The sequence below is a fragment of the Nannobrachium achirus genome (genome assembly GCF_963921795.1).
Source record: "Nannobrachium achirus genome assembly, chromosome: 2".
In the NCBI taxonomy this organism is placed as follows: Eukaryota; Metazoa; Chordata; class Actinopteri; order Myctophiformes; family Myctophidae; genus Nannobrachium; species Nannobrachium achirus.
The window spans coordinates 31,091,274-31,163,362 of record NC_137811.1 but is presented as its reverse complement, the minus strand read 5'-3'; the positions used below and the strand labels follow the sequence as shown (position 1 = coordinate 31,163,362).

Genomic DNA, 72,089 nt, shown 5'->3' with positions numbered 1-72,089 from the left:
CTTTGGTCTTCTGCTGGCCGCTGCGGGAAAACTCCAGAGCTACCTTACTAAAGGCTGTCGCCTCTCCCCACGGTAATAAGCATGTAAAACCCCAATTCATGTGATTTAGAGATGTGTTTGAGGTGCAATGTACTCAACACAATATTGTGTTTTTAGTGTTGACACTTTATTTTAGAGGTGGGATTTATGGCTCTTTTAGGTGAGCCGGATCTCTGGCTCTCGTTCACTTAAAAGAGCCGTTCAAAAGACTGGCTCATTTGTATATTTATATATTTTTAAGAAGCATTCATTGAAACATTCCAAACAAGAACACGCAGCAGCATTTGGATGCAATTTTCAGACGACCTCAATGGGAAAGTGATGTGTAATATTTGCAAGAACAAAATTTCGATCAAGTCTGGGTCAACAAACAATTTGCATCGTCATTTAACAAAACTACACCCGACAGTGAATGTGGGGGAGGTGACTTGAGAACAGGAGAACCACCTGGTTCCGACAGTGAGCACGAATATGACGATGATTCTCCTGCTTCCAGTTCAACACCAGCCAGGTACAAGTCAATCAAACAATGTCGGCACTAGTAGTGCTTCTGCATACACATCCACTACAGCAGTGTTTCTCAAACTTTTACATTTCAAGGTCTCCCCTTAATTCTGACAGTGTACAAATGGAACCAAATGGACCCGTCAGGGTCCATTTGGTTCCATTTGTACACGGTCAGAGTTACAGACTTGTATGGGTCAATTTAGACCCCCATAAAGGAACCCACAGAGTCCCTGGAATCCACTTTGAGAACCACTGCACTAGAGTTACCTCCACACATCAGTCAGAACCCAATGCTGCCTCAACAACAACCATCCTACCTACCATATTGAAAATTCAACTTTGTAAAAAAATCAACAGCACGGTTACAACATCACTTGTGCTGCGTTTTCTTGTTTGGCTCATCGTTGTTCCGCCGGCGGCACGCTGTGCCATAAAGCTGCCACCAGCAGCTGGAACGTGCCGTGTGTTCTGCTGTGCCGTGCCTCAATGTGTGCCTGATCTGTTGATTCTGAATCTGTTCTCTCACCAGGGTTCCCACGGTCATGAAATTCCTGGAAATATTTTGAAATTAGAAAAATATTCCAGTACCGGAAAAGTTAATTTGGAATTGATCAAGGTCAACTCATTTACTGCCACCACAAGTCGACTTTGAGGGTTCACTACCACGATTTTCTTAACTTTTGACGTGGGCACGTGCGTGTCCATCATGCACGATCCGCATGCACGCCACGGTCCGTTCGCAGCGCGCACGTTTTATTTTTGATACACTGCCTGTCTTTGGGCATTGCACATAGGAGTACGCGACTCGTTATTGGGCTGAATTATTGTTATATAGTCCTGGAAATTGGGTTGAATATTCTGGAAAAGTTTTGGAAATTCATTGGTAGAAATGTGTGGGAAGTGGTAACCCTGCCTCTCTCATTCACTCACTACTCAGTCAGTGCTCAATGGAGTTGCAATGTGTTCATGTGTATTATTGTCTTCTACTTCCATTACAGGGACACTTACAGTGACCGCAGTGGCAGCAGTTCTCCAGAGTCTGAGCTGACAGAGCTGAAGTTCCCCTCTGTGTCCCAGGACTAAGGCCTCATTCATGCTTCGTCATACGGACCCCCCTTCTTTGACAACAAAATGACATCTTCTCAGCTGAAAAAAAAAGGTCAATGCAACTCGCATGGGTCTCTTGACGAAGTATACAGTAAATGATTAGCCTTCAAATCCCTGTTGGACACTAATGGTTTGGTCTGTGTGCCTGTTACCTCCTGATCAGTGGACTCTGTGGTCAACAGAACAATCAGTCATCTAGCTGACAACAATCACATCACTGGACAAAGGTTATGAAGAACTGCTATGATCGCTGTGAGGCAGCTGTTGTTGCAAACGCAAAATGGTGTGAAAATGTGTTTTTTTTTTAGGTACCGCTATCACTACAATGAGTTTTAAAAAGAAAAATGACTCCTCAAATATGACTCTCCTCCTGTATATTTGAACTTGGCTTGGATGTAAAGGTAATTTGTTGGCTAAAATGCTGGTGTTTTAGACCAGTGGTTCTCAAAGTGAATTCCAGGGGGTCTATTGACCCGTACAAGTCTGTAACTCTGACAGTGTACAAACGAACCACGTTAACCCTAACGGGTTCATTTGGTTCGATTTGTACTTGAAAGTTTGAGAAACACTGTTTTAGACATGCAAAATACACAAGGTCTTATAATGGCATGGTTTCCAATGGGTTGAGGCTTAATGTGGCCAGTCTATGACGTCCGTACAAACAAACAGACCCTCTTCTAGATGGCTCGCCTCCGAGCAGCCACACCGCAAAAAATACCAATGCTACTGTAGTGAAAATAGCTGATCTACAAGCACACAACACCTTGCATCGCGAGGCGTTGTGTGCTTGTAGATCTGCTATTTATCCTAGTTTTGTGTGACAGTCTGGTAAGATGAAGCAAGGCTTTACTTAAAAATTAAAAATAAATTAAAAATAACATTTGAAACTTGGAGATACAAGGTTTCTGCCCGACAGGGGCCATATGCAGTATTATTATAAGAATGTGACATGAAGTTGAGATTATTAAATATCCTAAATATTTCATTTATACTCGACTGCACGGCAGTTTTAAACAGTGGTGTTCTCTTTTCTGGTCTCGGGTACCCAGACTTAACTGTGTGCCTTGGCTGAACCACTGCTAGATAGAAAACCCTGTTGGTAATTCTTGGGTGAAACATTGGTGCACTAAAGAATGGAGTCTCGGCTGTAAAAGAGGGATATGATCTCATGAACTTTCTTCTGCATCGTCTTTTATCATTAAGACTGTGATGCATGGGCATGATTATGAGCCAATGGAGAAGGGCCTGTTTTGTCTGCAGCAGTAACTAGGACGAAAATATGAATAACACGGGGCTCACAACAGTAGATAGTGCGTTGGTAGAAGTAATATCATTTATATGAATTTATTTTCTTTTTTCTTATTGAAGATGATGGCCACTGGAGGATTTGTTCAGACCATATATATTACCTCTCTTTCCTTTCTTTTTTAAGATTTTTCATTTTATTTTATTGCTTTTTCTGCCATCATTGGATAGTATTAGTGAAGAGAGAGGAAACGGGGAGAGAGACGCAGTAAAGGCCGTCGGGCTCGGGACTCGAACCTGCGACGCGCCACCAGGCCACATTGAGCCTAAGTGCCCGGGCCGCTAGGCCAGCGGTCCGGGCCACCTCATGTATGGTGAACATTGTTTCGGTTACATTTATTTATCAATTTGAGATGCCTGTTCTTTTGTGCGTCATATTTTATCATGTCATTGTTTTGTATGTCTAAATCAATTTAGTGTTCTTGTTGTGTTTGTCATCATCTTCACAAAGATCACACTGGTGTTGTTCAGCAGTCCAAGACTTAACCACATTAACCCTGGCATCCCTAATTTTGGGCATGTCATTATAGGCATGTCATTATAATTCTCAAAAATAGCCTAAGCTATATGCTAAAAATGTATTCTCCATTGTACAAAACAGAAGTACAGATCGGGCTTAAATTGGTTAAATACAGTCTCTTAATGGATGCATTTTCAAACTATCTTGCACTGCACTGCATGGTGTGTACAGCATATTGAAATGTTTATTTTAATTATGAAAATAAATTGAACAAGTGAACAAAAAATAATTGGTCTGCTTTATTCAATACACAGGCTTGAAAATGGCCGTTGGCAGCCATATAGGCTACGTTGTTTGATTGTTGTACAGTAAATGGCCAGCCTTTTAGCCTGGATCAGATGGCAAGCTCATTCTGGATCAAACTGTAAATTATGCATAATAGAGAAGGATGACTAAAGGGCCAGATGTCTCTACAAATTGTACTTGATTTCTAGACGCCTCTGAAGCCTACATTACAAATAACATTTTGTTCTCCTGTTTTTTGTCTCAGGGGAAATCTGCATCCAGGGGTGTCGCACCAAATTCTGGGCCCTGGGTACAAGGGTTCACTGTGGGCCCCACATAAATGTTCTTCATTACTACGCATTATTACGCATTATTTTGTGCTTTAACTATTGAAAAATAGCAGATCTACAGGCTCACAGGCGCTGCGAGCTTGTAGATCTGCTATTTTTGAAAAATTGTGTAAAAGTCTTATGTTTCTATACGTCATTGGTGCTCAAATCTTTTCATGTGAAGGACCCCCAAAATGACATGTATTTGGCCATGGCGACCGCCATCCAAAATATTTAGTTCCAGGGACCCCCCAGAAGCAAAATTGAGTTACAAATGTTTGCTTAAAAAATACATATATTCAAAGATTTGCACACATTTTCACAACTTTTCAAAAATAGCAGATCTACAAGCTTACAGCGCGGCACTCGGTGAGCTTGTATTATCTGCTATTTTTCAATAGCTAAAGTATAAAATAATTAAGGTCCTTTAACCTTGGGCCCTAGTAACTCAGTCCCACTTTTCCCCCACTTGTGACGCCCCTCTCTGCATCTCAAGTAGAGGAAGCTAACCAATGCAACTAGTCACTCGCAACTCCTTGCAACAAAACCGTTTCGCAACAGCCGCTATGGTTGCGAGTAGTTGCATGTTGCAAGGAGTTACGTCACAAATCATTGGTGTGGACTGGCCTTTAGATAAAGAGGCTTCATTCATACATTGATGTTTTCAAAGTTCTTCACCTTTTGGCCCTGAAACATCCTATTTGGGATCCACTCCTCACCTTCAGTGTTATTATTATTTATCTTTTTAGTTGGTGTCCATTTGTACGCTTTCAGAGTTGGATGCCCTTTGGTTCCTAACTATCAGTCATATATGCTGGAGACGCCTGGAACCCCCTCAACGATGACGGTAAGTCAGGATTGGAGTGATCTTTTGACTCGTAAATGTAATGTAAAGTGAAATACAAAACTCAAGAGTATGGAAAACAATCTCATGCAAATAATATGCCATGCCGAGTACAATACATACGCTGTTTGGCGTGTAACACTAGAACAGAAGCTTAAGTTTCTCCTATGAAGACATGCAGCTGAACTTTGTCTCTGATAGAGCAGCTTAGCAATGCACTGTGATCTACAAGCCTCTAATGTGTGTGACCACCACACTGCACACAACAGAACTCAACTCAGTCAATATTTCATTTCAAGATGTTTTTCTTTTCTTTCATTTTCTTATGAAATATTACTTGAACAGTGGACTAGATTAACCTACACGAAACACGGGTTGCTAGAAAACTAAGTCAATAGTTACTGCAGAATGTGTACTGCTTCTTGTCGGCTTCTATTTTAGGTGTGCAGCTAACCAAAACATATTGGGTGGTTCTGTTTTTTTTATCAGTGAATGAGACCAGTGAGTCATTTATAGCTGGTAACTGAGATATGAACTATTCTCATCCATGCACTGGCAAAAATGAAATGGCTTTTCAGTAATAATATGATCTTAAAGAACAACAACATCCAAGGCCATTTTCCTAACATAAACAGACCATGACATTGAAGTACGGTACATTGGGAGTCATAACTAAAAATAACCAGATCTGTAACAGAACATGGAATTTATATCCTGTGTCTGTCTTGTATAGACGGCGCCCAGTGTTTCCCAGGGGACTTGGAGCTTGTATTGTTCTTGTTGTGAACTTCCCTTTTGAATAGCTACAGTTCAGTCAGCCATGGAGGCCTGGAGGACCATAAAACCTATTGCCTGTTGTTGTTGCTGGAGTTGAATGACTCACTGGTATCATGTATGGATATGGACAACTGAACACTGACACCGATATGCTCCACATTGTCAGCTTGGCTGCGTAAGTGCTCATACTCTCCCGTATACTGTATAATGCTGGGTTAACAATGAATGCTGGTGCAGCAGCAGTGATAACAGGAAATGGCAGGGCTCTGCCTTAATACGGTGATGAATACATTCACTTCCCTATTATTTCTCCCACAGTATAGCCCTCCCTTTCCAACTGACAGCCCTCCCTGCCTCCCTCCGTCTGCTCCTTCTCTCATGCCCCTCCTTTTGTCAAGTATAAACACGCACCACAGGCAAACTCTGGAAGTCCCCACCCCTGTATTGCGTACACATTCCCTCACCGATACACTCGTGCTCACGGGTACGGTGGCTCTCCACCAAACAGACTACTTCAGACTACAGTAGCAGTGAAGATCACCAGCAGCTTGGATGAAGACAGCAAAAAACAAGTGTCATATTGATCTCTCTGCAGCAGGACTCAGGACTGGCATTTCTGCGCACCTAACTTTTCCCCCAGTTGAGGATCTCACACTAACTCCAAGAGACAGATTGGAGCTGCAGGTGTTCAGCGGTATGTGAGGGGTGTTGGCAGACTCGAGGGCACGGCACTGCTCTGTGGCGTGTGAGATTTATGAGGAGTGGCAGACAACTGGCTCTTTCTCAACCCGGGGAGTGTCTGGTCTCTGGGACAGGGAACCCATCTCGGCCTCCGACTGGCTGGGCTCTCCCTCTGGGGAAGGAACTGTCACACTCTCTCCACCTTTTCTCGCTTGATCCACATCTCTCCCTCCGTCCCACTGTTCACTGCAACCTCATTCTTCACTCCTCCTGACCCTTTTGTCCTAATTTTCCCTTTTGTCTTTTCTTTTCACAGCAATACCTTATCCCCTTCCCCTCCTCTCCTGGGTTTTACTCTCCTCTTCTGCACCTCTCTTCTGCCATTTCCACATAAGCGATTGATCCTTCAACTGCTTTTTTCTTCTATCTTGGGACTCATCTCCACGACTTCCCACCCATCCATCCTCCTCTCCATCCCTCCCTGCCGCTACTGGGCAGGCAGCCAACATGGACCTGTCGCTGTGGCAGTACCAGTTCAGGATCATCATGCTGGGGGACTCCACCGTGGGGAAGTCCTCCCTGCTGAAGCGCTACACCGAGGACCAGTTCCTGGAGTGCATCAACCAGACGGTGGGCGTGGACTTCTACGTCCACTTCCTGGAGGTGGAGCCGGGGGTCCGGGTCAAGCTGCAGTTCTGGGACACGGCCGGTCAGGAGAGGTTCAGGTGAGGATAAGGTGACGGTGATGTCTGGTTACTACAGACTACCATATCGTCGTTGTCGGGTGGAAACCTTGTATGTCCAAAACCGTTCGTTTTGTATTTATCATTTAAAAAAATGGACTATACTAGTGAAAACAGCCGATCTACAAGCACACAACGCCTCGCACCGCGAGGCGTTGTGTGCTTATAGATCTGCTGTTTTCACTACTTTTGTGCAACGTTCTTGTACAATGAAGCAGGGCTTTACTTTACGAAAGAACATCCAAATTTGAAACTTGGAGATAAGAGGTTTCCACCCGACAACGACGATATGTCTGACAAAAATCCAGATATAGGGGAGGCAATGATTCAGGGGGTAGAGCGGTCGCCTGGGAATCGGAAGGCCCCCCGGTTCGATCCCCCAGTCCCTACTTTAGCTTTGTGTGAAAGTGTTCTAGAGCAAGACGCTGAACCCTTAACCACTTGGACCCTCTATGCTTAGTAAAACAGACCTGATTCGCACTGTACTTGAGGAGTTCTTTTTCCATCTACCCCAACTCTCTTCACCAAAAATAGCCGATCTACAAGCTCACAACGCCGTCACGCTGTTGTGAGCTTGTAGATTGGCTATTTTTGGTGAACCTTCCCCCCAGAATAGGGATGCTGGGGTTCAAGTAGTTAAGTGCTCATCGCTGGGTGGCTGCCCACTGCTGTGAACCCTAGCATCTCTATACTGGGGCAAACATCTGGTGAAAATAGCAGATGTACACGTTCGTAGGCCGGGAAAAAAGAGGGGGCCTAGTATAGACGGGGAGACTCCAGTCAACAAAGAATATAGTTCTAAGTGGCTAATAGGTAGGATGGGTCAAATTCAGAGAACACATTTCCCTATGGGGAAAATTTTAAATTACCAAAGAGCTGTACAGAGAGGTAAAGCTCGATCCTCCATGCTAGAATGCTTGGAGGAGAATCAGGAGAATGACTGAGGTCATTAAGTCATCCTACCGAATGGAAATGAACATCCAGTATTTTCAAGAACAAGGAAGAGCGGATGTTTTCATTTGGCTGCTTTGTTATGCCTTAGTGTTCGATGCATCACAATCTGGCTCTGGGAACCCACTGAATGTATTGTGACATTTGCTAGTCTGATCTTCTCATAAACATGCACACACTTATGGAAGGTTGGAAAAATGTAACATTTTCAAACGTTCTGTGTTTCTACAATACATACATTAAAATGTGGAATGAAACAAAAAACAGATGGCCACTTCAGGCAAAGAACCAAGATCTTGTTAATAATGTTGATGCAAATACATTAATAATAACCATCAGGCTGATAAACTCCCACTGACAGGTTCATTAAATCAAACTGTATGTTCGACATTCTAATGCTAAATTCTAATGCTCTCCTTTCTTGTGGTTTCTCTCTCTCTCTCTCTCTCTCTCTCTCTCCTTTCTATTGGTCTCACGCTCTCCTTCTCTTAGGTCAGTGACTCGTTCTTACTACCGCAACTCTGTCGGGGGCCTGCTGGTTTTTGACCTGTCAAACCGAGCCTCCTTCGATCACATCAAGGAATGGCACGCAGAGGTGCGCGAGCGCGTCCAGCCGCACACGGTGCTATTCATTCTGGTGGGGCACAAGAGCGACCGCGACGCCCAAGGCCAGAGGGAGGTGAGCAGGGTAGAGGCCGAGAAGCTAGCGGGCCAGTTGGGGCTGCCCTATGCGGAGGCCTCGTCCAAGACCGGCCACGGTGTGAAAGAGGCCTTCGAGCTTATGACCCGGCGGGTCTATCAGGGTCTGCTGAGCGGCGAAGTGGAACTAAGGGAGGGATGGGATGGGGTCAAGTGCTCTGCCCCCCGAACACTGCAGTTACGGAGAACCGAGAGCATGGTCAGCACAGAACCATCAAAAACCAAGAAGAAGTGCTGTGAATGAACAGCAGGTGATGTGCTTTGGGAGCTGACAGACATGAAACATGATGCACAGGACACAAAAGCGGCTCTAACACCAATGTGGATTGGCGATTTCAGCATCTGGGCTGGGGAAATAAATCTGCACTACTAATCGAATAATGTAACATGATCAATGTAGCCTACTGCCAACTTGAAAACGGAGTAGTCCTGATCCAGACATGATGAAACATAGAACCGGGACAAAATAATAAACAGTAAGGAAGTTAACAATGTGATGACAAGGTAAACACAATTCAAAATGACCAGCAGCGCAACATTTGGCCAATATACACTTTTGCTCACCATGTGAATTCTGGTCAATGAGCAAGATTGCAGGACAAACGATCAAATCTAATACATAGCACAAAAAGACTCAATGATTTCTGGCAATGGCACAGTCACGAATAGGCTATGTCAGCATAGATAGATAGATAGATAGATAGATACCTTTATCATCCCAAGGGGGAAATTCAGTTGCCCGGAGGCGGCACAGCAGTTTAAGGTTACAGTTACAGGGAAGTAATAAAGAAAAGAAGTACTGTTGTGTACAGCGAAAAACAAACAAGGAAGGATGAAGATTCAACAATACAGAGCTAAATTAAAGAACATAAAGAGCACTGGCTATAAATGATATTGCTTTAATACCTTTTGATGTTTAACAGTAGATGTAATTTTTTGTACGTGAGAATAAATTATCTAAAATGGTTGCTGCTGGGGCTGATGATTTCTTCACTTGTGTTGGCTTCCTGGAGGGTGTTTTATATAACTTATTAACGGTATAAGCCAAGAAGAGTTACTAGTTGACACGTCTGATCTTGCTCAGCTCAGACTAGGAAGATGATTAAGAAAACATCCCCATCAGTACAGAGGTGGACTAATGGCAGTAGTGATCATCTTAGAGAATTCAACCGACTACTGAGAGAAGGGACCAGTCCAATGATTCACAGCATGTCTGCAAATACAAGTCGCTACAACCCTTAAAGGAATGGGAGGACACTCACACAACCTGTGAGTCAAACACAAAGGCACCAGATGTCGTTCCTCCCAAGAGCATACAAGCTTTACCAGAACTAATAGATACATTTTTATTGTTGTATTTTGATATTTGACGATTTGTTTTTATTTTTTTAATAGAGCGGTCCTCTTGTCTTATTGAACTCAATTGTAAGAAACATCAACATTCATACTGTTATGCTATGATGTTTTCTAATAAAACTTGTACTTGTTGCAGTAACTTTGTAATGAGTTTGAATAAATCTTGAGGGTATTGTCCTACGTAATTCCTTGACTAATAAATATTTAGGTTCATAGATTTCAAAATGCATAATCAAATAACATTAGTTTTGAATTCTTAAATCTGGGCATCAAGCACAACCCTTTACCAAGGCCCTAGGGAGGAAGCCTGTTCATTAAATATTCATACCTATTGTCATCAGTGCATTTCAGTTAGGCACCGACAAAATTATTGTATACTGGATATTTTCTTCCCCCTGTAGCTCTACCTCCTCACAAAGCAGCAGCTACCTGTTATTCATATTCAGTATTCATACTCAGTAGTAAGACAGGTGAAATTACTTTAGCTGATACATTTCCATTCAATTGCCATATAACGTAATAATACATCATTTTGAGTTGTTTGACTCTGTAAAGCTTTTCATTATCGCAGTGGGCACCTGTAAACAGTCAAACTTGTTTCATTTGGAGTATGCTGCCAACTTGAATTAAAAGCAGATGAAATCATGTGCTCTGATGGGTGACTGACCAGTCATTGTTGGTGCCACAGCCTGACTCCATTTGGATCAAGGATCACTGCTTTGTCCAGTCTAACTAAGTGCTTGATGTGGTGTAAAAACACCTCATTCAATCCAATAGTCTGGTTCAGGACCTCATTTTCTGTACCAGTGACGACGCCAGGAGCCACAGGAACCCATGCAGAACTGCAGCTTCTTCCACTCTGTCCAAACCAGGCTTTGTCACCGGTGATACTCGACCATGACGCCGCTTCTGATGATTATTGGATGCAAATAAGAATGACCAACTGGTGTTAAGTAACTAAGTACATTTATTCAAGTACTGTCCTTAAAGGGGAAGACCACCCATTTTCAATATTGAACTATGTCATTAATATACCTTAGAGGAGTTGTGTGGAAATAAATAAAAAAAAGTTCCCCCTCTTCTGTGTTGCCTAGAACTGGAGGATTGATTTTGGGGTTTGTATTGTAAAGTACAACGGTGTGATGTCATCACGTTGTGATTTGCAATACAAACCCCAAAATCAATCCTCCAGTTCTAGGCAACATAGAAGAGGGGGAACTTTTTTATTTATTTCCACACAACTCCTCTAAGGTATATTAATGACAACCTATCTTCATATAATAGGTCCTCACTAATGTTCATGATAAAATATCACAATTTTTTTCTACTCAGTTTGGGTCTCATAGGAGAGCTGTGGGTGGGTCAAATCCTTCTACCGGTGACATCATCAATGGGAAATGCAAGCTAATAGAAACTGCAGGCTTTCTATTCCTGAAAAAGTTGCAATGTTAAAGTGGAAGCCATTGTTCTCGTGATAATAAAAATCTAAATATTCTTTTTCAAAAATATTATTTAATTTTTTTTTGTCAAACGATGATGTCACCGGTAGAAGGATTTGACAGCTCTCCTATGAGACCCAGACTGAATAGAAAAAAATTGTGCTATTTTATTATGAACATTAGTAAGGACCTATTATATGAAGACAGGTTGAAAAGTGGTTAACTACTCCTTTAAGAGATTATTTCTATATTGCAGTATTGATACTATTTGAGTACTTTTTCCACCACTGATTATTGGCTGCAAATAAGAATGTCCAAATGTTGGGTTTTCCTCTGGGGTAGAATAGATAATGCTCTAACACTTTCTGAACATGGTGACTGACAGCTCATTTTGGTCCAGACTCATAGCCGGAGTCGCTGTCTGACTTGTGCTGGAAAATATTTTTTAACAAAGCAGAAATGTGTGCACATAATACATTTAAATCAAATGTGTACAAAGATCTGCTGTGGATGTTAGAATGTAGTTATTTTTTGAATATTATGACGGGTCTCTGAACTCAAGATTCTGATTATGTGTGATCCTTTGTTGTTTTGGGGTATTTGTCAAGTGCATTTGCACATCACTGGAATTCATGCTTAGCATGTACTCATACTATAAGTAGCAGTGGGCAACTACTGAACAGCAAAAGGATTCAGTGTGTTATTACTCAAGATGGCATCATTCTGTTTTATGAATATATACTATAATACAATTCAAATGTACTGCTGGAAATTACCCAGATTCATAGAAACATTCTTTGTAAAAGACCTATAGAAACCTGCTGATTACTGGACCATGTTTAGGCATTTAGCAGCAGGATGAGGATTTTTTTTAATGCTTGATTCACTATCCTATAAATCCTGCTAAGATGTATTGGCCCCAATCCACCTGGCTTTTCCATTTACTCAGATTTATAAACCTCAGACCATAATGCAATTAAATTGCAATCTGGTTTGTGATTGCAATTTTGTCGAGTTTGTGTATGCTCCAAGCAGCAACATCGCCCCCATGGAAAGATGCCACATTTTGTGCAATGGTGGCTGGTGTTGTGCTATGCAGAGTGGCAGTATTATCAAATGCAGTAATATCATATTCAGACGGCAAAGTGGACGTTCCAGGAAGACACCACCTCAAGAAGACCGGTTCCTCACCCTTGTTTCACTGAGGATTTTCTCCCAGAGATTTACAGGCAGGATTTATTTGCACAACAGTACGTACCACAGACAGATCTCTGTCAAAGTCGCAGGACCCATGCTCAAGTGCCAGTCATAGGTCGCTCAAAACTAGAGTGACCAACAGCATGTCAGAAGCAAAATACTTTTGGGGGCACTACCCACACGTTTTTGTACGATTCTATACCTTGTTGTAAAGGTGACTAATCAACGATAACGATATAAAATACAATAACAATTGGTATTATTGAAGGGGAGAAATAACTAACAAAGTTAAGTTACCGAACTTTGAGGAGTTAATATACATTGCAGACTGGAACACAAAACTATGAAATGCACTGTGATGTATGAATCTTGTTTTTTATTTATGGCATAAAAATAACAGGTTAAACTAAAATGCTGTTTTACAAAATCAAAAATGCCATATATCAGGACACCTTTCCTTTCCACTTCAGTCTGGCAAAAGAAGACAAACTTAGAAACTTAGTCTAGTAGTTTAATAATATCAACTCAGGATTCCCCCCACCAGTATAACCTTATGAAAACTGCAGATAATTTATTATCCATTACATTTATGCTATCAGTTCCCCTATAGAAGAAGACCCATGGATAAATGCAAAGATGTGCATTTCTGAGGCTAGCTGAAAAAAAAAAGATGGTGACAGAAACACTAAATACACAACAGCCAACACATCTGACGAAAAAAGGATCTAAACTAATAAGTGTACTGTGGGTAGTATTTACAAAGAGAAACATTTGTATTATCACTCCTTTACAAAACTAAACTATTAATAGCTTGAGTGGATAGAATAGCCATGGCCTTGCTTAGACTTGGCTTACACAAAACTCAGATTGTCAGCTATTGGCAAGATAATTTCCAAGACAATTTTTTAAGGGGACAGAAATATCCCAAACCATTGGCATCGTTATATTTTTTATACTATCAAAAAGGCATAGTGGGTCCAACGGTAGTCACAATCCCTCCCCAAAACAACATACTTAACCCATTTAGGCCTAGAATTATTGAATGCTTTAACCAGTGAAAAATAGCAGATATACAAGCTCACAGCGTGGCACCGAGTGCTGCGCTGCGAGCTTGTAGATCTGCTATTTTTGAAAAAGTCGTGAAAATGTGTCCAAATCTTTGAATACATGTATTTTCAAAGCAAACGTTTGTAACTCAAATTTTGCTTCCGGGTGGTCCCTGGAACTAAATATTTTGAGATGGGTGTCCGTGGCCAAATAAATATCATTTTCACAGGTTTGAGAACCACTGACATGGTAGTCTCTCAAGAACAGACTAACTGAGCTCCAGTTAAGTGAAAAGGACCTTTTCTTTGACGATTGCTGACATAGAAACATAGGTTTTTCAAATAAACCTTAGAAGGATTCAAAAGAAAATTCGTATTTTCACGATAAAAAAAAAATAGCAGATCTACAAGCTCGCAGCACGGCACTTGGTGCCGCGCTGTGAGCTTGTATATCTGCTATTTTTCAATAGTTAAAGCATAAAATAATGATACACAATAATGTGTACCCGTTCTAAATGGGTTTTTAATGAACAACAGAGTTTTGTCAGTGTGAGATGAACAGCAACACAAAAAGAGGGAAAACTCACAAGCACCACGTTACTGTGTGAAAACTGCTGACAAAACACACAAAAAGAAGTGGGCAAGACAACACATGGTGGAAAAGTACTTTTCCATCATAAGAAATATATACCCCCACCCCCCGCTCCCACATAAACCATCTTATGGCCCTAGCCTAGACCGACCCCCTTTGTTTATCTTCCACAATACCAGTCCCCCAAAAAATCCCAGTTGTAAAAGAGTGAGAAAAGCACACATTGGGTCTGGTACAACTGTATGGTGTATGTCGCAGGTCTTGTTACTTTTTGGTTGTCTTGCGGATCAGTGCCATCCTCTGCAAATGACAACACATGCAAATGTGGTTAGAGCTACTGCAAGTGTGCACAACAATACAGCAATAAGGAACCTTAAAGCTGCAGCAATCCTATAAGAAATGTTTGGTCAATACAACTTTATTTTGACCCATCTACATGGTAGACTACAGCAGTGGTTCTCAAACTTTGACGGTCTCCCCTTAAATTTAGGCCTAGAATTATTGAATGTTTTAACTAAAAATAGCAGATATACAAGCAGATATGCAAGCAGATATAGCAGATATACAAGCTCACGCGGTGCCACGCTGCGAGCTTGTAGATCTGCTATTTTTGAAAAAGTCGTGGGGCACTTCATGTGCATCGATACCGCAACGCGACGCTGCGCAGCCGCCCGCGTCCAGTGTGTGCTCCCCTTAACTAAGCTCCAATTAGGTGAAAAGGACCTTTTCTTTGACAATGGCTATAGCCAGATTGCTGACATAGAAACATTTTTTTTTTCTTTTTTTTTTTTTAAACCTTAGAAGGATTCAAAAGATACTTAAAGAATCGGATCAAAATCGTGTCAAGATTCAAATTTTCACGATTTTTCAAAAATAGCAGATCTACAAGCTCACATGGCGGCACTCGGTGCCGCGCTGTGAGCTTGTAGATCTGCTATTTTTGCTATAATTCTAGGCCTAAATGGGTTAACTTTGATAGTGTACAACGGGTCCATTTGGTTCCATTTGTACATGGAGATCCAGTGGTCATGTAGGACCGCTACTATGGTTAAAAAATGGTACGGCCTGAAGGTCCACATTTCTTCCCTGGGCAAAGCATGGTTGGTTCATGTATTAGCTCACATTTTGGCACAATCCCAGGCATGACATGAAAATTAAGGAGCTTTAACCAACCACAATTTTAAGCATGCCATTATAGGCACACAAACAAATTATGCTAAAGAAAATGCCACACTATTCAGCATACGATTAAGTATATAGGGCTTAAATGACAACTTAGTTTTTTTTACAACAAGGGTTCATATTTTAGATTATAATTGGTGAAAAGAAAAGATGAGTGTTAAAATGTTTGCCATTTTAGCGATTTTGATTTCAGTGGGTTGGGGCATGCGTGGCTGAATATGTCTTTTTAGACACAATAAGCCGGCGATTTCTTTATTACTATTTACAGTAACACTACTAGCCCCCATAAGTCACATCTGCCCATGAGAGATTGCAGTGCATCTTGGGAATTAGGATATTGTGTCTAAAAGGACATTTAGCCACTTTCACACATGCCCCCAACCACTGAAATCAAAATCATTAAAACCTCTAAAACGATAGAAAGCAGTAAATGAAAACATTTTAAAAATCATCTTTTCTTTTCTCTAATTATAATCTAAAATATGAACCCTTGTTGTAAAAAAACAAACTTGTACTTCCTCAGAAACATCACCCAGGACATTTTCAGAAGAGCGCACAACAGAAAAAGAAAACAGACCTGTTTGTGAGCCTCTGTGGTGCAAGCCTTCTTAAAGGGCCGTATCTCGTCTGAGCCGTAGCCAGGGATCCACATGTTCCACTGGCGCTCTGAAAAAACCCACATAACACACAGGCAGTCCAGTCAGCAACAGCACCGTTCCACACCCGTACACCTTTTTAGAACCCGAGATAAAAGCCAGCTTACCCAGATGCAACTGCACGTCTTTCACCTCCAAGGTGTTGGACTTGCGGTGGCGTGCCAGCTGACATGCAGCGGTCACTACACTCTCTATGAAGTCATCTGCGATCTGCAGCAGCATCTGAACGAGAGATGAGAGTTGTCAATAACGTGTATCTGTACAGTGGTTAACAAAAGTTCAGCTACCACAGATACGTTCAGAATGTAATAATAATAATCTTTATTGCCCCCGAAAGGGAAATTTGTCTTCACAGTCTGTTCAAACAAAGCACATAACCATATAACATCACAAACATATCACAAAGACAGATCATCAGTACCCCACTATAAACGGAAAATCCCTCTTAACGACAGGGGCGATTGTTTAGCAGATTGTTAAGTGCAGCAATGGCCGAGGGAACAAAGCTCCTGCTAATCCGAACCTTGTGCCACTTCAAGATTTATCTTCACCCTGATGGCAAGGTCAGAGTAGCGATGCAGAGGATGATCAGTGTCATTTGTTATTGAGAGTGCAAAGCGTGTGGTGGCCTTATTGTTCATATCAGCAAGTGTGGGAAGTCTGATGATCTTGAAAGCAATACGGGTGATACTGTAAAGTTTGTTTGTGTATAAATGTCACTGCCCACATTGCCCTGTCATTCATGCACTGACGGTAATGCCTTTGAGGAGTATTTTCTGTACAAACCCTTGATCCTTAAAATTACAGTTTTAATTTGCCACCAAGACGTAATAGTCTGATATCTGTATTTCGGTGAGCCAGTCCTTTACCGCTCTTCTAGGATGTCTGCATAAACCTTGTTCTGGTAAGGGAAGCCACACCTTGGTCAGCAAACACAAGACAGATGGTAGATGCCCTTTAATCAGAAGCCACTTAAAGGAGTAGTTCACCCAAAACATGACCCATTTTCTATCATTTACACACCCCATGAAGCCTTGAATTCATGGAGTTTTAGTTTTTGTCGCACCAATAATTTGATGACCGACAATATGACAATAACATGTTGCCGGGTCAGTGGGAGACTCAGTAGGAGACTCTTTATTTCCCACCATGCTCACGCTTCCTCAATACATTTTTAAAAACTTCATAGCACACGGTTTAAATGTGAGAGAATAAAGTGGGACCCACCTCCTCCACATCCTCATCCAGCTGCTCGTTTGGGTCGATCTCTCTCACCAAGTCCTGTAGCTTCTTCTTACTGAGCACCTGCCAGGGAAGGTCACAACAATGAAAACAGCATTCACACTACCGGTAGTCTAGAATTACTTTAGCTAAAGTGATTATCCAACTATCCAATGGAATACTAAAACTAAGTTCTTGGAAGGCCAAGAATCATCTGCTTCAGAACACAATGAAGAAACTACCGGGAAAATCCCTTAGTGCTCCTTTAATTCTCTTATGACAGTCATAAAATACAATCATTAGTCTTAGCTATGAATTATGTCAAATTGCAACCACTTTTCTTGCATGCAGTATCCAAGTTTCATAAACAATATTGAACAGAACCAGTAAGACTCCCTAATCGGGAGATAAGCAACCACCACGTTGCATACACAAACTTTAGAAGGCAATTCTAGCCAATCAGGAGGGAATATGGGAAATGGGACAGATCCATGTTGATGACATGACTTTAGAGATACTTTGTACTGCTTAGTGTGATTTTAGGCCAAAAAAATGTGTTTTGCAAAAATCAGCCAGATGGTGTCGCTAGACATGTGAGAAATGAGGGGAGTGTGTGTGCAAAGTTTGGCCAATGGTGGCAGAGATAAGAGTAGAGGCAAAAGTGCGACGTGACGGACAGACGGAGGGACTGACGGACAGCCGGTGGAGTTTTCATAGTAACTTGCGACCTGACAGTCGCAATCAGATGTGTTCAGGCGGGTTCGGGCCCCGATCCCGACAACCTTTGCTGCGTGTCACCCCCGCCCCCCGTCTATCTATTGCATACCATCAATAAAAGGCAGAAAAAGAAAGTCTTTAAAAAACCAAACAGAATCAACTGACTTGAGATCCCTCTGGGCTGATTCTCCCTGCAGGGCCAGGCGTGCCCAGGGCCTTCCCTGGGTTTGCGGTGCTGTTAGCCATCCCGTTGGCCACGGGTGGAATGGAGGGGGTCCGTGGTTCTGCAACCTTCTGCTGGAGCCTCCGAGTCCCAAGTCAACAGACCTGGTTCACTACTTGGGTTATGTTCCGTTTAAGAGAAGAGGGGCTGTAAATCTAGCAACACAAGAGAGAAAGAGAGAGAGAGAGAGAGAGAGAGAGAGAGAGAGAGAGAGAGAGATAATGTGAAGGTAGGCTTTTTGGGACAGAAGTGTTATTCTATATACACAACAGACATACCAGTTCCCAAAGACAGACAGTCTCAAGAACAGCAAGAAGTAAAGAACAGAAGAAAACGACAACTTGCATTAAAATGTAATTGTATCAAGGACGGTGTTTCTTATTTTAAATCAATTAAAGAAACTAATATGGATTCCAAATTCAATTAATATCTGAAAGAGGGCTAACTAGTTTTAGTAAAATAATACCAATACATTCAATAATAATTGTTTTAACGTTTAAAACACAAGTATCTAGGCTAACGATCTACTTGATCGTTGACCACGTTGAAGAACTGAATTGACAGCAGTGTTAACATATTTAGTTCTATCCTATGCATAACATGTCCATTGGAATATAAAACTGTAATAATAATAATAATAATTGTAGTAATAACAATACTATTAACATGATAAACCACCACGAACGTCAACATTTAAAGAATCCGACCAGATATATAATGCACTTGATGCTAGTGCTAAAAACAATAGCAGTTAGCCAGCGTTAGCAGGCTACACTGTTTCTTTAGCATCAGGTACTAAACCTTGCGTTTGCAACGTGTTAGCGACCATGTTCGTAGCGTACGTGTTTATTAACCAACTCACCGACAGAAATGGAAAACTATCTGTCCATGTTTCAGCGTCGTGGCGATGACAATGTGTGAGTTTGATGCAGAAAATGCCTCTGCAGCAGACGGAATGTTTCCCAGCAGAGCTTCCGTTTCGACAGGTCCTGTTTCCTGTGTTATACCAAAATGTGTTACCTAACCTGCACTGTTTCAAATATCCCTTTATATTTTTGGCGTTTCCTATATTTTGTTTCCAATTTATATTTCAATACATTCAAAAAGAAATGTAAAAACAAAATACAAAAGAAAATGTTTTTAATCAATTAGTGACAAATTCAGTTTTTCAAAATAATTTCATAGCCTACCCTACATAAAATGTTTTACATTAAAATCAAAGAAGCTCCATGAATCACAAAACGAATTGAAAATTGAAAAGTAATTAAAATAGATGATATACAAGCTCACAACGTGGCACGATACGACGCATTGTGTGAGCTTGAAGATCTGCTATTTTCAAAATTAAACTAATGCAATATGTCACTTGCAAATATTCTGCTACGTATTTATTGAGATTGACGTTTGTATGTGTCACCTTCACGGCCAGTTTGTGCTCGACTGTTGCAAGACTGCGAATAGCTTCCTCGCGTATCGACATTGTGTAAATCAGCTATATCTCTGGAGTCAAAGACAGTATTCGATAGGTTACCAATTTCTAAGTAACACCGATGAAAACGTCCCTCTTCTCTTCTGCCTTCCACTGGACATGTTTGGAATTACAACGGTTGGTTATGCATGACAGCGGTCGTTGTTTTACTGTAGGCCTACATGTGTATGTCCTAGTCTAGAATCTAGATAGATGTCGGAGGTTTGGGGCTACAAAAGGTTTCAGTTAAATGAAAGTGTCCATAAATATGAACTAATTCCAGGATTTAATGGAGATATGGGGTGGCGTGGGACTGGGTCGGTACGTCGGTACTCCTGTAAAAGTAGATGGAAGGCCAGTATGGACGGTGAGTCTTTGGAATAGGTTGCTGGGTTTGCCACCCAATAGGGTGGCTAGCCACATTTTTTAGCTGGTCAGCAGGACCAGCTCTTTAAACAGATTACATTGTCCTGAGACATTCAGGGGACCTAGGGGACCTATTTGCCGATTGGCTGTCCATGTCACATGGTCACCGAGCTCATGATCCATTGGCCAGGCCCTCCAGATCTGTACTGCTGTAATGACATATTTTGTCCAGCAGGGAGCACCATTCCTTCACACTGAGGCGGTGCCTGTGGCCAGCCTGCTTGTGATAAATGAAACAGAAGAAAAGAGAGGTCTATACTTGAGTAAAAGTACAAAAGTATTGGCATCAAAGTACAAAATGTTTGTATGATTGCTTGTAGATCGGCTATCATTCTTTGATTTTCACAAGTCATTGTTGACATCATCATCCATTTAAGCTTTATAATTAGCTTCATACTAACATTAACATTATTTTTCTTCTTTCAATTCTAAACGTAGAGATTAGGTTATGAAAGGAAGGTGATTAGGTGATGAAAACTAGCAAAACTATAGCAGCCATTCACTTTAATCAACGCGATGCATCCAATGTAATTGTGATGAGGATGTCAAACAAACGTTAATCACGTCGTATTTAATTATACTTCATCTGTTACAGATGATTGTCCAAATAAACCGTACGTTATTTAAACTGTGAGCCATTTATAGACAATATGCAGTGTTGCCCTGGGCATCGTTGTAGGCTGTAGTAGGTGATGTGTCACACCATCTGCATACCATCTGCATTAACATATGAACTGAACGAGTATGCAAGTTGTCAATGATTTAACTCTATGACCATGATATGGGCTTTGGTGTGAAGTCATGAAAATATCGTACCCTACACAATTTACAAAAGCAACACAAAGTACATTCATTGATGAGCTGCTTCTTCCTGTCATCTGATCAGTGTCCACACAGTAGATTAATTCGAGTTGCATTTTAATATCAAATGAAACAGAGCAAAAACGATGTGCTGAATGAACCAATGCGAGTCTTTGAGAATTACAGTTAGTATCTTCACAAATAATGAGCACATTTCTAGAGACACGGTAACACATTCATTGTACTAAATGACAAGAAAGCATATATTTAGAACGATATGTAGCAGTGAAATACCACAAGATTTTGGAAAATGCCTACAATCAATACACTTATTTGAACACCTTGGTTACATTAAGTTCTGCATAATGCGTACTTTCTGCTTTTGGTACATTTCAATACAAATACTTTTTATACTTGTACTCAAGTAAATTTTGAATACAAGTCTTCCACTTGTATGATACTTAAGTAAAGAATGCGAGTACTTTTCCCACTACTGCCTAATAAGCATGCTAGTTTTAGTAAAATCAGACATCACAGATAGATTTATAGAGTAATAGGCTATATGGCAACTGTAAACTTAGCAGGAGTCCTCCAGGCTATGGGGGAAAGTAGCTGTTGGAAAAAGTACTCAAATGTTTTACACTTGTTTTTTTTAAAGTATCTTAAAAGTATCAATACTGCACTGTAGATGTACTCAGTTATAAGTAAAAGTCACACACACACACACACACACACACACACACACACACACACACACACACACACACACACACATACACGGGGGGGGGGGAGTGACAAAATTCATAGATCTAGAACACAGACTTCATAGATATAGAACACAGAATATGTACAGTACAGTACAGTGAGGTACAGTATACAGTACAGTAAAGTACAGTAAGGTAATACGCAGTTATTACTGTTGTTTGAGCACGCCCAAGTTTTTTCAAAACTTTTTTTTTCCAAAAAACATTTTTTTCCAAAACTTTTTTTTTTTCAAAAAACATTTTTTTTTTTTTTTTTCAAAAAACATTTTTTTTTTCATCTGACCAGCTTATATATTGACTGTGTCAATTCTTGTTTATTGGGATGATGGGATCTGTCTGTGAAAGGGGAATGGGTCTCAGAAGGGTCGCAAAAATGCCTACAGGCCTGGGCAGAAGATATTTGGCAAAAGCCCAAATTAAGCACTTATTGTTAATTTAAACTACAAATGCGAAAAATATGTTTTGTATAAATGCCAGAGGTCACTTTGTGCACAGATAAGATGCGTCATGAAATATATTTTATTTTATTTTGTCCTTTGTACCATGATGTTTAAAAAAAAGTTCACACCCCTGATCTGAATCTAATGGATTGTGAGAATGGTGCCTTGGTAGTTTCTATTTGGTCATGTTTTTGCATTTTCTGAATATCTTTCTAAAGCGTGGGATAGGAGGAGAAGGGTGACCTGTAATACTCTCTGTGCAGGCCCATATGAATATATGTATTGTATGTGTTTTTGCTTAAAACCTGCTTGTATTATGGGCTGTTGGCTGAGTTTACACTGGAATGTTTGTCTTTGTTTACCAATTTAGTCGATGTGTCTGATAATCCCATGTGGGATGGGCCAACACGACATCGTCGCTCTGACATCATGCTCTAACGTCACTGTGATGTCAGGGGAAGCACTCTTAACAGAATGGGTTTGCTGCTCTGACATCACGCTCTGGCTTCACTGTGATGTCACACTAACAGAATCCCTTTTATGCCCATATTCAATGGGACTTCATATGGGAATCCCCATATATGGAGGCCACATCGGCTACATACCACACTAACGGCTGGTTCTACAGTCAGGGATCTCCATGTATGGGCATAAATATATGTCAGATGTCATACGACTTTCACATAACGAATAAATAAGTAAGCATGTTTGGGCTCTCACAGCATATCTCCATATACAGTACATGGATCTCCATATATGGGTACCAGGGGTCTCCATATATGGGTAACTGGTCCGATATACATCACTTGCCAGATGCCCAAGAATTGGCGCGACCTCACCCTTTAGGGCGAGGTCGCATGGCGCCCTGAGGCGTCTTACTAGTATTTATTATTTATTTGCCAGTTTGGCTTGGAAGGACTGATCAATATGCCTTGGCCCTATCCCAAAGTTATTTTGTTGTGGTATTAATTGAGCTTGTTGTTCAGTACGGGATTCTGTTTTGCATGGTTGGTTATTGTGATTCATGTTGTTTAATATCCATTTACTTCATCTGTCCATTTGTGTCCATACAGTATATGTTGGATGATGTGGTGTCTGAGGTGGTGAGGTGATGATGGCTGGCTGGCTGACACCCAAGACGCTTTGGCTTGGACCTGCTTGACCACCGGGGAGCCATTATGGATGTACTGTCTCTATCTGGGCTCTGTCTGAAACCATAGCCTTTTCAGCGTCACCACAGCGGGGGAGCTAACCATGCCATCATTCAGCTTTGGGCACAGCCTGTGCTCCCATCTGTGTCAGCGGCCAGAGAGTGCACTGCTACATGGACCCAGCCAGCCTCCCAGAGCGCTATGCCAGCCGGTGAGGCGGCCAGGACACGGGCCCAGGCAGCCATCCATCCAGAGTGCCATGCCGGTCAACGGGGGGTCCATACAGCCCGGGTTCACCAACGGCCACTCAGCACTGGGGGCCAGTGGGAAGAGCAAAACTCGTTGGAACGTATGGGTAGCGGCTCTCAGATTGACAACACTGCTGCTAACAATGGGTAGTTTTATTTTATTATTATTATTATTTTTTTTTTTTCACTTTTTCTTGTTTGGCACTGCATTGATATTATTTGTGTTATGTCGCGAGACTTATGTAGCATTGACTGTTCTCGACACTTTGTATATATCTTTTGGTTTGTTTTATTACCTACGTTTACGATTGCTCTGTATTGTTGATTCCAGTACTTTTTTTCTTTTTCATACTTACTGTAACTTTGTAACTAACCTTAACTGCTGTGCTGCCTCTGGGCGACTGATTTCCCCCCTTGGGATAATAAAGGTATCTATCTATCTAGCTGTAGCTCCAGCCCCCAAAACCAGCGTACCCCAGAGAAAAGGATGGCAGTGTTATCCTCAGCCGGGCCTGGAATTGGATTGTATGTCAACGAACGCTCCCCTGGCTGTGATCCACTGTGTCAGCTCTGGATAAGGACAGTAAAGTCTTATTACTCGCTTTGGGCCATAGCCTCTCTGTCATCAACAGCCTGCTGCACCACAGCTGCCAGGCACCCTAGGAGGGAAGCAAGGTCACTCAGCTCTTTGAGTACTCCAGCTGGTCCATGGCTCGGTGGGGACGGGACACTCTTGGGGTCTCCAAGACCCTGTGGCAATTTCAGGCCCTGCCTGTTCTGCTGGTGAAGTTGCGGATAGGAGGTGGAACTGTCCATCCACAAGTAACGCCCAGATAGGTCCTACCCATGATTACACACTCCATGGCAGTATCAGGTGAGTGTCAGAAGGTCTTATATGATCCCCCTGCAGAGGAGAGGAGAGGGGCCATGGTGAGAACCCCTACACTTCTGTTGAAATTACTGTGGAACAAGTTTTCACGTGTTGTATGAGAAACAGGTTGGTGAAAATGTTTGGTGTATTAAGAAGTTGCCATGTGTCTTCCTACTGACCTTCAAAAACACGCGCACGCATGCACGCACGCACGCACACACACACACACACACACACACACACACACAGATAATGCACAATGCTCCCGTCATTTGATAATTTATAGTATTTTTCCAGTTAAAGTGCTTATACGTATATTCATGTCCTAATGGAACATTTGAAGCCTAATTTTTGCTAATATGGTTGGTCGCTTTTCCTAACAGAAGCCTTTGTTAGCTCTCTCTTATCTTTTGTGCACGGCAGAGCATTCCATTCTATTGAGGCTACGCAGCCAAGGTCAAGCAAGATTATAACAAGTCAATAAGCTCTATGGTATTATATGCTGGTGAAACCTAAGGCAGCCCCGTCTGTATAAACGATGCAACTTTTGAGTTGTGCTTTCATTTTTATTGCGTGCGTGCGTGCGTGCGCGCGCGTGCGTGCGTGTTCCTTAAATGTATTGTATGACAAGCAAACGGGAGAGGTAGAAAATTGAGACAGGCAAAACCATTTGCCAATTTTCTGTTAAGTGAGAATAAAGTGCTGTGTAACATAAGCAGAGCATAAGCAGAGCATGTCGCTTATATCACGCGTTGAAAGCACAAGATGCTGATTCAAGACGCCACCACGGCTGCTTTGAGTTTCACTTTAAATGTATGCAGCACCACATCAGGTCATTGACCTCAGCAACAATGTGACTGATACAAAGTTTGCGTGTATCTATTCTGCATCTAGCTTAAGGCAAGACCCAAATTTAGAGTGAACATTTTTAACTCAAATATTTGCTTCTGGGGGTCCCTGGAACAAAATATTTTGAGATGGGGGTCCACGGCCAAATACATATCATTTTGGGGGTCCTTGACATGACAAAGTTTCAGAACCACTGATATAGACTGATTCTACAAATGTCTTCTAAACCGTTTTCTGGAAAAGAAAAAGAAAAAAAGGTATATGTTGCTATATCAGTGGTTATCAAACTTTGTCATGTCAAAGACCCCCATCTCAAAAAAATATTTTGTTCAAGGGACCCCCAGAAGCAAAAATGTGTGTCTTGCCTTAAACTAGATGCAGAATAGATACAGGCACCAAGTTCACCTGCATAAACACTCACATCACATGTGTCGAGGAGGGTTCTGCAAACAGAGAGAGAGAGAGAGAGCACCGCCCCCGCTGGCTGTGAATAAATAGGTCATACTTTCACTTCATGCCAGTTTAAACAAGGAAGAACAACACGTTCAATCTTTTTTTGCTAGACCTTTGTTCTTGGATATACAGTCATGAAAGAACTCGTGGGGATACTGACGCTTGCCCTGTTCCACGCCAGTTATGGTAAATATGGTGCACACATGTGCCACTAACATGTTGTTTGTGTGTGTGTGCGTGTGCGTGTGTGTGTGTGTGTGAGTGGGGGGGGGGGGGGGCACCTAAAATTGGCTATTGGCAACTGTTAAATAAAATCTTATGTGTCAGACTTAAAGGGCCAGTTCACCTCTGGGACAACCAGATCTTATTTTATTGTTGTTTGCATTTTGCATCATATGAGTCATCATGCTGCATCATAATGATGCAATTCATGCTGAAATACTAAAATATCTCAAAACACAGATTGAACACAAAAAATAACTCAGGATTGTGTTGATCTTGTCCCAAACAACAATAAAATAAGATCTGGTTGTCCCAGAGGTGAACTGGCCCTTTAAAAGTATCCTTCTACTGTACTTCTTGTTTATGCCCCGAGATGACTGGATATACAGGTTTTGTAGCAACTGTAGAAATATTAGACCTCAATTGTCAAATGTTTAAGAATGTTTTTATATGTATAGACCTTTACTCTAATTGAAAACATTTACATTATTATTATTATATATTTTTTTACATTTTGGAAGAAACGTACTTAGTTGGTGCCCACCTATATCCTGTTACTGTGTGTGTTTGTGAGTATGTGTGTGTGTGTCGTGCGTGCGTGCGTGCGTGCGTGCGTGCGTGCGTGCGTGCGTGCGTGTGTGCGTGCGTGCGTGCGTGCGTGCGTACGTGCGTGCGTACGTGCGTGTGTGTGTTCACTTTGCCTACTATTTGCCTACTATATGGTGGTCAGTTTGTGCCTGCATGTCATCCTACCTGCCACATACAAGCCTACTGTTGTCCTGTCTGTTGTATTCTAGGGCAGGGGTTCTCTAAGCGGGGTCCAGGGATCCCAGGGGTCCATGGGGGGCTTCCTGGGGGCCCAAAGCAAAATGAGAAATAGTTCAATTTCAATGATATTCCACTGGTTATATCTTGGAGTTGGAGAAGTCTGTACTAAATTGTATTTAACAAAACTCTTCTCCTGGCACAAAACCTTTTCAAATTGCTTAATTATGTATAAATGTGTGGCTCCTTTACACAACATTATTTAGAACCACTGTTTTAGGGAAACATGTAAAATGTCAAGGTGGATTTCCCCTTGTTTCTGTGAAATGTAAGCAGGAAGTGTTTGTTTGTGAGGGGAATTTAGCATTAAGAACAGAAACTCAAATGAATCCTTCACTGTTTACCAGGGCCCAGGGGTGGGCAACCACCTGTTCTACCATGTGATCAGACTGGGCACTGGACCTGATAAAAAAAAAAAACATCTTTTAACCATAAAGCATTTCTACCTATACTCATATCGTCAGAATGGATTTGACCTTTATTATCCATATTAGATTATTGACTCATTCTTTGTTTGGTTTCATTATTAAATAAATAATATACTATATCGTCGTTGTCGGGTGGAAACCTTGTATGTCCAAAACCTTCCTTTTTATATTATTATTTCACTACTTTTATGCAATACTCTTCTTGTATGATGAAGTATATTTACGAAAAGAAAAACACACAAATTTGAAACTTGGAGATACAAGGTTTCTGCCTGACAGTGACAATATTGTACTTCAGCATAGGACAAATAGAAAAAAAATATCAGATTTACCAGTTCACTTAAACTCAATTTAAGCTTGTAATTGGTTAAAGTATCCCCCCACCACCATCCCCTCCATTGTCGATTATGTAGATTAATTCGCAGTGTTGCTCCAGGAGCTCAAACCTTGAAGGTCAGTCCTATATTTATGCTTGTATTATTCTAATTAGCAGTTTATAATGACGGTAAGTCATGAAAGCAAGCGGTGGTTTTCACTGTCTGGCACTGGGAGAACACGCCAGCTTTGGGATCATAAGCTAAGTGATCATATTATGCCTTATAAGGTTGCCAACCCATGCTATATACTATACACACTCATACAGTATATATATATATCGTCGTTGTCGGGTGAAAACCTTGTATGTCCAAAACTGTTTTGTTTTGCATTATCATTCTAAAAAATGACTTAAACTAGTGAAAACAGCCGATCTACAAGCGCACATCGCCTCGCACCGCGAGGCGTTGTGTGCTTGTAGATCTGCTGTTTTCACTACCTTTGTGCGACGGCCTTGTATGATGAAGCAGGGCTTTACTTTGAGAAAGAACGTACAAATTTGAAACTTGGAGATACGAGGTTTCTGCCCGACAGTGACGCTATATATATGATTAAATTGTTTTTCTCTCTCTCTCTCTCTCTCTCTCTCTCTCTCTCAAGTGCATTGTGTTTGTGTTTATCTTCCAGTACTGGCCACTAGGGGGCCACAGTGTTTTGGTCAGTGGTGCTTGCACTGCTTGTCTGTGGGTGTGTTTGGCAGAGCTCCAGTTTCAATCATGAAACAAAGCAGTGGAAAGAGGAAGTGGCTGGTTGCTGGAGTCTGAGTAAACAACCTGCTTGAACTTACACTTAATCACAAGACCACAGCAGTTTAATGTGCCTGGGCCTTGACAACTAGAAGGCACAATCAGTGAACCAAACATAAACAAATGGGTCACCAAATAAAAATAGAAGTGAAAAAACATGTTTTTATGCTCCGGGCGACTCATTCATCGAATGATTAACACTATAAGACTATATTTTGTGGAGGGGCTTTCCATGTACAAATCATTATGAATGTATGTGACTAGGCCTATAGGCCTATAACCTAATGTATTTATTCGACACAATCCTGAATTGGGCCTTTAAAGTACAGGTAAATACTAACAGGAACATGAGGGGGTTACAGACAGTTTTTCTTAAAAGAAAAAGAAAAAAGAAAAACAACAAGTCAATGATTTGACCACACTGCCAGTGCTGACCCATGCTGCAAAACATGTGCAATCTTTTTCTCACTTTTGAAGTGTATTTTATTTAAATGGAATTTCACTTTTGGAGTAATCTTTCATGACTCTGACTTTGCTTGATTCAATATTTTGATATTTGTTTAATCAGACCTCATTTATAATCCTATGCAACTTCAAACTCCACGTTAAACTAATTGTGGGCTCGCCTGGAAGGCGAGCACACGTATGTTATCTTCATTATTTATCTATCAGTCAGTCAGTATCCTCAAAACTTTGGCGCGATTCATCTCTTAAACGCTTACACCTTTCAACACCATTCAAATTTTTATGTGTTCAGCTTACTGAGGACAAGTGTGCTTGTATTTTTGGTTTTGAAATGTTTTGTAGTATAAATATAAAAAAATAAAAATGTTTAACTTTAAGCACCCAATGCATTTCCAATGGGTCCCCAGAGTGGAGAGAAGGATAATAGACCCATGTTTATGTTAAGGCGCTGTGGCTGCAGTGTTCACACTTCAGATATGCTATCTATATCATTGCGTTCACACAGGTCTGCTCTCTGATTTGATCCAAATGTCTAAGCTGTGTGATGTATAAAACTATAGTTATAGTTAAAACTATAAATAAATGTCCCTCTCCACTCTACTGATTACACAGCTGTGATCAAGAATCAAGTCCGGGCGATGGGATGTAAATCCCATAGCCATATATCCTAGCGCCCGCAGGGACAGTCAGCCATATTAGTGGTTGTTGTTGGTTGTCAGGGAGATATCAAAACCAATGCATTTCCAAGTCAGATCCACAAACACAATAAAAGCCATGCTCCACTCCTCAGTCTGGAGTGGCCACATAGAAGAACGCCTTGGTTATAGACATAGTGGAGGACATATGTGATCTGGGATTGTTAGCCTACAGTATATGCACTCAATATACTCCACTACAGTTGGAGTCCATTTGACAGTTGCTGGTTCCCAAACACAGAATCAAAAATGTAGATCTAGAACACATATAATATGTACAGTACAGTAAGGTTCAGTAGAGTACAGTAAAAGTACAGTAAGGTTCAGTAGAGTACAGTAAAGTACAGTAAGGTACAGAAAGGTACAGTACAGAAAGGTACAGTAGAGTACAGTACAGTAAGGTACAGTAAAGTACAATACAGTACAGTAAGGTACAGTAGAGTACAGTAAAGTACAATAAAGTACAGTAAAGTAGAATAAAGTACAGTAAGGTACAGTGGAGTACAGTAAAGTACAGTAGAGTACAGTAAAGTACAGTATAGTAAGGTACAGTAGAGTACAGTACAGTAAGGTACAGTACGGTACAGTAGAGTACAGTATAGTATAGTACAGTAAGGTACAGTACAGTACAGTAAGGTACAGTAGAGTACAGTACAGTAAGGTACAGTAGAGTACAGTAAAGTACAGTAAGTTACAGTAGAATACAGTAAAGTACAGTACAGTAGAGTACAGTAAAGTACAGTAAGTTACAGTACAGTACAGTACAGTACAGTACAGTAAGGTGCAGTACAGTATAGTAAGGTACAGTACAATACTGTAAGGTACTGTACCTTACAGTACCTTAAAGTATCCTATTTGTTGGGTTGGAACCGAGCCCACACTGTTTCGAAGGAACAGTATTTCTAGTTGAAAATAATATTCATATTTTCTGTTAAATGTTAAAAAATGAAGGTCTCCCCATGCAGAATAGGACAATCAGTAACCAGAACCAGGGACGTGTTGTCAGTGTTTTGAAGTTCAATTGACTTTTATTTGATATTCTGAGCAAATGAAAATCAAAAATCTAAATATTGAATCAAGCAACTTGGAAAATAACTTGGTAAATAACTCCAGAATAGTGCTGAACTGAGTTTAATTCCCCCTTAAATCTGATTTCGCGTTTACACAGCAACAAAGCAATAGGCCACCAATGACAAGAAGTGTCCTTCACATGAAAAACTGACATGGAAACATAGGTTTCTTGGCACACATTTTCACAATTTTTCAAAAATAGCAGATCTACAAGCTCGCAGTGAGCTTGTATATCTGCTATTTTTCAATAGTTAACATTCATGGGGGGCCCGCAGTGAATCCTTGTACCCAGGGCCCAGAATTTGGTGTGACGCCCCTGTACGGGTGTGACGTGCTACAAAAAGACTGTATAGGCTAGTTGGCTTCAAAACAAACTCAGTGCTCCAATGACGCAGTCAAGCATCAATCATGCTGTTAACCATTTCCCTGATGTTTAATAATACTTCCCTCATTTACGCAGAGCAGTGGCTTTACTGAAGTAAAAGTATCAATCCTGCAAGGTAGAAATACTCTGTTAAAAGTAAAAGTCTGGAATTACAAAACACTTGAGTAAGGGCTCGGTCACAGTGACGTAGAAAACATTTATTTAACTTCCTCTTCCTGACTGCTTATAATTGGCTAAAACATTGGATCCTTTACTAAGCCTTGTGAATCATAAAACAAAGGCCCACTCTTCTGCTGGCAGCTGTGTGACCTTCAACCTGTAGTTACTCCCTAAATTCTATAACCTTATCTACGAATGGTGTTTTTGTCCAAGTTCTCAGTGTTCAAATTCTATCTAACAACTAGGGCTGTCACGAAATGACATTTTACATGACGATTAATTGTCACTCAAATAATTGGCGATTAACGATTTAATTGTGTTTTTGTCGTTGACAATTACATTTCTGTTTGGCTTGTAGGCTTTGAAGTTGCACATGGCAGATATGACACATAACCTAAATACCGGTATACAAAGAAATGGCTGACATATTTGACAACTTACTACTTAAAAAATTACTTTGATAGTGGAAATAGCCGATCTACAAGCTCACAACGCGTCGCATTGTAGATCTGCTATTTCCACTACTTCGGACATTTTTCAACATTCACGATTATGACGATTATGACAAAATAATTGCGATAAGGTCAAATAATCACGATTAGACGATTATGTAATAATTGTGACAGCCCTACTAACAACACAAGGTATTCACTGCTACATAATAATATAATGTCACCTCATCATCAGTTACACCACACTTTTATTCTACCTATGACACGGGGCGGATTCTGCCAATGCATTTCAATGGGAATGGAGTGGTTTGAGGTCATTTGAGGATTTCTGCTAAAAAAAGAAAAGAAAAGGAAAAACTCCATTCCCTTTGAAATGCATTGGCAGAATAAAAGTCCTGTGTGACACTGTCCTAAAAGTACAAAGGTATTGGCATCAAAATATACTTAAAGCAGTAGTTCACCCCCAAAATTACATTGTTTCTATTGATTACTCATGAGCCATGCCATGGAGACTTGAGTTCAATAGTATTTTTTTTTTTTTTTTGCATTCCTAAGACAATAATTTGATTACAATAAATGTACCCCCTGGGGCGCCTGCTATGGCCTAGTGGTCAAAGCGCGTACCACTTACTAGGCTATGATGCCTGCTGGCGTCGCCGGTTCGATTCCCGATCCCCGTTTCCTGTCAGTCTACTGTCCTATCAAATAAAGGCATTCAAAGCCCAAAAATAAATCTTAAAAAAAAACAATAAATGTACCCCCATTGATTCCGGCCCATCCGGAATCAATGGGGTAAAATATACTATAATCAATTGTTTGTCTTAGGAATGCGACAAATACATAAAGATATTATTGAACTCAAGTCTCCATGGAGTAATCAATAGAAACAATGTCATTTTGGGGGTGAATTACTCCTTTAAGGTACCAAAAGTAAAAGTACTCATTTTGCAGCAGAATGTTTCACAAATAAAAATCTTTTGAAAATAGCAGATCTAAAATAGCAGAGCCATTTGAAAATAGCCAATTTACAAGCTCATTGTGACGCATTGTGAGCTTGTAGATCGTAGATCAAATGTCTGAATTGTAAATAGGGCTGAAGTGGTTATGTATGTTTTGTAATAATAATCAAATCATCTACAAAGTATCTGACTAAAGTTTTCAAATAATTGTAGTGGAGTAAAAGTAGCCTACAATATTTGCCTCTGAGATGTAGTGGAGTATAAGTAAAAGTACTGAAAACTGGAAGTACTCCAGTAGAGTAAAAAATACCTAAAAACTGTACTTAAGTACAGTACTTGAGTAAATATACTCTGTTACTTTCAGGGGCGTCAATTGGGTATGGCAGGGGTATGCAGCTGCCATACCCAAGGTCCAGGTGCAATTCATTATTGATATATGATATGATATAGTACTTTATTGTCAGTTCACACTGAAATTTGTCTTACGACACAGCAGTCATGTATTCAAAACATATATACAAACATTTGTAACACATCAAGGCATACGTGACACGCTGAGTCGCGGTGCAGCCCCTGTACCAGCGCACCAAAACTAAACAAACAACAACAACTAACAAAATTATTGTTAATTGTGGCACGTTTACTAACATGCCAAGTTTAGCTGCACTTGAACAACCATTCCAGGCTGCCATATCCAGCCCAAGAAACCGCAGAAACGGGGGGAAAAATAAAATGTACTTAAAATAAATGTATCATGCCTGTTGCTAAGGTATGGCAACATGACTGGTGTCTCGCATGCGCGCGAAGTCGCGCGTGCGAGACACCATCATGTTGCCATACCTTAGCTTTTTCTGAACTAACGCCACTGGTTACTTTACACCACTGACGCAGAGTGTGGCTTGAGCAACACTTGACTCTGCAGCAATAGTGTAGTCTGGTCACACTTGGCTAGCTACAAAAAAACACCGTTTCAAACATCTACCTCTATCAATTTAGCAGGCACGTGCACACATAGACATCAAAGGGGGCTTGAGCCTCTGCCCTTTTATCCGTCTGTAAAAAATGCCCTCTCCAGACCATGAATGCAGTTTTACTATGGTGAAAGAAATGCAAATGCCCCTCTTTACATGCCATACCTGAAGGCAGATTCAAGATAATTTGATTGTCAAAACTCTCCTGAACTTGATTGCGGCATATTATGTTGAAAGAATTGCCCTCTCTGTGTAGAAATCCATGCCGTTACGCCACATCTCCAGTATTCACTTGATTATGCTTAGTTCAATGTGGTATCAAGCACCGAAAATAACCGACCTCCAAGCTCACAACACGTCGCAGCACGACGCGTTGAGAGCTTGGAGGTCTGCTATTTTCAATATTTTCACCAACAGGCCGTTTTAGAAATTACAGCCCCTGCCTCTCTAACATTCTCTGCACGTCCTTGCAATTTAGACATCTAACCTCCCAGGGCTTCCTAAGAGAAGAGACTTTTAATGATTATTATTAATTATGATAATAATTAATGTGGGGGCATTCGGGTAATTGGTAAAAAACCTTTACACAATATGGCTATTTTTGTCTCTGCGAGGCTGAAGACATGGAGACCAGGGCAGAACCTCCGCCTTTTTTTCTTCTTTCTCTTGGTTTAATAAAGGTCAATAAAAATAAATAACATATTGAGTGGCTGTGCAGACCCAGGTGATTATCGTATATAATAGGCCTATATATATTATTGAATGCTACTGTGCCATTCCTGCCATTGTAGAAACTGCTGCTCCCACCCCTTTCCTAAGAGACCACAATGGAAATGTATTGTGTTATAATCTTGACTTTTATATTTTTATTTACGTGTGTATGGCGCTGGTTTAGCTTTCTCAGCAGAGCCCAACAGCATGTTTTTTAAGATGAAATTGTCAAACAAAATCAATCAATCAATTCCTTCACTCCCATTTCTTTGCTTTTGTACCTGCATGTTATGTATCATAGCAACATATAGAAACAAAGACTATTATAACTCTATGGCAGGGGTCTTCAACAGGGGGTCCGGGACCCCTAGGGGGTCCTCAGAGTTACTACAGGGGGTCCTCCAAATCGTTGTGTGATAGAAACCTTTTTTCTCCTTTTTTATATTAACCACTTGAACCCTAACGTCCATATTCTGAGAACTTTAGCCGAAAATAGCCGATCTACAAGCTCGGCTATTTTCGTCAAAGAGCCTTGATGTAGAGGGGAAAAGAGCAGACTAAGTACAGAGTGAAAGGTCAAGTTTATATGTATTGACGGTTCCAGTGCTTAAATATCTGAAAACACAAATTGACATGAATCCAAAATACACTGATGATTGTGCTTTCAAACGATTAAACTATATGGAATCTATGAACAGGTTGTGGGGGGTCCCTGCTTCATCCCGCTCTCAACTAAGGGGTCCTCGGCCTGAAAACGTTGAAGACCCCTGCTCTATGGTTCTAGCATGCACTGTTCCGTGCTGTTCCTGCGCGTGCATGTGGGAAATATATTGGCCTGACGGCGTCCGGTCACGTCCGGCCGCGAAAGCACTACTGAGCAACACTTCTCCCTTACACAATCCTTTTTGACACATATTTTCGGAGAACTGCAGCTATGAGCCTTGAACTAATTTGCATGCCGGGGCTGTTATATAAATATCAGAAATATCGGCATTGCAACTTATTCCAGTGGTGGCCCCTCTGGGTACGATTATCAGCTTAACGCTTAACATGCAAATCTGTCCTGTATATCGTCACTGTCAGGCAGAAACCTCGTATCCCCAAGTTTCAAGTTTGTACGTTTTTTTCACCAAGTAAAGCCCTGCTTCATCATACAAGGCCGTCGCACATAAGTAGTGAAAACAGCCGATCTACAAGCACACAACGCCTCGCGGTGCGAGGCGTTGTGTGCTTGTAGATCTGCTGTTTTCACCAGTTTAGTTCATTTTTAAAACGATAAATACAAAACAAACGGTCCTGGACATACAAGGTTTCCACCCGACAACGACGATATCTAAATATCTCTGTCTGTCCTTGTCCCCTCTCACTGTCTGTCTGTCTGTCTGTCTGTCTGTCTGTCTGTCTGTCTGTCTGTCTGTCTGTGTGTCTCTCTCCACTAGGCACTCTGTCCATCAAGGGGCCCACCCAGCCGGTCCTGCGCTATGAGAGGGTGGTCCTGGAGTGTCTGGTCTCCGGTCCTGAACTCAACCTGAGCCAGGTCCACTTTGAATTCCGCAAGACGGTGAGTGTGCTTAAAGTTGTACTATGTAACTTTTTTTATAAAACAAATCTTAAAATTCTCCTAACTATTAAATCACAAAAGTTTTAGAAGATCCGCGCCGTGAATTTCAGCCTGTAAAGCCTTCTCTGTATGTAAACTGAGATCCTTGCCGTGGACCGGATCTCGCGCCAAAATTGCGTCATCACACTACCGGCCAATCACAGCGAGGGTTATACAACTGCCGGCCAATCACAGCGCATCTTGAAGTGGGGTCGCTATGGCAGCCATATTTGTTGTCGCCCGTTTGTACCATCCCTTCTCTAGGTAATTTCGCCTACCAGGCAGGGTGAAGGAGTCCGTATCTCTGGAATTACTGAACGCACAGGAACAAGGGACCCCTTAAAAGATAGATCTCAGCGAGGTGGAGGCAGACGCGGGGGTCTGAAGGTACGAAAAACGTCCGAAAGACGCGGACGCGACCGCGGTTTGCTATAGGGCTAATGACCACTAGTTGGGCATCTTACACAGTATGGCTTTAACACAAGGTCAAATCAAATGAATTATTTCACAAGTCAAACGACTTGGGTCTGACTCGACCGCCTGGTCTCAAATGGCTTTAAAGCCGGCAAAAAAAAACGCGCTCCTCTGCCTATTAACAGTACTCCCTGATTTAATGCTGAAATCTGTATGCTGAATAAAACGAAGCACTGACTTGATTTACATTCAGCTGAGTTAACCTGCCATGACTGCACGTCATTTATTCTTAAAAAGCTTTTTTATTCATAATTGCATTTATATTTTACTTGTGTATACCTAACATTGAATAAGACTCCTATTCATAATAACCTCTTCAGCAACATTTTCAAGGCACTAGACTGGTCTATAAGTAAGCAATAGTGATAACGAGAACAAGCTCACATTGTCTGACTCTGCTGTCTCTCATTAGTGACTGCAAAACACTGCTGCTTGTCAAGGCATTCTCCCACCCGTTGTGTCAAACCAACGGGTGAAGCATGGTCAGATTTTGTCCCAACTGTTCACTATAGTACGATTTGAGAGAGAATATCTAGTGCTTGTTGGCCATCGAACCTCGTTCTGGTGTCTAAAGCTATTTAGTTTATTTAAGGATTTGCTGTTCAATTCTTCCTGCTCTTTGTATTTTGGTTAGGAGTAATCTAATATGTTGTTGGTAGGCTGAAATGGGATTGATTGAAAAGTTTATTGGAAGGTTGGATAGGAAGTACAGTTTCATGACAGTACAAATCACTGGTACAACTAAAGATCCTAGTAAGCTTTTTTGGCTTATTTACACAGGAACTCATATAACATTGAAAGACAGATGGATAGAACACAGTATGCATAGGATATCATCAATAACAAAAGGGAAAAAAGCATTCATAAAGAAGAAAGAAAAAGATAAATAAAATAAAATAAATCGAAGATATTTACAGGAGGTAAGCAATTCTATAGCGTTTTCATCTGCATGTTTGATCAAGGCACAATTAAGCAATGATTATCAGATTAGTGCAGTACTGCAGTGCTTAGAAAGCCCAAAGGGACGTGTCAACTAGGCCACGCTTGAAAAGTAATCATCGTGTATTGACATGTGTCGGTATACCTATCTGCCCCTCTTTGTTTTAATTCTCTCTCTCTCTCTCTCTCTCTCTCTCTCTCTCTCTCTCTCTCTCTCTCTCTCTCTCTCTCTCTCTCTCTCTCTCTCTCTCTGTCTCTTTGTCTCTCCACCTCCAGTCCCTATGGATTCAGCTGCCAGATGAAGATAACTGGTACATGGGTCGATGCTGGTGGCCCTGGCGAGCCTTGTTCTCCCACCGCGAGGAGGGCCGGCTGTTTGTGGAGGGCCCCATGACGGAGCACCACGGTGGCTCCTACCGCTGTGTGTCTGATGCCGGCAATGCCTCGGAAATACTGAACATCACAGTGCATTGTGAGTGCTGAACAGGGGTGTTGCACCAAATTCTGGTCCCTGGGTACTAAGATTCACTGCGGGCCCCCCATGAATGTTCTTTAAAGGGGGTGGGGGTTTAACCCATTTAGACTGGGAACGCAATATTACACATTATTTTGTGCTTTAACTTGAAAAATATTAGAATAATATTATATACATATATATCTGCTATTATTGAAAAATCGTGAAAGTCTTTGAATATTTCAGTTTTTTGGAAAACCTATGTTTCTTTGTCAGTGGTGCCCAAACCTTTTCATTTGAAGAACCCCCAACATGATATGTATTTGGCCACGGACCCCCATCTCAAAGATTTACACACACTTTCACGACTTAAAAAAAAAAATAGCAGATCTACAAGCTCGAAACACGGCACTGGTGCCACGCTGTGAGCTTGTATATCTGCTATTATTCAATAGCTAAAGTATAACATAATTAAGGCCCCTACAACCTTGAGCCCTAGTAACTCAGTCCCACTTTCCCCCCCTTGTGACGCCACTGTGAGAGAGTGAGAGAGGGAAAGTGTGTGTTAGAAAGTTGCTGGTCGAAGAAGTTCTGCAGAAAAGCGATTCAAGTGAGTCAAAGAGAAATGAAATTTTTAGAAGTTAGGATTTTGATCGCTGTCTGTCTCTCCATCCTGTCGGATAACTCACTCCAAAACCAAGGTAGTGCCTGACTGTGAAGTGCACAGACAAGGAGCGCAGCGCATTCATTTTATCCTCTGAAAAGGAAGACGTTGGTGGCATGGCGATGCGTACTCTACCCTTTCCAACTAGTAAGGAAACATGAAACCACCTGAAAGAACATGGGGGAAAAACAAACAAGCTGACAGCCATAGACAGTCTGACACTCTGAAAGCCTTTCCTCCCTCAACCCATGCAGCCGGCAGGAGGGAACGTCAATCTGTCAGACGTGGTGGACACTGCTTTCTTCCCAGCAAGGGATAGAAAAACACATAAATCATACATAAAATACTCATACAGCTGCACTATGTAAACTTTTTGAGTGGTGCAGCGAAACACTCCTACTGTACATCTGGCTTTGTCCGTTTGTCCTGCGTCTGTTTGTACGCTCAGGGTCACTTTGGCCAAGCTTAATGAAATGAACTTATAAATGGCACCACTCACTTCACACTGGGTGTGAATTTCTTATTTTATTTTACCAATTTGTGTGATAGAGCGTGATAACATAGTGTCCAGTAACTTGGTCTGCTCGTCTTTTGAGACATTTATATCCTTAGTCTGGTTTGTCCACTACAGGTTGACAAGTGGTACTGCCTGACGGTCAGAATTTAATTTATCCCCTGAGCAAGAATGCAGACTCTATTAGCTCAGTGGTAAAAATGTCTGCATTTGCGTGGGAGAGCCAGGTTTGAATCGGGGGTAGGACATGCATTACACTACAAAACAACTGCAGAACGCTTACTGATTGACCACAGTGTGTGATAAACTGAATGCAGTTAAGAATGTTGTGATCGACTGAGTTATTATGTGTGCACATTGAAAGTAGATACCGGTAATCTTCAAGCTCGTGTTCTGAGCTATTTTCTGCTATTTTCGATGCGTGACACCAGCACACAACTAAGTACAAAACCACAGGCACCGCACAGGGCTTGGTGTCATACCGCCTGCCCTGATTATGCCTATTCTCTCAGTAGTCCTCCAATCGACTGTAATTCCGTTTGATAAGCTCCCCGGCCTTGTGTGGGTAATCAATAAAAGCCAATGATCAGGATGGACAACGGGAGGGGAGTCGGCGAGAGAGAGAGTGTGAGAGAAGCAGAGAGAGGGAGAGAAAGAGAGCGAGGGAGAAGTCACAAGCTAGATGAGCGCGGCCCCGTCTATCGAAAATGAGCCATTATTCACAACACAGCAACTCTAAAGACTGTGAGAAGATGACGCCTATTATCACTGCTATCGATTGCGTGGCTTGAGCTCGAACAAACGTGCGGGTGGGATAGGGATTGGTGGGGGGTCAGAGATACTCAAACATGCTTACAGACCGCCGGGTGTGTACCCGCTAACATCACCGCAATCACATGTACACACACGTTCCAGTGTTCTCGGAAAGGCCGCTTTTACAGCGTACTGTACATTCGGGCCGCCTGTTCCATCAGTGCCTGGTAAGTGGTAATGACTCATCTCTCCTCTCTCTCTCTCTCTCTCTCTCTCTCTCTATCTCTCTCTCTCTCTCTCTCTCTCTCTCTCTCTCTCTCTCTCTCTCTCTCTCTATCTATCTCTCTCTCTCTCTCTCTCTCTCTCTCTCTCTCTCTCTCTCTCTCTCTCTCTCTCTCTCTCTCAGACATGGAGAGCCTGATCATGCACCAGTCAGGCCTGAGGGGCTACCTGGGCTCCGTGGTGGAGCTGAAGGTGCCCGTAGGGGGCAGTGTGGAGCTGGAGTGCACCAGCAGGTCATCGGCGGAGCCGGAGTACCAGTGGTCAAAGGAGGTGAGGTTTGAACTGTGTGTGAATTAAGGGGCTCTGCTGGAGGTACCAGCTCTCTGTCTCTCTCCTCTCTCAGAGTTCTCTTGTTAGCTTGCCTCAGGTCTCTTCCACTCTCCTCTGCCCTCACACTCTCTTCAAGCACACTGTCGTTCTGTTCCGTTCCATTCCTTTCTGTTCGGTTCTGTCCTCTCTCTCTCTCTCTCTCTTTCTCTCTCTCTCTCGTCTTCTCTCTTCCTTCCGATTTCTTTTTCTTTCAAGCCACATACAGGATGTTCCCTATCACCATTCTCTCTTCCTCTATGGCCTCCTCTCCACAGAAGAGGGACTTTGTAGGCTATTGAAGCCCAGGCTGTTTGAGACCCCCATGATGGCATGGGAGAGCAGCTTAACAGCTTAATGAGGTTTTAGACCGGTGGCTCCCAACCTTTTTTTCCCCCTTGGAGCCCCCACTTCTTACATCTGAGACCACCACATGCGCTCAGACACACACACGCGCACACACACATGCATGTGTGCACACACAAACTATATGCTGTAGTTCTCGTAAAAGAATAGCACAAATCGCTTTGTGAGCTTATTTAACGGTTATTTTCACTATTCTTTTTTTTAGATATGTTTTTGGGCTTTTATGCCTTTATTGATTGGACAGTGACTGACAGGAAATGGGGATAGAGATGGGGAGTGACATGCAGTAAAGTTGGTGGGGATCGGGAATCGAACGAGTGACACACTGTCAGGCTACACCAAGCCTATGTGGTATGCGCCTGGACCGGTAGACCAGCAGGTGCCCCTATTTTAAATTTTTTTTTTCCTTTACAATAATAATGACACGCCCAAATAGGGATGCCAGGTTGAGACCACCCATTGGACCACCTCACTGAATGGGTTCCCAGATTGCGTCCAAAAAGACAACATTATTTTTGTCTCCCTGGACCCCAGGTTTGGAAACAGCCAGTGAACCCCCCAAAAAATAATGATGTGGATAGATTCAGTTTGGCGCTTGCTTAAATGAACAAATTACTCACCTTTCAAGGGAATTAAGAACATTTTCTTTTGTAGAGTTGATGAGTGGTGAGTTATGCTGCTCCCCTGTGGTGGGGTTGAGTTATTACATCATCACCCTCCAGCTAGAGGTTTTCCAGGGAGAAGGGAAACATAACTGACAACTTCAACCCTCTGTTATTCACCTTGATATGTTAATAAACGTGTTAAAGGATCACTTCTAAACTGGTTTTACTCTGAAGTCCCAATCCAATTCACTGGACATTTTACACCGGTAATACAGTTTGTCCTTGTATGGTGTATTATCCATGCCAGTTTATTAGTGTGGTTTCCATAGGCAACACACTATTGTTTTCAGTCCTAGAATTATTTCCCAGTAAAGTGAACCTATGTTTATCTGTGTTGGGCGGCAGCACAACAGCAAAGTTAAGCTTTCGGTCATGCTTCACTTGACATCACAATATATAATATAAATAGTAAGACGGAATTAATTTCCCAACGGTTTCCTCGTGGGGCGCGACGTTGGTGTAGTGGTTAATGCAAATGCCCAATCATGTGGAAGGTGAGTGGTTCAAACCCTGCCTAGGCCGACATCAGCAAGGGGGAGAAGACGACAGCCACCTCATGGCCTCCCCTATGTAACAAGAAATCTTGTGAAATAAAATGTCGCCCACCAATCTAGGACAATGATACACGAAAGAAGAAGAAGGATTCCTCGTGACTTGCATCACGGCAACCACACAATTTCCCAGAATTGCATCTTTCTATTTGTTATTATCTTTAATTGGCAGTGGCACACATACATACAAGCACTGCCTCTTTTGTGAAACATCTTCATTAGGAATGTGACTGACGTGTGCATCTTGGACACACAGCAGCTCACCAAGCGTGCGTGATTTCCCTGTCCATCTATTAGTGCCTGTGCTTACATAAATCCCATCAACATCTCTGGATATGACAGATAACACATTGTACACAAAGACATAATGAGCGTAATGCGTGTATGTGTTTGTGCCTGCATCTGTGTTTACATAATGCGCACATGTGTGCGTGTTGGTGTGACAGTGCACATTCCATATCTGCTTGTACGTCCTCTAGTGCCGTACTTATGTGTGAGGGACAGCTGAAGGGCAGAAAATGGCCACGACGAGGCCCCGTTTTGACAGACAGGCGCCGTGGGCATGTTGGCCCCCGGTAATGACAGCGGGACAGGAGCAGGAGCCGGTCCACCGCTTTGGGAGTCAGTGGATTTGCATACAAAATGCGGCTTGTGCCAGACCTGGGCCTTTATGGGAAATCCTCTTAATTCAGACCCATTCAAATTGAAATGGACTTTCTTGGCAGGAGCGGAGGCTCACAGGAGCCAAATCATTTGCATGGTGTAATGTCTTTTTTTCCCCCTTCCACTTTCTCCCGTGTTTGTTTTGTTTTGCAATACAGTACGCGTGCTTGTCCTATTATTTGTCTCCCCTCGTGCCGGGCTCTATCTCATAATAGCTCTGCTATTTTCGTGTCAACAATTCATCCCCGTTCCCTCGCCATCTCATTATCTCTTGTTTTTTAGCGGCATGTTGTTGTCGTACCTCTTCGTTGCCGATGATGCCGTTATTTAGGTTATTGCCTCGTTGTTGATGTGTGCCCATTCAACGGGATTAACGCTCAGGTAAATACCCTTTTTGTGGGACATAGCAGATAGCCCTGAGAGGGTCCACAACATCACTCAGTTGGCAACGGGTATTTCTCTCTCTTTTCCATCTGCTTTTCTCTGGATGTTTCTGTTGCTGGATCTCTGGCTTTCTCTCTTGCTGATGTCTCTCTGGGCCAGTCTTTCTCCTCTCTCTCTCTTTCCCTGCAATCTTTTTTGTGCTCTTGGGTAAGTACATCTTGTTTTGGAGTTCATTTACTTTCTTAGAGCTGCAACAACTCAGCCAATAAAAGAGAAATGTGCCATGCTCTGTACGCCTCTCTGGCTCCCTCCTCTTACTGGTTATGGCACTCCATCTGCTTCTCGGCATCTGTCTCTGTCTCTAGCACTCTCGTCTTTCTACTCCTTTCTCCCTTTTCAGATTCCTCTCCTCTTCTGCACTCACTCAGTCGATCAAAGAGAACAAGCAAAACGTGTAGCTGTGGGAATTTGTTGGCTTTCTCAAGGCAACAAACAACTCGGCCAATAAAGGAAGTCTCCTATTTTCAGTCCCTAATCTGTTGCTTTGCCTCTCTTCCGTCCGTCCGTCTGTCTGTCTGTCTGTCTGTCTGTCTGTCTGTCTGTCTGTCTGTCTGTCTGTCTGTCTGTGTCTGTCTGTCTGTCTGTCATTCATTCTCCACTATCGTCAATGTTGGGTGGAAACCTTGTATGTGTAAAACCGTTTGTTTTGTATTTATCATTTTGAAAATGATTTAAACTAGTGAAAACAGCCGATCTACAAGCACACAACGCCTCGCACCGCGAGGCGTTGTGTGCTTGTAGATCGGCTGTTTTCACTACTTTTGTGCGACGGCCTTGTATGATGAAGCAGGGCTTTACTTTGCGAAAAAATGTACACATTTGAAACTTGGAGATACAAGGTTTCTGCCCGACAGTGACGATATGTCTGTCGTGTATTTACAGCTTGTAACTGTGAAGGTTTCGTTGCCCGAGAAACTGTCAACACAGAAATATCTTGTTTATGCCCTGCCATTTGAGTCTTCTCTGTCATTATCTTACTCTGTCTGTCTCTCTTTCTCTGCCTCTCTCGCAGGGTGTTGACTGGATCCTGCCTTCCTCTAAGCTCAAGTTGCAGGACGTTCAGGCACGGGAGGCAGGAAACTACACATGCCTTGCCAAGCACCCCATCATGGATTCACTCATCAAGAGCCGCACCATCAGCATCACTGTACTGCCAGGTAACGACTCCATAAAAACACTAGAAAGCCTTTTCAAAGGATGCTTTGTTTTGTTTTAACACTGTGAAATACCCCAGTCTGTTGGTTGGCTTGTGGATTTGGGTCTAGGTTCTTATGTAGCCAAAACTATTTATTTGAATGTGAAGAGAACCAAAAGTGAAGAAAACTAAAAAGTTGAATTCGTGCAAAACCCTTTTCTTTAGTTTTTTTGTTATCAAATGTATAAATAAAATACCATCCGCTCCTGTCTCCACCTCATTTCCTACGAAAGATTAGATTAGATGACAAACATATGGCTCCCCTTGTACATACAGATACATACTATACACAAAAAGAACAACATGAATAAAGCAACAATTGCATGAACCTCATTTCACAGATTTCTGTATGCCTTGTTCAAGGCCGTTATGTTATATGGCAAAAACTGTTCTTGAAGCACTCAACACCTAAGTCGATACCTGTGGCTTGCTGGCAGAATGTTATAGTGATTATGGAGCGGCTGGCCAAGTGTTAAGTAGAAGCTGTGCACAGCTTATAGAATAATATTTGTATTTTTACAAATTATTTTGAAATATGAGGTAACCTGATATTATTCTCATCACAACAGAAAGGTCAAGACAAGCACAGTGCTCACAGCACGGTTCAAAATGTAAAATAATTTAATATCCAGTCAGAGCTTAGAGAAAATCAAGAATCCAATAGCAATAAGCCGCTCAGCTGTGAAAGGTTCAGGGCAGGTGGTTTTATGAAGCTTATAGTGTTGGTAGCTCAAAGGACTGACATTGGCTTGGGGAGACCACCAATAGATCAGTGACATGGAGGTCTATCTCTTTGAGATACCACCGTTTGGTATGGTTAACTGTTGAGGCGAAGTTAACATCTAGCATTATAACATTTTCAAGAAATGCAATTATTGAGGGAAAGACAGATTTCTTTAGAGATCAATTACTTAATGCTGGTCTAATCAAACTAGACAAGTAAGCTCAGGGTATTTGTAACTTCTTAAACCAAATTCAGAAATACAACATTTTTATTTTATTTATAGAGCCACCCAACAATGGAACTCATTACCTGGAAATATGAAACTAATCAAAAGCAAGTACTTATTTAAAAGATCTATTAAAAAAGTATTAATCAGAGAGACCACACAATTTGAATAATCTGTTTTTGTACATGATGTTTTACCTATGTTTCTGTATTTTATTATTGGCATTTTAATGTAACTTGACTGACGAGGGTCAGTTGTTGTTCGTTTGAATATTGTATGTTTGTGATGTTTTATGTGGACCCCAGGAAGCAGAAGCTAATGGGGATCCGAATAAAGAATAAAGATGACTCGATAAGTGTTATCTGGTATGTCCAGTAACACGCTGCTGACTAAAATATTTAATATTAGTGTAATTGCTTTCGCATCCGTCATATAATTACATTTACATGGATGTTGATATTGCCTTTTACAATTATCCGATCATAACTAGTAGTGATAATGAGTGACACATTGACAGAAAACCTGCCCAAGTTTAGGTTGGCCATTAGAGTAAGAGCAATATACAGCATACTCAAAAAGGAACCGACAGTTTAGTCATCAGGCAGTTTCATCAATTTGAAGTACTAGTTCGTACTCAGGGGATGCCCACAGCCACACTATGTGCAGACTTGAGACTTGGGACCACAACTGGCACTACAGAGCCCATAGCCTGTGGCAAAAATGCAAATAAACAGCTTAGCCTACATTTGGGGAAAGCAAAAATCTGCTTCAATCCATTTTATGATACAGTATACCAACCCACTGAGGAGAAAACTGCATGAGAACGGCCACGTAACTGTAGAAAGGTCCCTGTCCGCCGTCTGGTCGCTGTGTCACTGTTGCACACTGGGTGCTACTGTGGGTTGTTGCTGACACAACTGATGCCAGCCTTGGGTATGCTGCCTGTTATTGTTATATCAAAAGTCCTTTATAACTTTGCACTGTTGAGACAGCTCTCTCTCTCTTTCTCTGCAGCCGTTCTCTCTGGCGCTGTCTTTATAGCCCTGAGCCCAGGTACAGCTTGCTACTGTAAGAGCACAGTTTGGAAACACCTGGCGATGAATTAACCCTGGCACTGCTCTCACAGCTGCACCCACAGCAGTCGTAATTGAGCTCAGATAAATGCTAATAAACTGCCTTTTAGTCACTCCCTGCATAGGCCAACTGTCAATGCCCATCATGTGCAATTTTCATATTGATTGGTCAACCCACTGAGGAGAACAATGTAGGAGGACAGAAAGACAGAAAGACAATCAGATCGTGAATAGACCGTTTGTCAGCCTTCTGATTGGTCCCTGAGACTCCCTGACTGGCCAACCAGAAAAAAACATTCACTTTTTGCTATCGGGGGTGGAGTTTGTGCAGTGGAGAATGTTGCTTCAGGCTTTCAAAAACTGTCCGCAGTGCGCGACACGGAGATCGGCCGGTACGGTGATAGCGACGGCAAGCGTCAAGCGATCTCGCTCATCATAACGAATAAGCTTCAACAAACTAGTTCACATGTACCTTATCAATGGTCTAAGAGTCACGATTGGGTACATATAATTTAAATGGGCAGAATTACGAAAAGCCAGCCTATTATGTGAGGAGAAACATTCTCTCTGTCCTCTTCCTAGTACCCAAGATGCAATGCGCTTCTCTTTCTATCTCTGATCCAGAGGATTAAACTAATTAAAACATTTATTTTTCGGGGGAAAACTACTGTTTTGCTATGTAATTACTGTACCTTTTTCTTCCCTTTTTATTAATATCACGTAGATGTGTTTTTTGTGGTACTTTATATAGCTGTAATGAGGCTATGAAGGGGGAAAAAATCCCATCCACTTCCACTATAAAAGAATCTGCAAAGAGGATTCTGTCCCACTGGGATTAAACACATTAAAACATATATTTTCGGGTAAACCCCCTGTTTTGCAATGTAACTACTGTACCTTTGTCTTCCCTTTTTATTAATATCACCTAGGTGTTTTTCCTTTGGTACTTTATATAGCTGTAATGAGGCTATGAAGGGGGAAAAAATCCCATCCACTTCCACTATAAAAACAATCTGCCCAGGGTTAATGTCCCATCATAGTAACAGGGCAGAATGGGGCGGGATTTACAAAAGGGTTTATTGTACAGACAGACAAAAGAGATTAGAGTGCAAAGCAAGCGTTTTTATCAGTTGAAGAAAACTTCATGGTCACAATGCATCAAATCTATTTTTGCAGAAGAGATTTGGTGTACCGGGGAAAAGGAGGGAGCCTATAGACCTGATATAGGGTTTAAGTGACATATACTGTAGGGTTTAAGCGGTTAAAGTGTACAACATTTTGAACAGAAAGGTTTTTGTGAGATACATAAATATTTTATGTAGGTTACTTGAGTTGACGAAAACCATTGTGGTCAAAACATTGTAGACTCAGTTCACATTGAGAGAATCCCAAACACTGTACAGATACCGTAGCTTCTCTCTTGTCTTTATATTGCACCTGTTAAAATGTCTGTCTGGATAATTGGATGTGCAGTTGTGCACGTACTGTCTTGGACTGCATCTATTTTTGTCCGTTTCACAGCTCACATGGTCCTATTGATCGCAGGTCTTCTTTTGAGTACCGGTAGACAAAAACATTTAAAATCAATATGGACGGAGAGCTTCTTTTCTAGAGAGGGGTGTGTGAACCATTTAAATAAACAATGCCAAGTTTTACAAAATGTTTGATAGAACATAGTTATTAATGCACAGGGAACCACAGACGGAAAAGACAATACATACAAACATATACTGTACATTAAAAAATATATAGAGACCTATCTGTCTTTGCATTACCTGGCTACAGTATTAACGAGACTTAAGGAGAAGCGACGGTCTCTGCGTGAATCTGTATGAGTGAGAAAGACATTTTCATGTCTCAGGAAAAGCAAGTGGAGAATTAATTTCATTACAACATTACTACTAATCCAATTTATGGCAGTTCATCTGTCTTCATCATCTTTATCAACGACCTGAGATGATTGCTCTGTGGGTTTTTTTTAAACACCGGCCAATCAACCCAACGAGATTCATAATCCTCACGATTGCGATCACTAAAATGATATGCAACCTCTGAAACCACAATTAAGCCAGTCATGATCGATGCACGCTATTTATTATGGTAAAGATATCTTATTAATGCTGAGATTGACTCATCGGTCAGTTCTCTATATGCTGAAGCGTATCTTGGCACATGGAAGCCCATGTACTAATTAAATAGGTAATAACTTTTTTAAGATAGTGGAAATAACAGTTTCTCATCATTGGAAGTGTCAGGGAGTAATTGTGGCGTGTCCTTACTGTAGCCCACCTCTGCGTCATGCCAGAGGTACATATCACCACTAAACCACCATTAAATAACCTTTGTTCAACTTCCATCATGGTGTACAGAAGGGATCTCCAAGGACCCCTTAGCTGAGAGAGAGATGAAGCAGGGACCCCCACTCATATTGTATAAAAATGTGTTGCAAATTCAAAATGTTCATAGAATTTCTTAGACAGCTTATGTTCCATCAAACAGGGATGCTAGGGTTCAAATGGTTAATGTAAAACACATGATCCTACCACACAAAGATTTGGTATCCCCCCTGTAGTAACTCTGAGGACCCCCTAGGGGTCCCGGACCCCCTGTTGAAGACCCCATGGTGTACAGACATAATAAAACATTGCTCCCCAGCATGTGAAGACATCAAAAGCTGAAGTATGGACCACAAACTGACATGAAATTAATTTAAATCTGTTAAGAGAGAACCTTCAAAAACATTAAAGATTCGATCAGTCAAATAAGTAAGCAACTTTAAGTTTACATAATACTGTACTTACTACTTAGTTACAGTATTATAGTGCAATCAGTGTGTGGAATGGGTTACCCACAAGCCTTAATTCCATTATGTCTATTGTTAACTTTAAGTCCTCCATAGAGCTGGCTAATTGAGTTGTAGCATGCCGTTTCTGCAAACGCATCTTGTCTGTTATTTAGCATTGTCTTGTACGTTGGAAATTGTATTGATTTTATTTTTCTGTAATAGCTCTTTTCGCTAAACCCTCCACAACATACAGTATGGCGGTGCACTCAGCAGTTTACACACACTTACGCTCAAGGGCATGCAACTCACGACGAGCCACTATTTTCAACACAATAAGCTGCCGTTGTAAATTAAGCGCGTCTCCCATTCAACGCTGTGGGCCACAGTCTGTCTTCCTCCATAACAACGCGTCACCTTCAGAAGAGTTTTGCCTGAGGGGCCGCAGTGGCTTCTGATATCAGGCGGTTGGTTGATGTATTCCCTCCTCTGTCGCTCAGTGCAGGGGCGTCGCACCAAATTCTGGGCCCTGGGTACAAGGATTCACTGCGGGCCCCCCATGAATTTCTTCATAGGGGGAGGGGGTTTAACCCACTTAGACTGGGAAGTGGGAACACATTATTACGCATTAATTTGTGCTTTAACTATTGAAAAGCAGATATACAAGCTCACAGCGCGGCACCGAGTGCCGCGCTGTGAGCTTGTAGTCTGAATATTTCTAAGGTTTTTTGAAAAACCTATGTTTCTATGTCAGTGGTGCTCAAACGTTTCCATGTGAAGAACCCCCAAAATGATATGTATTTGGCCACGGACCCCCATCTCAAACTATTTAGTTCCAGGGACGCCCTAGAAGCAAAATATGAGTTCGCTTAAAAAATACATTTGAAGATTTGCACACATTTTCACAGCTTTTAAAAAATAGCAGATCTACAAGCTCGAGCTTGTAGATCTGCTATTTTTCGAATAGCTAAAGTAGCCCCTCCAGCTCCACCTTGGGCCCTAGTAACTCAGTCCCACTTCTCCCCCCCCCCCCCTCCTTGTGACGCCCCTGTCCTCCTCAGTGACTGCCAGCTGGTGGGAGAGCAGTGACGGGTACCTCATCCTGATGACCTCGGGGACCGCCCTGGCCCTCCTGCTGCTCACCATCACCGTGAGCACCTTCCTGTGCCGCCGGGCCAAGCTGGCCAAGAGCAGCAGCAAGGGGCCCATGTAAGACTGGAGCGCCTGGGGGGACTGTTTATCTCATGTGTGTGTGTGTGTGTGTGTGTGTGTGTGTGTGTGTGTGTGTGTGTGTGTGTGTGTGTGCGCGTGCGCGTGCGTGTGTGTGTGTGTGTGTGTGTGTGTGCGTGTGTGTGTGTGTGTTTAATCTTTAGTAATGATCTCTTCCACAAACATGTTTAACATCTTCTCCCGGTGGATAACCCGTGTTTGTTCACCGTAAAATCATTCGCTCCGAGAGTGTGAAAATTGGTCAGGCTTTCACGATTGTCGGGACTTAAATTGACGCTGAGGATTTTACTGTGTGTGTGTGTGTGTGTGTGTGTGTGTGTGTGTGTGTGTGTGTGTGTGTGTGTGTGTGTGTGTGTGTGTGTGTGTGTGTGTGTGTGTGTGTAATGCGTTTTCCGCGTCACCACGCGTGTGTACACAGGAATGCGTGCTGGTGCATATTTTTGCATGTGCACATTACCTGTACTGTACGCATGCGTGTGTGTGTGTGTGACTGTGTGTGTGTGTGTGTGTGTGTGTGTGTGTGTGTGTGTGTGTGTGTGTGTGTGTGTGTGTGTGTGTGTGTGTGTGTGTGTGTGTGTGTGTGTGTGTGTGTGTGCGCGTGTGCGTGCCATTGTTTATAGTGCTTTATCCTCCCCCAGCCTCCATCATTCACCCAGCAATTGTCCATACAGTATTTTGTATGGTTATTGCTTTAATATTTCATTCCCGGCATCTTTTGACACACCAAGGCCAATCCCTGCGTGCGCATGAGTTTGTGAGTGTACAAGCGTGCTGATGACGGCTGTTACCCACTTTGTGTGTGTGTGCGTGTGTGTCTGCGTGTGTGCGTGCCTGTGAAGGCGTGCGCGTGTCCATGTGTGCGCGTATCTGTCCGTCAAATTTCTGTCTACGCGTGTAGAATGTGCATCATTGTATTTGTGCTCTCTCTCTTCCTAAGCGTCTCCCATACTGTATATGTGTATTCTGTATGCACTGGCTTGTACTCCACTGTGTGTGGGAGATGCGTGAGTGTGCTCACACATACAGTACTGTACGACGTTATAGTTCTCTTATATAAGTGTGCAGACCACCCACACACACTTTTGTGTTCTCTAACCACTTAAACCACTTATGTATTTAGTTGACCTTGACCCCTGCTCTATACTTGGCCGCTACCTTTAGCTCTCCGCTGAAAATAGCAGATCTACAAGCTCACGACGCGTCGCTTTTGCGACGCGTTGTGAGCTTGAAGATCCGCTATTTTTGGCCGAATGTTCACCCCAGAATAGGGACGCTACAGTAGCGTTTGTATAATAGTTAAGGTGTTTTCAAATCTATAATCCACAGTCTCAGTGGACTCGAGTGGCTTGACCCTCGTCTTTGATTTTCTCTGTGACCCCCCACCCCCCCGCTCTCCCCTTGGATTTTCACACCACTTTCCTCGTCTGCAGAAAAAGCCCCGGTTAATAACTCCAGTTTAATGCAGTGCCTCTAATACAGTACTTAGGGCTGTCACAATTATTACATAATCGTCTAATCGCAATTATTTGACATAATCGCAATTATTTGACATAATCGCAATTATTTTGTGATAATCGTTGTCATAATCGTTTACATGTTGAAAGATGTTTATATATGTTCAAACATTTAAAAAATAGTGGAAATAGCAGATCTACAAGCTCAAAGTGTAAAGTTGTGAAATATGTCCTTCATTTCTTTGTATATTAGGTTATGTGTCATATCTGCCATGTGCAATTTCAAAGCCTACAAGCCAAACAGAAATGTAATTGTCAACGACAAAAATACAATTAAATCGTTAATCGCAATTATTTGAGAGACAATTAATGGTCATGTAAAATGTCATAATCGTGACAGCCCTAACAGTACTTAATTTTTTTAAAATAAAATAAAGCTCCTGCTGCAATGATAACTGACATTTGCAAAAATGTCCATTTGAAAGCTGTACATGCGAGGCAGCGTGCATGTCAGCAGGGGCGTCACACCCAGTTCTGGGCTCTGGGTACAAGGATTCACTGCGGGCCCCCCATGAATGTTAACTATTGAAAAATAGCAGATATACAAGCTCACAGCGCGGCACCGAGTGCCGCGCTGCAAGCTTGTAGATCTGCTATTTTTGAAAAATCGTGAAAATGTGTGCCAAGAAACCTATGTTTCCATGTCAGTGATGCTCAAACTTTTTCATGTGAAGGTCCCCCCATCTCAAAATATTTAGTTCCAGGGACCCCCTCAGAAGCAAAATTTGAGTTACAAATGTTCACTTAAAAAATACATATATTCAAAGATTTGCGCACATTTTCACGACTTTTCAAAAATAGCAGATCTACAAGCTCGCAGCGCGGCACTCTGTGCCGCGCTGTGAGCTTGTATATCTGCTATTTTTCAATAGCTAAAGTTACAAGGGCCCCTCCACCTTGGGCCCTGGTAACTCAGTCCCACTTTCCTACCCCTTGTGACGCCCCTGCATGTCAGTAGCGTGACCTCATGTGGATGTGCTGGTTAACCTCTTCGCGCGCGTGGCCTCCTAGAACAAGAACACATTACAGTCTTCCTCATGATGCCAGCTTCTCTGTTGGCGTCCGCACGGCTAGTACAGTATGTGGCGTATGTGCATGTTTGTGGCCGTGTTCCATCCAATCAATGTAGCGTGGAAAAGCTGCATGACACTAACGTACGTGTCTGTGTGTGTGTGTGTGTGTGTGTGTGTGTGTGTGTGTGTGTGTGTGTGTGTGTGTGTGTGTGTGTGTGCGTGTGCGCGTGCGTGTGTGTGTACAGTATGTCTTGTCTGTCGGTGGCTGGCTGCATGTTCGAGTCGATCGCTGGGTTCTAGTCTATAATTTTCTCACACATACCTCCCTGGCACCTACTGTATACTATGCCTGTGCCGTGCAGAGGAGGGTCGATTTAATGATTATCACGCCTCTCTCTCTCTCTCTCAATCTCTCTCCCTCTCTCTCTCTCTCCACCCCCCTCCCTCTAACAGTGACGACCACTCCCAGAAGAAGCCCATCTACAAAGGCAGTGCAGAGTCACTGCCCTCCACCTGTGAAGACAACCAACCTCTTGTCTGAGCGCTTTTGGAGAGCAGGATGAAATCACCGGGAGAGATGGACTAGAACAGTGGTTCTCAACCTGTGGGTCGGGACCCCCAGAGGGGTCGCCAAGTTATTTTGGGGGGGGTCCCCGGATGATTAACTTAATGTTCGCTCTACAGTTAACAAACCAACATAAAGTTTAAGTGTATAGAGGGTATCTGCACATTTCTAACGTGACAGTTTATGGACTTTTTAATACCTCTAAAATGACAAATTAAACATTGACCAAATTGTCAAATATTTGAGGCAGAAATTGTGAAAATAGCCAATCTGCTATTTTCAAAACAGAACCATGCTATACAAAATCTAATTCCTTAACTCTTAGTGCTCGTAATGGGTGGGGGGTCCCCAGTTACAATATGATTATTTTGGGGGTCGCGACCTGAAAAGGTTGAGAACCACTGGACTAGAAGAGGGGGGGGGGGTTAGCAAGAGGGGGGTGGAAATGGGAATACGGGTGGGTGGGCAGGGAACCAAGGCCGGGCCGGGACGGGACAGGGGTGGAGGGGGGACAGCACTAATGAGGGAGATGATGGCACGGAGTCCCGGTTGGTTGCACTGTGGAGGGCAGAGAGGGAGGAAGAGCTTGAAAAGGAGGGAGGGATGGAGAGAGAAGGGGGGGGGGGGGGGGTATTTGGAGACTATACGGCGGGGAGTGGAAATCGAAGTGGTAACAAGCTGGGCGTTAAAAAGTAAAAGGGACAAATGATTGTTTTACGGAAAAGAGACCCACCTTCCTCTCTCTACAAGTGGAGAGACCGTATAATAAGTGTCTTGGATAAAAGGTGGGCAATTTTATCTTTATTGATTGATTCTGCAACTTACATAACAGAGATCAACGCTCTTGTGAAAGCGTGGAGAAGTAAGGGGGGGGGGGGGGGTAGGGGGCTTTGTGAACTGTACGAGATGGAAAATAAATCCACACACACTTCCTTCATAACCTTGAGAGGAGAAACACTCCTGAGCAGCACTTTTGCAACCTTGGGGCTTAGAAAACGGGAAATTCTTTTTTTGACGCAAAGGTAATTGATTGGCCCTGTGTTATGAGCTAGCTTAATTTGCAGATAGTTTATGGCAATATTATGCAGGCTATAGTTACTGATGTTTATCATTGTGAGACATTTTTGCACGTTGCACAAGCGCCTGCAGGTGCATATGAGAGGTTTTGTTACGTTCTCTGCTACCACAGCAACGAAGCTCTTTGCACTTTTTTATTCCCTTCTGTTTGATCAATCATACTTTTGTGGATTTGCTGATAATATTTGATGTTCTCTACTGTATTGATTTTGTTCCATATCAACAAACAAAGAGAAGAGTGGTGTATGTTTATCATATTTGCTGAAGTCTTTCTTCATAATAAAATCATATATTTGAAACCAGAGTCTCAGAATGGCTTATATTATTTGACTGAATTAAAATTGATTGATTTTGATTGAAGACCTTATTAGACGTTTGCATAGGAAAAGGTACAGTTTCATGACGGTACAGTTCACTGGTACAAGGTCTACTAAAAGGAGATCCTATAAAAGACTAAGCTTATTTCCATAGGAAACCATTGGAGTATCTCAACATTGAATTACAGACACATTTTAACAATTACGTTTGTTTAGATTTATTTAGCACTTTTCACCCAAAGTACCCAAAGTTGCAAAAAAAAAGTACTAATTAGTCGATACAAGGTTAAGAATTGGTTGGCTTGAGAGCTGCCCACCCATTCACCAATGTTTATATAGGATAGCTAATTTAATAACGTGTATGATGTGTTTTAGTTTTAACCAACACGTGTAAGACAAAATGTCCACAATGTGCCCAATAAAGATCATCTTATCTTATCATGATTAAACAGGCCTACTCTCTCTGAAATCTGTATTCTCAGAACTCAGCCTTCTCCCGTCAGCCCAGAAAAACGAGGGATCATCCACTGGAGTTTTTTAAGCATTACTTTGAATTCAGTTACCTTTCACGCCTCCCTGCCTGTTGAGAAAATACAACGGATCTCACTGTTGATCTCCAACATCCTCGCTGCGTGCAGGTGCACCAGACGCGGGCTGCTGTCACCACTAGTGACATCACTTTTTGCTATCCATGTCCAGGGGCGTCACAAGGGGGGGAGTGGGACTGAGTTACTAGGGCGGAGGGGCCTTAATTATATTATACTTTAGCTATTGAAAAATAGCAGATATACAAGCTTACAGCGCGGCACTGTGAGCTTGTAGATCTGCTATTCTTGAAAGGTTGTGAAAATATGTGCAAATCTTTGAATATATTTATTTTTGCTTCTGGGGGTCCCTACTCCCTGGAACTAAATATTTTGAGATGGGGGTCCGTGGCCAAATACATATCATTTTGGGGGTCCTTCACATGAGAAGGTTTGAGCACCACTGACATAGAAACACAGGTTTTTCATGAAACCTTAGAAGGATTTAAAATATCCAAAGACTTGCACAAATTTTTACGATTTTTCAAAAATAGAAGATCTACAAGCTCACGGCTCTCCACAGCGCGCTAGATCTGCTATTCTTCAATAGTTAAAGCACAAAATAATGCGTTCCCAGTCTAAATGGGACGAATCCCCTCCCCTATGGGGGGCCCTCAGTGAATCCTTGTACCCAGGGTCCCGAATTTGGTGCGACACCCCTGTCCATGTCATTTCATTCCACAAGATAAATCCTTCCTATCCCACGTGCTTAGAATAGCAGTTGGGGTGGCCCTTCAACTTCAGAAGCACACAACCCTGGGTGAACTCTGCAGAATGGAGCTACACCTCTGGCATCACTTCCTTGCATTTGGTATGGAATAGCTGTTGCGTTGTGAGCTTGTAGATCCGCTATTTTCTGTGAAAACATTTAGTGTATACCGGAAGGAACCAGGAAGGTGGTACTGCACAGTACTGCTTGTACCGTGCAGAAAGCATAAAAAGCATAATAAAACTATATTTCACACTAAAGGACTGCAAGAAATACACTCTTAACTCTCTGTGTTCATCGTTTTGGCAGCCGTTGAAATAATTTTTTCACCTCTCGTTTTGACAATAATATGCTAAAGAAATGTCATGTATTTGTCAATAAAGATCTTAGGGCAACTGACCGACCATATAGCTGCAGTTTACATTCATAAATGGTCAACTTCACTGGCTATATTTTATTCGCTGACTGGAATCTCATATTCATTCATATATTAAAAGCTAAGCTGGTTTGTCACGCCATGACTCCTTGACACCTCGCTGACTCTTTGTCCAGATTCTCATTCCAGAAATCCATACTCTTATAGCGTAAATCCCCACCTCATGCTTCTTATAGCAGCTTCCCATGATGACCACCACTTTCCTCCTACCTCACTGGATGGAATGGATTCAAGGCTTCCTTTTCCATTCCACCTTCCATTTACCCTTTCCCTCTCTCGATGTAACATTCCACCACGAGCTTCATTCGTATGCACACACTGTACTCCATATCCAAGCCTCGAACATTCACATTTACCTCGGGGCATATAGTTCTTTTACCGGCTCTCCATGTTTGACCACATCACATTCCCATATGAATCGGACAAATCACCAGGCCAATTTTCCAGACATTCGTTCTGTAATCCCCGAGCATGTTATCAAATCCTCCACAAGCTTACCTCTACTACTCATCGTCCAAGATTTTCCTGAAGCCCATACTCAATACAGCTCTTGTACATCTTTTGGGGGCTCAACGGAGCCCTAAAATGAGATTATGCCTACACGCTGAATTTCTCTCCTTGGGTTCCCTGCATCGTTCTTTTGCTTGTGCAAAAAAGGGCACTCACCCCAACAACACATATTATAACCACCCTGATGTTGACACACCATGGCTATTACGTGTTCATAACATGAAATACTGTATATTCAACCATATCATCACTGTTGGGCAGAAACCTTGTATCTCCAAGTTTCAAGTTTGTACGTTTTTTCACCAAGTAAAGCCCAGCTTCATCATACAAGGCTGTTGCACAAAAGTTGTGAAAATAGCAGATATACAAGCACACAACGCCTCGCGGTGGTTGTGTGCTTGTAGATCTGCTATTTTCACTAGTTTAGTTAATTTTTAAAATGATAAATACAAAACGAACTGGAACGAATCTTGGACATACAAGGTTTCCACCCGACAACGACAATATGAACCTTAGCATCCCTATTGGGGCATGCATAATAGGCGAACATTCAGTAGGTGAGCATTGAGTGAAAAATAGCAGATCAACAAGCTTGTATAGATCAGCTATTTTTGATGAAGATATTTGTTATACAGGTGGAAAAACTAGGGGCCAATATTGGCATTCAAACAAATCATAGCTTTCCAGTATACAATACTTAAGCACACACTCCATTGTTACAGTAGGCTATATATTTGTATTGAATGAAACACGAGCAGTGACTGGTTGCTTACATGCATTGTAGAGGCGATCAATAATCCAGCGAAACACAACTCTTGGACACCTCACACTTTCTCCAGCTTGTTTATCTCTCTCATCCCCTGGTAAACAAAGCCTCTCTCCAGAGTATTGTACTGGAGCTAGATGCCCTTGTATGTGTGCATGTAGCCCCTTCCATCTGTCTGTGAGTGCAAAAACAAAACAAAACAAAAACTTGCTTTCAGTTCAAACATCAGGTACCGTACGTGAGCAAGTGCACAAGTCAAGACATAATGAGCTGGCGTGTGTCTGCATTCACACTCACAGCATATACAAATAATACAGAAAATAGTCTTACTTAATTAATGTATCAGCGCCCTGAAAAATAAACCATTTAATTAGTTTATTCACGAAGCGTGTCGGTCACTGAAACCTTCAGATATATTTTCTCCACAGTTACTTATTTACTCTGCCATGCCGTGCACTGGATCCAATTGTGTTGCATGTGCACACTAGTAACATGCACGCACACGCACACGCACACGCACACACACACACACACACACACACACACACACACACACACACACACTCGCGCATTCAGATAATAAGAATGGTATACACTCTCAGTTTGTTTTTCCTTTTTTTTTTTTTTTTTTTTTTATATATTAGATTTTGTAACCCATTTTTTACCCAGTGCCAATGCTGTAATCCTGGGTGCTACGTTCCCTCTGCCAACCTGGGGAGGGCCCCGAACTGAGCTCATGCTTCCTTCAGTACATGAGGAGTGATCAAGCCGCTTCTTATCATCTGACAGGGGGGGGGGATTCCCCAGTAGGACGTAGCGCGTGGAAGGAACATGTTATTCCGACCAGTTCCTTTCCCCTCCATCAGGGGAGGCATTATAATAATAATAATAATAATAAAACTTTATTTGTATAGCACCTTTCATGACATGAAATGCAGCTCAAAGTGCTTTACAGAGCATAAAATGAAGCACACGTGCTTAACAGAGAAAAAGTAAAATAGAAAAAAATAAAAATAAAAAAAATAAAAAATACATAAAAAAGAGATAAGTAAGATGATTACAATAAAGCAAGAAAAAATAAAAGCATAGAACATTGAAGAACAATTTCAGAGCCGTGCGGACGTCAATAGCAGCATAGGGATTAAAAAATTTAGCTAAAAGCAAGAGTAAAGAAATAGGTCTTGAGCTGTGCTTTAAAGCTATCCACCGAGGCTGCCTGTCTTAGGTGTAGTGGTAGTTTATTCCAAGCTGTCGGTCCATAGAAGCAGAAAGCTGCCTCACCATATTTTTTATATGTCATTGTTGGCACCTCAAGTAGGTCTGCACTAGAGGACCTGAGTGGGCGGGTTGGAACATATCTATGCAGGCAGTTATAGAGGTACGAAGGTGCCAGACCATTTAGAGCTTTATAAACAAGTAAAAGAATTTTAAAATCAATCCTAAAAACAACCGGGAGCCAGTGTAGCGACGCTAAAACTGGAGTAATATGTTCTCTTATCTTAGTTTTTGTTAAAACTCTGGCTGCTGCATTTTGAACAAGTTGTAATCTGTCAGTTGTTTTCTTTGGCAGACCAGAGAGAAGTGCGTTGCAGTAATCAAGCCGAGAGAAAACAAAAGCGTGGATCAGCGTTTTTGCATCGTTCAGCGACAGATAGGCTCTAATTCGCGCAATATTTCTAAGGTGAAAGAAGGCAATCTTCGTGACATGATTAATGTGTGTATTAAAATTTAATTCAGCATCAATGATCACCCCCAGGTTCTTAACAGAGGTGTTATTTTCTTTAGCCAGGTTACCAAGTCTATTTATTATTGATTCTCTCTGGGCAGTAGAACCTATTATGAGAACTTCTGTCTTGTCCTCATTTAGCTTGAGAAAGTTCTCACTCATCCAGCATTTTATGCTGGACACGCACGTCAGCAATGGGTCTAGAGCACAGGGGTCGTCCGTAGCCACCGAAAGGTACAACTGGGTGTCATCAGCATAGAAATGGAAATTCACACCGTGAGCGGAAATAAGTTCTCCCAGCGGCAGTATATAGAGGGAGAATAATAAAGGACAGATGTTGTGTTTGTTTGACTCGAAGTCAGCTAGATTAACAGAGTAGCTTCTGCCTGTCAGATAAGAGCAAAACCAGGACAGAGCTGTACCTGACAGTCCTACCCAGTGTTCGAGACGTTGTATTAGAATTGTATGGTCAATTGTGTCAAAAGCCGCCGATTGGTCCAGCAGTAGGAGAACGGACACATCTTTGTTATCAGCAGCCACCCTAAGATCATTAATAACTTTTAAAAGTGCAGTTTCTGTGCTGTGTCCTTTCCTGAAGCCGGATTGGAATTTGTTGTGCACCTTATTGTTCTGCAGAAACACATCCAATTGATGAAAGATAATTTTTTCTAGGACCTTGCCCAGAAAAGGCAAATTAGAGATGGGTCGATAATTATCCAGCACGGACGGGTCAAGGTTGGGTTTTTTGAGTAAGGGTTTAACTACAGCCGTTTTCAGTGAGTCTGGAAAGACACCTGATTGTATAGAGCTGTTTACTATTTTTAGGATATCTTCAATAACACAGTCTACAACCTCTTTAAGAAACGGCGTGGGTATTGCATCCAGCGAGCAAGAAGACGATGTCATTTGCGATATGGTTTTACGAAGTTCCTCTTCATCAATTGCACAAAATGATACTAGGCTCCCCCTAGATTTATCGATGCTTTTACACATGGCACCATTAACCGCATTTGCATTTGTGACAGTATTATTCGTAATACCAGCTCGAATGTTAACAATTTTGTTGTCAAAGAAGGATGCAAACTCATTACACTTTGCTTTAGAGGCAGGGAGTGACTGCTTGTAGGACTGGGGGGGGTTTAAAAGGCGTTCAATGGTAGAGAATAAGACCCTAGCATTGTTCTTATTCTCATTAATAATTCCGGAAAAATAGGCCTGCCTAGCCAGACGCATGGTTTTATTATAGGTGGCTGTTGACGCCTTAAATATCTGTAGGTGGATTGTTAATTTATTTTTTCTCCAAGCTCGCTCTGCTCTGCGGCATTGTTTTTTGAGTGAACGTATATGATCGTTTATCCAGGGTGTTACTTTGGAATTATATTTCTTTTTAGTTTTCATAGGAGCCACTATATCCAGAGCTGACTCCAATTTAAGATTAAAACGTTGAACCATATCATTTACTGAGGGAATATCCGGAAGGCGGGGTGCACACGCAAGAAGGCTGGCAAACTCTTCTGCTGCCGAGGAACCGAAAAATCTCTTTTTTATAGTATATTCTCTATTGTTTTTTTCTAGATCAGAGACAGTCATATTAAAACACAGTAAATAGTGGTCTGATAAATCAGGCTTAGCGATAATCCTGTCCATAGAAATATTTAGCCCTTTAGAGATCACAAGATCAAGGGTGTGGCCTTGATTGTGGGTTGGCCCGGTAACATGCTGATCAAAATCAAGGGAATGCAGTAACTGTAAGAAACTCATAGCTGTAAGATCAGTAACAGTGTCCACATGCAAGTTAGTATCACCAGCAATAAGGGTTCTCTCATAGTCCGTGGAACAGATAGATAGAAGTTCAGATATTTCTGTAAGAAATAAGGCTTTGCTACATTTTGGTGGGCGATATATCGTAATCATTAGAACAGAGGATTGACTCTCAAATAAGTTAGCTTGATATTCAAAGGCTGAAAAACTTCCAAAGGACAGGCACTTGAATTTAAAAATGTCAGAGAAAATGTATGCCAAGCCTCCGCCTCTTTTTCCTTCGCGCACTGATTGAATAAAGTGATAGTTTGGTGGGCAGGCGACACCAAGTGCAAAAGCTCCATCGTTGCCCAGCCATGTCTCTGTTAAAAAGATTATATCTAATTTCTCTTCACAGATTATATCATTTACAGAGGAGGACTTGTTTAAAAGTGACCTGATGTTAAAAAGTGCCAGGTTTATTTTATGACATTTTACTGTACTATAGCCCCTACAGGGAATGTAAGTTAAGTTAGCTAAATTAGCAGAGCCACTGCTTATCCTGGACTCTCTATTTGAAATTACAGTAGAAATGTTGTGAGCCTGCTTAATAAAAGCGCTTGAAGGAGCATCGGGTCCAGATACGTTAGTTGCTGGGTATAATGGACCCAGCTGACATCAACGGCTAAACGTATTGTCCAGCTGGGAGGCCTGGGTCTTCAGTCGTTGTGGTCGTGGAGGGATGGGTGGGGGCGAAAACACCCAGGCCACAGATTTCTGGGGCACGGCCGGGGCAATTTCAGGCGTTTTCAGGGATGGTGGTTGTGGTGCCGGGCGTTTGTCCTGTGGTGGTTGTGCCGCCGGGCCATTGACCGTGTGTCTGGCCGGGGTCATTTTTAACGCAGTGTTAATGAGTTCATTCATTCCATTCGTGAATTCTAGAAGAGGCATTGGAGATAGTGAGAAAGAGGAGGATTGGGGTGATGGGGCGGTTGTACCCGCCCCCTCCTCTTCCTCTGTCAACTCTCCGTTGTCAGTTGCCAGTTCACTTTGCTCACTGTTCGGGCCAGCCACGGCTGAAGCAGGGAATCCACAAAACTCTTCTTCATTACTGTCCTCTTCGAACATTTCCCTGAGTGACTCCAACTCTGCATTCATTCGTCTACTCCACTCTTCAGCGGAGATGTTGTCCATATTCAGTTCCTCGTCAGGGAGGGCAGGGACAACGGTAGCTCCTCCGTTCACCAAGGCCATAGAGACCAGGCAGGAACCTACCCTAGGACCTACCCTAGGGAACACGGGGAGAACATGCAAACTCTACACAGATAGGCCCTTTCGGGGCGCCCGCTGGCCTAGTGGTCCAGGCACATACCACACACTAGGCTATGGCCACATGTCATTCCCCATCTCTCTCCCCATTTCCTGTCAGTCTACTATCATATCAAATAAAGGCATAACAAAAAAAAACAAAAAAATCTTTAAAAAAAAGAAAGGTCCTTTCACCAACCCAACCTAGGGTATGGGCACTGATGACGAGGAGGAGAGAACACGCCCCTATAGCGTCCCCAGCGGGAATCGAACCCAGGATCTTCTAGCTGTGAGGCGACAGCCACCGTTCCACCATAAGGGAGCCTAAACTCTCTCTTATAACCTTGAAACTTTGCCTGAGTGCTGGCAAGGTTTGCCAAGTGGCTCTGCCGTCATTTTGGCTACTCAGCCACCACACAGAATCCTCAACGGGGGAGCAACAGCTTCATCGTTTTAATTTTCTCCTCTGTTGCCTTGTAACCCTTAACGCCGCGCCATGGTACCATCGCTTATTACCATAACCATGCTCATAATGCCTGCAAATTTCATTACGCTTGTCTGTTGAAGTTATGGTTGGGGTTTTATGTGGTTTTTATCATTGGTGTGAGGCTGACCGTGGGCTGCCGTTAATAACGGCCAAGGCGGCGGTTTAACAATGACACTCCATTAACGGGTGCATGCGCCACGGAGCACAGCCTGGATAATGTTATTAAACTGATTATTCAAGCTCTCTCTCTGCAGCCTTTCCTCCTCTGTGGGCCATCCTTCGTTGGGTGCCGGCTTTAATACCCTCCTCTTCTATGCATCTCCCTCTGCAACTCTGCAAACTTCTGCACCCCTGGGTCAACACTAGGACTTGGGGATTAAGCAGAGAATGGCTCACTTATTGAGAGAAAATCCATGTCCAGTCAACTGAAATGCCAGCGAGCACCGTTGTGCTTTGGCCTTTGAAGCAGTCATGGGCGAAAGTCTCCTCTGTTGACATTGGACTACTGCTTAATTTATACTTGGTTGCCCCATTTCCCATATTCCCTCCTGATTGACTGATTGACTACGATTGCCTTCTAAAGTTTGTGTATGCGACCTGACGGACGCTTATCTCCCGATTAGGGAGTCTTACTGGTTTATACTTGGTTGTGCGCCGGTGCCGCACACCAAAAATAGCAGATCAAGTTCAACTTCTCCCACAAAGTGATGTTACAGTAGTTTTTCTTTTCTTTCATTCTTTTTTTTTCAGCAGCAACGATGTAGCTGCAAGGTCTGTCCATGGGTTAGGGCTGGTTGTGAAGGGAGATGTGTGTAGCTCTCCCAGTGACTTTTTTTCTTCTTTTTTTTTTTAGATTTGTTTTTGGGCTTTCATGAGATGGGGAGTGACACGCGTGACAAAGGTCGTCCGGATTGGGAATCGAACCGGCGACGCTGCCAGGCATCCATGCTTATGTGGCAATGCCTAAGTAGTATCCACCTGGACCAGTAGGCCAGCAGGCAGCCCTCCCAGTGACTTTTTAACCTCTGTGTTGTCTCATGGACGATGCATCGAACTGAAAATTCGAACTTTTGAACATGCCCCAAAAAAATAGGTGTCTCCCACATGAAAGTCCAATAACTAAACCACTAGACCTAAGGGACGTCCCCATGGACCGGGGGAGGTATTAGACTTTTTAGGCCATCAGGCTGAGGCAGTGAGTCACTCTGCTACTGGGACTCCGGGTAGAAAGTGGTTAACAGCTAGAAATGCACTCAAGGGAGATGCCACCCCCGTGCCACATGCTGTGTCAGTGGGTCAACTCCATTAGCACTCCAGCATACTCCTGCGGAGCAGCGGTGTAGGCGGAGTGTGTGTGGACCATTTAAAAGCCTTCTCAGTCTGGAGATATGCTGGAATATCCCCCGCTCAGTGTAAGTGGCTCGATCACATGGCTGATATACAAACGTAAACACAGCATGCTGGGAAAGGTCTGATATGCGCGTGATGCTATAGTCAGATACAAGTAAGAGTGAGGACACTGGAGGGGGGCCAAATATTCCTAAATAAATTATATCAATACTAGTCCTGTGCCCGGAGTGTGTGATGAGGGATTGAACGTAGGAGTCTCAGAAGTAATGTTGGAGAACCCAGACCGGTGCCCGTTGGGCAGAATAGTCACCATCAATGTCCAGTTGTGCAATACCCGTTGTATCTGTCTAACTGGCACTCTTTTATGGCCATATATGGTCTTCTGTGTCCAGGCCAGTCTGTGATGTCATCTCCAAATTTGGGCACTGTAGTGATGTCAGTCAGTGATGTGAGTTGGGCTTTGTTGATGTAAGTTGTTGCATTGTTACCCTGTTTGCGACACTGTTTAGTATCAGTGATGTCAGCTTGCAGACAGACGGTCAGACGGTGGACAGCGGACGGCGGACAGACATTCGGTAAATTAATAGTTAGATGGCGATTACAGCTGATGACGTTTTAACAGAGTAGTACAATACATACCATTAGAACTGAATGAGAAAATACATTACAAGATAATGTGCATGCAGCAGCCAGACATAGTCGTTATTCCTTGGCATCAATATCTCACTGGTCATGATTGATGACAAAATGTTATTTTCCGCCCTCTGACAGATATGCATAGCTATTTGTTGAAGTTACTGCCTCTTGCCACCGGCAAATGTTTCCCACTGCATATAAGAGCCATGCTCTCCCTCACTGCTTGTCATAGTTTTTCACCAGGAGGTGCCCCTGCTGTAGGAAAAGAAGTGCACAGAATAAGTAATTAATGATAAATGTGTTCTCTTTTGGGAGAGTGTTTTCTGCAGGTCGTTCAGTCCGAGTGTATCAAAGGGTGTGTTCGGAAATGCGCACCGGGTGTGTGCTCAGTGTAGTGAGTGCCTAAACCTAACCCTAACTCTAACCTTAACCTCAGTAAAACTATGCCTAAACCTAACCCCTAACTCTAACCTTAACCTCAGTAAAACTATGCCTAAACCTAACCCTAACCCCTATCCCTAACCACACCCGGTGCGCATTTCCGAACGCACCCTTTGATACACTCGGACTGAATCACCTGCAGAAAACACTCTCCCGTTCTCTTTTAGCTGTTGTTGGAGTACTGGCCGAGTACATTTGAACATAATCTGGAATTTGTCTTCTGCATTTCACTCATCCTTATTTTAGGAGCAGGGTGCAACCATCGAACAATAGTACTCAACCATATATAGCACTAACCCAGGATGAGCTGGAGATTGAACGCATCATAAGCATAGGGCCAAAGCTGGACCATTGCACTGTGAACTTTGAACTCAAGTTGTTCACAGACACGCATAGAAAGATACCTTATAGGAGCTACAGGAGTGGCTGTCTGGGTAATGGAAGTTCATTTGACCCGTCTCCTCAGTTGTCCCCAGTCTCCTACTGGCTTTGTGTCTAGTAAGTGTCCTTGAGCAAGACATGGAACAATGAATTGCTCCCGAGGAGTATGTTGGTGCCTTGGAATAAAATGTTGGTATTGTACAAAACATTTAATAATGATTTATCCCCCCCACTCCTTTGGGGTATTTTATCACTAGATTTGCACATTAGTCAAACCTGTTCCCCCCCCCCAAATTGACTTATTTATGTATCAATTACACACACACACACACACATATATATATATATATATATATATATATATATATATATATATATATATATATATATATATATATATTATATATATATCAATTACACACCCCTTTTGTTTTTGTCACATTCCTGAGTCAATAATTTGATGACCGTCAAAGTCTCCGGTAGAAGACTCAAAGAGTAGAACCGTATGAGTCTCCTATTGACCGATTAAGTGGTCAGTATGCGCCCTAGATCGTTAGGCCCGTCATGAAATTATTGACTCGGGAATGTGACAAAAAAATAATCTCCATGAATTCAAGGCTGGGGGTGTAATTGATAGAAAATACGTATTTTTGGAAGGTGAACTACTCCTTTAATACGGTGCCTGGGGACCAGTTAGGGGTTAAAGACCCAATGAAATGACTATTTTGGGTATTTTATTTTGAAGTTTCAGTTTGAAAAGGAAGCCTGTGTGTTTCTGAACCTATCCGAGGTGACCAGCCCTTCAGGCGATGGGATTTAAAATCTGAGTAATGGGAGTAATGGGAGCCAGCAATGGGAAACAAACAGGTGAATGTAATCAAAGGTTCATTTATATTCAAAAACTCTATCTATGTCATCACTTTTTGAATTTCTGTTCACAGGAAGTAATTAAGAATGGCCTATTTAGGGACCTTTGATATTATAAATATACACAAAAATTGTTTATTTTCTATTTTTTTGGCATCTCACTACAGATATGCTCTAAAAGTGTGAAAAACATGTTTTTGATTTCACCCCGTCTTTAAGGGTCTTGCTCTCAAGAACACTTCAACAGACTGGCTGGACCGGGGGTGAACCGTGGACCTTCTGATTCCCAAATGGCCCCTCTACTCATTCAGCTACAGTGTGGCCTTTTCATTTTCAACGGCAGAGATCTTGTTCTGTTTCTGCTAGCCGGAATAAATTGGTCATCTTTTGAAGCATGCTTCTAACAGATCAGGGCCTCACTACAAAGCTATGGATACAGATAAAGAACACCACTGTGCGTTTGGTGTGTGTGTGTGTGTGTGTGTGTGTGTGTGTGTGTGTGTGTGTGTGTGTGCATGTGCGTGCGCGTGCGCGTGTGTGTGTGTGTGTGTGTGTGTGTGTGTGTGTGTGTGTGTGTGTGTGTGTGTGTGTGTGTGTGTACTGTATGTGTGTGTGACTGACTGTGTGTGTGTCTGTGTGAGAGATAGATAGAGAGAGGGATAGAGAGTTTGCTATTGCTATTCATGGGTTGCATTTGTAGTCCTACACCAGCCATGTTGAGGACCAACACAGGTGTTCTGATTGGCGTAGAACATTAGTTCTATGCCAATCAAACAAATTGAAAAACCTGTGCTAGTCCTCGACGCGACGTGAGCTTGTATGTCTGCTGTTAACCGGAAAATTCTCCGGTAAATTCCCGCGGAAAGAGGTGGATAGCAGCTGCTAAAAGGCACCCTCAGTGTAAACTGTATACAATGTAACACATTGGCCTATTAGACGAAACCGTCTCCACTGAACACAGGACTTCTAATTGACCGAAGCCCTGCGTGCAGTGCCAGGCACTGTTAAAGGTGTGCCGTCATCCCGTTCCTGTTCTCGTCACGGTCACTTGGCTTTGTACGTTCACTCCGCATATGTTGTATCAAATGGCTGGAAATGAACGTGTGAGGTTCACAGAGAGAAGCAGGTGTTCCCCCCTCATTACTTCTCAACAATGCCCCATCTGGTGTGAGCCGTAGAGCTGCTGCCACGACTCCACGCCAACTGGGGAACAAACACTCGGCGAGAGCCTGACAGGGGGGAATGGAAAGGGATGGGAAATGAAATGAGGAGGACTTACTGTATATTTTCCTTGCCAAAACAACACGGTTAAATGTTTTCATGTGGCGGGAAAGGAAATCACTGGGCAGAAGAGCAGGAACCTGAGGCCGCAAGCAGATAGTATACAGCATGTTGTACATATAGGTCTACTGACGGTGAAGTTGTACACATGCAGGGGAGTCTATTGGAATCCCAGCCAGGCTCCAATGGCAACATATCAGACTGGACCTCCAGTATACTATTTATTGAATCTATATGTATGGCAGTGGGGTGTGGTTTGTTGTCAGCTGAACTTGGAGAACCACAATGTGTTGTGTAGATTCAGAAACTTGTGTTGAGAGAGTTTGATCTTCCATTGTGTACCGTTCTTTTATACATACTACCTATGTATGTTGCCCGCCTGTGAAACCTATCATATTTTCTACAATCCTACGTATTATGTCTGTCAGGGGGGGTGCTCTCCATTCCGACATGTCTCCATTCCGACAGTGACTTCTTAGGCCTGATTTACACTGCAGCCAAATCCAGCCTGAATCAGATCTGTCACATCCAGATTGGAATCTGATTGGTTTCATATGACCATGTGACCATTTAAACCAATCAGATTCCAATCTGGATGTGACACAGATCTGATTCAGGCTGGATTTGGCTGCAGTGTAAATCAGGCCTTATTGTCGGAGTGGCAACACTTCCATAGAGGTTAGGTTTAGGGTTAGGGTTAGGGATAGGGTTAGTGTCGGAAAGGAGACATGTCGGAATGGAGAGATGCAACTGTCTGAGAGTCACCCTCTCCTGACTAAGAGAGATAATTTCAATGATGTCCAAATCCAAACCACAATAAAGATGTCAACGGATCTTGTGACCAATCCAGTGTACTGTATGCTTTGAATAACTTGACAGTGTCAACTAGAAAGGTGTGCTCTGCTGAGTTGTAATATTGGAGCGTAAAGCTGCTGCCAGATTAATAATGTGGTGTCCTAGAATGACCTCACATTAAGTGGCTCCCTATACTCTCACTGTACTAATTCCTATAAAGGACAGGCTCCCCACTCATAGCCTACAATGTAACATTCTAGGTGGATATGGGCCTAACCTAAATGTCATACTGGCCCTTACAACTGATAGTCAAATGTGAATGCAACTCACGATTTCCCCTCCAGCTTAACCGAAATGCTGGTCGCCCTGTTTGATGGGGCAGCCCAGAGTGCTTTAATTGTATCTGAACATCGATGATCCTACGGTAGTAACGGTACATCATTGCACATACAGTATATAGTACACCAAATAAGACATTACATCACATATACTGTACATTATATTTGCCCGTCCAGATTGTCTTTGTTTACATTTTATCCAAAGTCAAGTTTGTCGCTGTGTCAGGTGGAAACCTACGTCCAAAACAGTTCCTTTTTCATTATAGAGCATCGCAGTGAGGTGTCGGAAGTAAAAAAGCCCATTCATTTTCACCATAGGGTTTTTCATTATCAGCCACAAAGTCGTAGCAATTCAATGTACACTTACCACTATAGGCTGGTGGTTGTAAAATGGTTCTATATGCTCCTGTAGAACCCCCGAGTATGTATGCAATCACTCTAGTTTTAGTAAAAACACGTTTTAATCAACCTGTCTTTCCGGCGGATTATTGCACTTCAGCAGAAATCCGTGAGCGAGTGTCTTTCTTTTAAATATGATGCACTATGTTAAAGATGACGATAAGAGCGTCCACAGAGATGAAAATCACTACATGTCAGGCCATATGCTGGCCTGGATAACTAAACTGAGCGTGTTTTAAGGGATATATTTCAAGAAACAAGTGTCATTCGCAATGCATTCTGGGAGTGTAGTTTCCGCATTTTTTTAAATAACGGGCGGCCGAGCGTCTAGTCGGCGACCTGGCCAACTCGGGAACAATGTACATAGGGAATGAATGCCCCGCCCTTTAATGCAAACCCCATTATACCTGTTGTCATAGGATCCGTTTTGACCAACTGTTTGCGTGTGTCCATTTATGCCCATATATGGAGATATCTGTCTGTCTACGTTCATTTTATGCCCATATATGGAGATCTCTGTAGGACCCGTTTTGACCATCTGTTTGCCTGTGTCCATTTATGCCCATATATGGAGATATCCCATTATACCTGTTGTCATAGGATCCGTTTTGACCATCTGTTTGCGTGTGTCCATTTATGCCCATATATGGAGATATCTGTCTGTCTACGTTCATTTTATGCCCATATATGGAGATCTCTGTAGGACCTGTTTTGACCATCTGTTTGCCTGTGTCCATTTATGCCCATATATGGAGATATCTGTCTCTAAGCGTCCATTTTATGCCCATATATGGAGATCTCTGTAGGACCCGCATTTTGTTGACTCATGCCCATATAGGAACATCAGAATACGTAACCATGGCATTTTTTGTTGACTCATGTGGTGTACGTGATCTCAGAGCCTTTTATGAAGTGATGTCACAATGAGTCAGCGCTTGCGCCGAATTCCCATAGAGTTATATAATAAGAATAGAGAGGACACCAGATATCCCTGCCCGTCCACTTGCATTGAGTTGCTCACCCAGCGCATGAGGCGTTTTCACCCCTCCTTCCGGGCTAGTAAAACCGTGACGTAGTGGGTCTACTGTGACGCGTTTTGCGTCATAATTTGTGTTCATGGACGCGCTTTCATGAACGAGCACTTCCGGTATGAACGCGCGTCAATACAAAGAAGCCTAGACGCGCGTTCATGTGAGTAGACCCAACTGCAGTACCTCAAAACGGCCACCATGTCCATTTGGTTTCAGGGCGCCCCCAGGGTTCTGGGGGCTTGCGATTTCCTCCGGAACAGCCTGATGTCAACAATCAGCTCCGCATAAGGAGATTCCGAACGTTTTGCGCTGGTTTCGGAAAACCTCGGGTCGAGGCCCGGCACTGCACTCTGCGCGGCGGCGGGGAACGCGCGTGCCGAATCTGAAGCCGGTGGGACGAACGGTTCTCGAGATACGCGGATTACAAACAGACAGACACGCAGACAGAGACTTCTCGCATTTATAGATAGATGATGTAGGCTACACAGTCTTGTACCCTGCCCTTTTTTTCAGCTTTCCAATTAATCGTTGCATTGAATATTGTCATGATTCCTCACCAGCCGAGGTGGCTTTGTCCGAGGCTTAAAAACGTTTAAATACATACTTTATGAAATGTCTATGGAAGAAATGAATGGGGAAAACGCTTCCGACACACCAGAGTGAGGACGGGGTGGGGCTTCAACTGCGATGCTCTATAGAAAACATTAAATACTGAAACTAGCAGATCTACAAGTGTGTTGCAGTGTGTTGTGAGCCTTCAGATCTGCCTATTTCCACTACTTTTGTACAACACTCTTTGTATGATGAAGTACAGGGCATTCATTTATAAAAAAAGATCTGAGATTCCTGCCCAATAGCGACGGTATGTGAGATCACCACCGAGGCACGAGACGACTTCACAAAAAAGTGCTGGTTCAGGAGCACATTATACGAAATGGGAGCACCATAGATTTATATGGGCAGCACTGTTACATAAATCCGGGTCAGTTGGCTCTCTGTTTCTACTCAGTGGTGCTACAGTGCAGCAGTTAATACCTGTGATTAATTGGAGTGATTGGCTGGTGTTCTTTTATATGATAGTCAGACCATTTATCTGTTCTCTTGCTATGTCAAGCCGCTATTTGGTACTCTGCTGGTAGGGGCGCAGCAGTTGATCGAACTAATCAATTTAATTGATTGTAGGTTGTCTATTTTCGGGTTAATCTGACTAATTGACTTTTGGTTATATAGATTATACTCCTTGACAGCAGAGTATACCTCCACCCACTCTGTGTTAATTCATAAAGCAATAGACAGATACCAAGAACCCATTGGGAGAAAAAAAAAGGCTTGAAACTTCAAGCACATCTTCTTCAACTAACATTAAGTGGTTTGAAAAATCTTACTTCAACTTAAGAAATACTGCAACTAGAAAGATGGCAGTGAGTGATGCAAAATTCCACCAACACCATGCAATTGTTAAGATATGCCATATGTAATTCTATAATTTTGACCTTGCCCTTGATGGTGACCTTGTCATTTGACTTTTTTTTAAACAAACATTACCCATATCCTCAGACTATACTATACTTACTGATCATTCTCACCAAGTTTTATTCAAATCCACCCATCCATTTAGATTT

General features: G+C 42.3%; 4 protein-coding genes across 5 annotated transcripts in view; 3 read left to right on the top strand and 1 right to left on the bottom strand.

Annotated features, from left to right (window-relative positions):
- LOC308279972 (CTP synthase 1) overlaps positions 1–3,637 on the top strand; it is a 20,405-nt gene extending 16,768 nt beyond the window's left edge. Inside the window, exons 17-19 of one of the 2 annotated variants that reach the window (XM_080720209.1) lie at positions 1–72; positions 449–550; positions 1,545–3,637. The exon at positions 1–72 is cut by the window's left edge and continues 73 nt beyond it. In XM_080720209.1, the coding sequence (XP_080576335.1) occupies positions 1–72; positions 449–550; positions 1,545–1,629 (259 nt within the window). In that variant the 3' untranslated portion in view covers positions 1,630–3,637. The remainder of the gene's footprint in view (positions 73–448; positions 551–1,544) is intronic. The other variant, XM_080720210.1, reaches the window with a different exon arrangement.
- Positions 3,638–6,841: 3,204 nt separating this feature from the next.
- rab42b (RAB42, member RAS oncogene family) lies at positions 6,842–8,971 on the top strand (the record flags this gene model as incomplete). The annotated part of the gene is made up of 2 exons (XM_080741227.1): positions 6,842–7,059; positions 8,521–8,971. 2 exons carry the CDS (start codon positions 6,842–6,844, stop codon positions 8,969–8,971), a joined length of 669 nt encoding a protein of 222 aa, XP_080597353.1.
- Positions 8,972–13,088: 4,117 nt separating this feature from the next.
- taf12 (TAF12 RNA polymerase II, TATA box binding protein (TBP)-associated factor) lies at positions 13,089–19,335 on the bottom strand. Its single transcript, XM_080720296.1, has 6 exons — positions 19,219–19,335; positions 18,299–18,511; positions 17,423–17,500; positions 16,303–16,417; positions 16,117–16,205; positions 13,089–14,657 (listed from the first exon to the last, which is right to left on the bottom strand). The coding sequence occupies exons 2-6, from the start codon at positions 18,377–18,379 to the stop codon at positions 14,622–14,624; spliced, it is 399 nt and encodes a 132-aa protein (XP_080576422.1). The 5' UTR covers positions 18,380–18,511; positions 19,219–19,335; the 3' UTR covers positions 13,089–14,621.
- Positions 19,336–25,874: 6,539 nt separating this feature from the next.
- Positions 25,875–53,693, top strand: LOC308280008 (cell surface glycoprotein MUC18). The gene is made up of 7 exons (XM_080720255.1): positions 25,875–26,013; positions 35,731–35,852; positions 37,581–37,776; positions 40,096–40,241; positions 43,979–44,123; positions 50,028–50,175; positions 53,177–53,693. Exons 1-7 carry the CDS (start codon positions 25,962–25,964, stop codon positions 53,262–53,264), a joined length of 897 nt encoding a protein of 298 aa, XP_080576381.1. The 5' UTR covers positions 25,875–25,961; the 3' UTR covers positions 53,265–53,693.
- The last annotated feature ends 18,396 nt before the right edge of the window (positions 53,694–72,089 follow it).

Coding starts and splice junctions, on each gene's coding strand:
- taf12 (XM_080720296.1), bottom strand. CDS start 18,379: ATGGCTAACAGCACCGCAAACCCAGGGAAGGCCCTGGGCACGCCTGGC. Junction 16,206..16,302: donor AGACGTGCAGTTGCATCTGG/GTAAGCTGGCTT, acceptor GGGTTTTTTCAG/AGCGCCAGTGGAACATGTGG. Junction 14,658..16,116: donor CCACAGAGGCTCACAAACAG/GTCTGTTTTCTT, acceptor TGTCATTTGCAG/AGGATGGCACTGATCCGCAA.
- LOC308280008 (XM_080720255.1), top strand. CDS start 25,962: ATGAAAGAACTCGTGGGGATACTGACGCTTGCCCTGTTCCACGCCAGT. Junction 44,124..50,027: donor CAGCATCACTGTACTGCCAG/GTAACGACTCCA, acceptor TGTCCTCCTCAG/TGACTGCCAGCTGGTGGGAG. Junction 50,176..53,176: donor AGCAGCAGCAAGGGGCCCAT/GTAAGACTGGAG, acceptor TCCCTCTAACAG/TGACGACCACTCCCAGAAGA.